The sequence below is a fragment of the Dasypus novemcinctus genome, chromosome 17 (genome assembly GCF_030445035.2).
Source record: "Dasypus novemcinctus isolate mDasNov1 chromosome 17, mDasNov1.1.hap2, whole genome shotgun sequence".
Classification (NCBI taxonomy): Eukaryota; Metazoa; Chordata; class Mammalia; order Cingulata; family Dasypodidae; genus Dasypus; species Dasypus novemcinctus.
Window position 1 is genome coordinate 66429342 of NC_080689.1, and position 60948 is coordinate 66490289.

General features: G+C 52.9%; 5 protein-coding genes across 5 annotated transcripts in view; 3 read left to right on the plus strand and 2 right to left on the minus strand.

Moving 5' to 3' along the window:
• The window catches only part of NOTO (notochord homeobox), a 6882-nt gene extending 1967 nt beyond the window's left edge, over positions 1–4915 (plus strand). The window contains exons 2-3 of the mRNA XM_058277966.1: positions 2704–2918; positions 4757–4915. Of these exons, the coding sequence (XP_058133949.1) occupies positions 2704–2918; positions 4757–4915 (374 nt within the window). The remainder of the gene's footprint in view (positions 1–2703; positions 2919–4756) is intronic.
• A 2534-nt stretch (positions 4916–7449) lies between these two features.
• Positions 7450–22240, plus strand: SMYD5 (SMYD family member 5). Its single transcript, XM_004465479.5, has 13 exons — positions 7450–7579; positions 11646–11754; positions 12215–12354; positions 12724–12845; positions 13197–13266; positions 13866–13970; positions 14750–14812; positions 15030–15100; positions 15419–15525; positions 15859–15915; positions 16708–16802; positions 17461–17531; positions 17617–22240. Exons 1-13 carry the CDS (start codon positions 7484–7486, stop codon positions 17762–17764), a joined length of 1254 nt encoding a protein of 417 aa, XP_004465536.1. The 5' UTR covers positions 7450–7483; the 3' UTR covers positions 17765–22240.
• PRADC1 (protease associated domain containing 1) lies at positions 18120–23247 on the minus strand. The gene is made up of 5 exons (XM_004465478.5): positions 23089–23247; positions 21350–21450; positions 20714–20823; positions 20258–20425; positions 18120–20033 (listed from the first exon to the last, which is right to left on the minus strand). The coding sequence occupies exons 1-5, from the start codon at positions 23153–23155 to the stop codon at positions 19913–19915; spliced, it is 567 nt and encodes a 188-aa protein (XP_004465535.1). The 5' UTR covers positions 23156–23247; the 3' UTR covers positions 18120–19912.
• Positions 23248–23441: 194 nt separating this feature from the next.
• CCT7 (chaperonin containing TCP1 subunit 7) lies at positions 23442–44832 on the plus strand. The gene is made up of 12 exons (XM_004465477.4): positions 23442–24391; positions 29894–30047; positions 32432–32538; positions 33844–33969; positions 34808–34860; positions 35209–35380; positions 40493–40657; positions 41423–41611; positions 42233–42330; positions 42734–42866; positions 43329–43535; positions 44461–44832. Exons 1-12 carry the CDS (start codon positions 24386–24388, stop codon positions 44680–44682), a joined length of 1632 nt encoding a protein of 543 aa, XP_004465534.1. The 5' UTR covers positions 23442–24385; the 3' UTR covers positions 44683–44832.
• Positions 44833–46203: 1371 nt separating this feature from the next.
• Positions 46204–60730, minus strand: FBXO41 (F-box protein 41). Its single transcript, XM_004465476.3, has 12 exons — positions 59856–60730; positions 56646–56859; positions 56071–56144; positions 55471–55829; positions 54509–54750; positions 54187–54302; positions 53937–54089; positions 53658–53753; positions 52108–52226; positions 51766–51924; positions 50450–50565; positions 46204–50310 (listed from the first exon to the last, which is right to left on the minus strand). Exons 1-12 carry the CDS (start codon positions 60728–60730, stop codon positions 50248–50250), a joined length of 2586 nt encoding a protein of 861 aa, XP_004465533.2. The 3' UTR covers positions 46204–50247.
• Between the last annotated feature and the right edge of the window lie 218 nt (positions 60731–60948).

A 60948-nucleotide genomic window follows, 5' to 3' on the forward strand; every position in this document is an offset into this window, starting at 1 on the left:
TTTTCGCGCTGGGCGGCTTTCCTCACGGGCGCACTCCTTGCCGGTGGCTCCCCCACGCGGGGGAACACCCTTGCGTGGCACGGCACTCCTTGCGCGCATCAGCGCTGCGCATGGCCAGTTCCACACGGGTCAAGGAGGCCTGGGGTTTGAACCGCGGACCTCCCATATGGTAGACGGACGCCCTAACCACTGGGCCAAAGTCCGTTTCCCATTCCCCCTATCTTTTGCTATTATGCACAGTGCTGTAACAAATAACCCTGCCTGTAGGATATTCCAGTTTAGCTGGATTTTCCTGGGTGAAAGGGTCTGTGCTCATGTAATTTTTTTTTTAAAGATTTATTTTTTATTTATTTTTCCCCTGGAGTTGTCTTTTCTCTGTGTCTATTTGCTGGGTGTTCTTTGTCCGCTTCTGTTGTTGTCAGTGGCATGGGAATCTGTGTTTCTTTTTGTTGCCTCATCTTGTTGTGTCAGCTCTCTGTGTGGGTGGCGCCAGTCCTCGGCAGGCTGAACTTTCTTTTGCACTGGGCAGCTCTCCTTACAGGCGCACTCCTAGTGTGTGGGGCTCCCCTACACGGGGACACCTCTGCGTGGCAGTGCACTCCTTGCACGCATCATTGCTGCGAAGGGGCCAGCTCCACACAGGTCAAGGAGGCCCGGGGTTTGAACCGTGGATCTCCCATGTGGTAGACGGATGCCCTAACCACTGGGCCAAGTCCACTTCCCTGTGCTCATGTAATTTTGCTCAAGATGTACTCTTACTCTCTTACCTGCATCCTTGACAACACAGTTGTGTTTATTCCACTTAGCTCTACCAACAGAAAAGAGATAGTATCCTTGTGTTTGTTCATTGTGCATTCCTCTAATAGGAGATTGAGTGTCTTTTCATACTTAACAGCCATTTGTATTTCCTTTCCTGTGAGCTCTCTGTTCATGTACTTGGCCCATTTTTCTATTTGGTCATTTTGAAAATTCATTTGTAGAAGCTCTTTTTGTATTGGAGAAATTAGCCCTTTGACTGTAATGAGGTGCAGATATTTTTTTCCTTTATTGGTCTTTGACTTTGATTAGAGTAAGGTTTTTGGTCATGCAGAAAATTTTTAAAAATATTTTTGTATTTGAATGTCTCAATCTTTTTGTGAGTGAGTTCTACATCTTATGTCATACTTAGAAAGTCCGTCCCCACTCCAAAGTCACAAAATAATTCTCCCCCGATTTCTTCTAAACTTTTGTGGGTTTACTTTTTTATGTTTGAATATTTGCTCCATTTAGATTTTTTTCTTGGGGCAAAATAATAGATCTGAATCGAGCTTAATGTTTTCCTGATGACTACCCATTTAGAAATAACCGCTTTCCCCAAAAGCTAACTGTCTCTTGTGTAGTTATAATATTTATAAGGACCCTTGGCTGTCCTCTTGCTGGATGTTAAACGCCTCACAAGAACTATAGTCTTAAATCCTTGTAAGGTTTGTTACCATTTTACTAATGAGGAAATCAAGGCTCAGAGGCATATATTGATGATGTAGCCAGGGTTCCAACCAGAGCACGAGAGGACCTTGCAGCATAGCCTAATTTTTCCAGATTCTGGGACAACGCAGGACAGACCAGGTCCACCAGGCTGGACAACCCCCTGGGGTTTTCCTGGCTATTTGGTCCTGCCTTGGCAGGTGCGTGGTGGGCCTGGGGGGCCCTTGGCAGGCAGGTCTGGGCAGCTGGGGCCCTGGCCTGGTTCCCTGCTCGGGGGCACTCTCTGCCAGCCCCGGAGCCTCCCAGAACTAGTGGAATTGAGGGGTCTTAGGACTGAAACTACCGTTGTTCCTCTGCCTGGACCACTCTCCTCCCAGAGAGCCCAGGCGCTCATTCCCTCATTCTCTTCAAATCCTAACTCAGGGTATCTCTCTACTGGCCCACAGCTTGGGGAGCTGATGGCACCTGTGTGTGCTAGAAAAGGGTGCCCCTACCTCCACGCAGACACAGCACCTTGTCAGGGGGCCTGAACTGGCCTGCAGCGAGTAGACAGCATTTCGGACCCCACTCATCTTCTCACCAGGGCGCCCGTGGGCAGGGCACAAGCTGTATGGTCATACATAATGGCTCTGTTCAGTGTCACCTCAGTGAGGTGGCCACCCTTTCCAAAGAGGCAAACTGCACTTCCCCATGCACGCACTCGGCCTGTCCCCCTCTCCCTGCTTGAGTTTTCTCCTTAGCACTTCCTGTCGTCTAACATTCTCAATCTTTTACTTACTTCCCTTGTTTACCATCTGTTTCCCCCACTTCTAAAACATAGCTCCATGAAGACAGGGATTTTCTGCCATGCCTGACACATAGTATGCACTCAAAAAAGTATTTGTTGAATGCATAAAAAGTGAACTCCTGGGGGCTCCTTCTCTGACCATCTGGTGGAGTCTCTTGAAGGAGAGGAGAGGGGGGATCAGGAGAAATGGAGTTGGACATCTCCTTTAGGGGCCAGAGTTCAAGCCATTTGGGTGGAGAGTAGTGGAGGCAGAAGTAGCCGCACAGCTTCTAGTCCCTTCTTTCTCATTGACTTGTCTTCTGTTATTCCTGCACAGTTTGTTCCCACTCTGCCCCTCCTGCTGTATCACCTGGCCCAAGGGAAGGCAGGGCAGTGGAGTTGTGTGCTTGTCCTCTTTCCTCCAAGATGGGTGGGTGGGTGCTACTAACCTCCCTTCCTGCTGGTTCCTCTAGGCTTGGAGCTGGCCCATCACCAAGGCCTATGGGGTCCCCTGGACTGGACCCCAGTCATGGACCTTCCTGACACCGAGAGATGCCAAAAGAGGGTTCGAACTATGTTTAGCTTGGAGCAGCTGGAAGAGCTGGAGAAAGTGTTTGCAAAACAGCACAATCTGGTGGGGAAGAAAAGGGCCCGACTGGCATCCCAGCTCAACCTTACGGAGAACCAGGTGGGAGCAGGTGCTCCGGTGGGGCCTGGGCACCTGGGGACACCTGGGGACACCTGGGGACAGAGGCTACCCTCTGGGAGGCCTGGGAGGGGGGGTGGGAGGAAGGATACGGGCCTTTGCCTTCTGTGCCAGGCTGTTGGGGAAGACAGGCCCTAACTGTTGGCACACTTGCCATATGATGAGCAAAATGGTCCCAGGTGAAATCACACTATGGGAAGAGCACATGATGTTAATCTATAATCAAGAATTTTACAATATTTCCAGGCTAAAAAAGAAGCAGACAATCAAGGGACTAGACATTTAAAATAGTAAGCACTCCTTGGACCCCATAGTCCCCTCCAGCTATTGCAAACTTCTCTAGAACTTGCTACACTCAACCTCTCTATGGTCCCTGCTCCCATTCACTCCCTAGGTCATTCCAATATGACTTCCCTACCAGTTCATCAGAGCTTCTCATCAAGGTCTCTAATGACCTCCATGTTGCCAAAGCCACCAGATGCTTTCCTCTCCCCAACTTATTCCACCACCTGACAGTACCCAATACAGTTGACCGCTCCTTCCTTTACTGAAACATGCTCTTGTCTTGGCTTCCAGGACCCCCTTTCTCTTGTTTTTTCCTTAGCTTTCTGGCAAATTCTTCCGTTTCCTTTGCTGTCTACTCTTCCCCTCTGTGACCTCAACTCTTTCTCTCCAGATGCTCTCATCCATTCCCAGGGTTTTAAATACCACACTACAAGCCAGGTCAAATGTGTATCCTCAGCCCCCCCCCCCCCCCCCCCGTCTTCTGACTCGTACCTTTCACTGTCTACTCCATGTCTCCACTTGGATGTCTCATGGGCAGGCACTTCAAATTTAACAAGTCTAAACCTCAATTCTTTATTCCCCTCCCCCCAGATCTGTTCTTTTCCTTATAAATATCCCACCATCCACCCAGTTGCTCAAAAAACCTAGGCATCTTTGATTCCACCGTCTCTCCTGCTTCTGGCCCACCCACAAGCCTCATCACTTCCACCTACAAAATACAGCATGAATTTATTCATTTCTCCCCGTCATCCCTAGTCCTCTCTCTCTCTAACACACACTTACACACACACACACTCACCCCAGCTCTTCCTGGATTACTGCAACAGTCTCCCAACTGTTTCCCTGCTTCTGCTCTAATCCATTCTTCACACAGCAGCCAGATGTGCAATTCACTTGAAATGTAAATAAAATTATGTCACCTCTCACTTGAAATCTCCCAAGTTGACACTATCTGTAGCCTTTAAGGTCCTGGGTGATCTGGCCACTCCTAATCCCACTCACCTGCCCTCCCTTCACTTTCTCCCCTCCCTCCTTCCAGATGCTTCAGCCATGCTATCCCCTTTCTGATCAAACATGCCAAGCTTGGTTCCACCTTAGAGCCTCCGTACAGGTTGTCCCCCCTAGGCTGGCCTCTCCCTCTCTGAGCCTCAGCTTAAATGCTGGCTCCTCAGGGAGGGTCCCCCTCCCCAGCCCCAGCCCCACCTCCATTTGTTAATATGTCACCCTGCTTCTTTACATGTTTGCAGTCTCCCTCACCAGGCTGAGTCCACGCAAGCAGGGACCATGTCTGTGTTGCTCACCACTGTATCACCATCACCTAGGACAGTGCTTGAGACATAGTAGGAGTTCAATAAATACTTGTTGAATGAATGAATGGCAACTGGAATTACAGGGAAGGGTGTTTTGGAGAGCTACTTCCCTTAGAAGGAAGAGCAAGTCTGGGCCAGGAAGAGAGAGGGATGGGTACTCTGGGAATGGGGGATCAACAGGAACATCTGTTTGCATTCTGATCTCTCTACCACCCCCAATTACAGGTGAGGGTCTGGTTCCAAAACCGCAGGGTCAAGTATCAGAAGCAGCAAAAACTGAAACCAGTGGCCCCATCTGCCAAGGCTACCTTTCCGATCGAGCCCACCAGCAGGTCCAACCCTGGCATCCAGAGTGAAGACACCGAGTCAGGAGCGGACAGCTGAGGAATGGGCCAGAGGCTCCCCCCAGGATGTCTGGGCTAGTCCATCCTGGACGCACCCACCGGACCTCCCTACCCCACAGTTGGATTTGACTTGACAGTCAAAGGGCCTTCCCAGGGTCACAGGGCCCCAAACGGAACTGACCTGTCAAACCGAGGCCCTCTTTTCTATATTGACTCCAGGGAAGCCGGAATAATGAACTGGTCAGAGGCATAGACTTTGACCTTCAGCTCCATGCCCTTGGCCAACTTACCGAACTGAGTCTTTTTGCCTTTTTGCTCCATCAATATAATGGGTGTGTAATAATATACACCTCCCAGAGATGGGATGAAGTCTGTAAAGCCCTTCAAACGTGCCAGGCCAAGTACCAAGTGTACAGTAACTGTTAGGCTTCTAGGCCTTCCTCCCCTGGGCGAGTTGCACCCACACCAGCCCTGGTCTCCTTAGGGATTCATCTTTCCCTGGCCTGGCTTTGGAGAAGGGAACTCCACTTGGGGTAGTAGCATTGAGAGCAAGGAGAAGGGAAAGGTAGACGATTTGGCTCCCTACTCACAGATTTTCCCAAGGTTTTCCTGTTTTCTCTTAACTTTTACCATTCTTAGAAGGAGCTCTAGCCCAGCTGCCTTAGAGCTGCCATCTTTTCCCCTCCAACTACCCACATGACCCCCTTCCCATTTTTATATACAATAGAAAAGTTTGACTCCGTCTTTGCCAAGGCTGGTATTCTATCATAAACGGCTGTCTTTTCATAAGATGGTTGTCATCTCCCTCCCTTCACAACCCTGACTCACGGCTCCTGTTCCTTCCCAGGAAATCAACTTGGTTTCTCCTTAAGAAGCCTGGCTGAGGCCAACCCCTGTGAGGCTTGCCACCAGCATTTCTGGAACCGGTTTCTGTTGCTCCACACACCTGAGCCCACCTCTGTTGAGAGTACCAATTCAGAATCTAGAATGGCTCCAGGGGGCGGAGAGAAGGGAGGGATGTGCCAGGAGGCCTGCCTTGCCATCTGGTGGTGAAAGAGGGCATGTTCCCCAGTTGCTCTCAAGGCAGAGGTTCCTGAGGAAGAGGAAAGGCCAGGAGCAGAGTAGGCTTCCCAGGGGCCACCTGCCCCCAGAGCAATGGACTGTCCTCTCCCAGGACCTAGGCTTGAAGGGGCAGGGTCTGGCTTCAAGAATCCTTCTTCATCCCTGTCCATTGAGGAGATCCTTCCTAAAACTGGGCTTGAAGGAACCAGCTGCACCTGCCTCTTCTAAAAAGAACTGAATGTACTTACCTGTTCAGAGTTACTGAGTTCTACCCAACTCCCAAATGTCACCATGAGACCACAACAGATGCAGGTGCAGGTCCCTTCAAAGGGGCACAGTAGCAAGTGAGGGAAGTGGACTTGGCTCAACGGATAGAGTGTCCGCCTACCACATGGGAGGTCCAGGGTTCAAACCCAAGACCTCCTGACCTATGTGGTGAGTTGGCCCACGCGTAGTGCTCATGCACGCAAGGAGTGCCCTGCCACGCAGGGGTGTCCCCTGCATAGGGGAGCCCACATGCAAGGAGTGTGCCCCGTAAGGAGAGCCGCCCAGCGCGAAAAAAGTGCAGCCTGCCCAGGAGTGGTGCCGCACACACGGAGAGCTGACGCAGCAAGATGACGCAACAAAGATACAGATTCCCGTGCCCCTGACAAGAATACAAGTGGACACGGAAGAACACGCAGCGAATGGACAGAGAGCAGACAACTGAGGGGGTGGGAAGGAAGGGGAGAGAAATAAATAAAAAATCTTTTTTTTTTTTTTAAATAGAAGCAAGTGAGGGGAAAAGAAAACAAAATAACAGGGTGTGGTAGTTCGATCAGGCCTACAGTGGGGACAGATGCTATAAGTCAGCGGTGTGCAGTTTTTTGGGGTCCTGAACAGGGGTCCCTCCTGCTGTTCTCTGGGCAATGTGCACATGCACATTCATTTCTGCATACCACCCCAGGGGTCCTCAGGCCTCCAGAGGTCCCCAATGGGCCCCTCCACCTACCCCAAGCTCCCTGAAGAGTCCGGCAAGGCACACGTCCCTTTGGTCTTTCAGGGGACTGTCCGCCCCACTGCCCTCGGCCTTTGTGGGATGGATAGGTGGGGTGAGTAAGGCCTGGGGTGACCGGGCCCTCCCCCCAGTTTGAGGGTCTGAGAGGATAGGAGAAAACCTGCCTTCTGCTGTCCAACCTCGCGGGCTTTACTCAACGAGGTGGGCCCCTGGGCAGGCAGGGACAACAGACTCGTAACCACGGACTGGGACACAGATGCACACATTAAAACGACACCACGCAGACTCTGATGCAGAGGTGCATGCTGGCTCTGAGGACACGGGCGGACATCACACCGCGCAGATGTGAAGAAGCACAAAGGCAGGCGCGGCGACACGCTGGGAACGCACCCAACGACCTAAATACACAAGCACGAGGGACCTAGATTCTGACTCGCTGCGGCGCAAACCCTCGCTGCCTGGCGGCCACGCACGCCGGGGGCGGGGCCGGGGGCGGGGCCTCCCGGGTCGAGGCGGGGTCAAGGGTCAGAAGGCGGAGGCGCCCCCAAGATGGCGGCCTCCATGTGCGACGTGTTCTCCTTCTGCGTGGGCGTGGCAGGCCCGGCCCGGGTCGCCGTGGAAGTCCGCTTCGTGAGCAGCGCCAAGGTGAGGCCAGGGCGGCCCCGCTGGGGGCCTCCCACCGCGTCCGGCCTGGGAGACCGCTTCCCCGCGACCCCATGTCCGGAGCCTAGAGGCTCCTCTGCCGCTCGGACGCTGCGGCCCGGGTCCTGCTTGCGGCCTGGGGGCTCCGTGCGCGGTCACGCGGTGGACTGGGACCTCCGGAGTCACCAGGCGCCCTGTCCCCCTTGGAAGTCCGCCCGCGGCCCGGCTCCGGCTGCTCCGGGAGGGGCTGGAGGGACGTTGCTACTGGGCCTGAGAGGAGCGGACGGGGACGTGTTGGGCAGAGGAAACATGAAAACGCGTGGCACATTCACTGTGAGAATTGGGCAGGGGGTGAGGATGAGGCCAGGATCCCTCAAGAAGGGCCTTGGGGTGCCAAGGAATTTGGACTGGAGCCCGAAGGCCAAGGAAGCATTTTAAAGATTTTAAGCAGGAGAGTGACATGTTTTGCCTTCTTATCATCGAGCTTTGAAAGTTCATTGTAGAAAAAAAAAGAGAAGATGCACGTAAGAAAAGAGAAAATGAAACCCACTCATAATCCTACCATGCAGAGAGTACTGAGTGACTTTTTATGCTTTGTATACTTATGCAAATATAGGTATATTAAAATTATATTTGGAGAGCGAATGTGGCTCCAGCAGTTGAGCGCCCGCCCCCCAATGGGAGGTCCCGTGTTTTGTTTCCGGTGCCTTCCGAAAAAACAAAAACAAACAAACAAACAAAAAAACCATTTCAGGGAAGCCGGTGTGGCTCACTGGTTGAGTGTCGGCTTTCCATATACGAGGTCCTGGATTCAGTCCCCAGCCTAGGTACCTCCAAGAAAAATTATATTTTTAGAAATTGTTTTATGATGCTGGAGTAAGTCTTTTAATAACAATAAACCTATCTGTACGTATTAATTTTTTACAAGTTGAGGAAAATTCTACTCATGGGAGGGCCACAGTTCCCATAATCAACTCCTTTTTTATGGACATTTTGTGTCTGATTTTTCCCTCCTGGGGTCAGAGGAATTGGAGCTCAGTTTCTCTGCACACATACTGTATTTTCTCTAGCTTTGAGTGTTTTCTTTCCTAGTTATCTTTTCTAGTTGAAATCATTGCTTTTTTTCATTTACATTTATTAGGAAGGTTGAATAATTTATCATGTTTAGTGGCTGTTTGTATCCTTGGTGCTTGCCCAAGATGTCAGCCGTGTTAGTCATTTGTCCCATCCTGCTCGCAGCTTCTTTAGACTGAACCAGGTTTCCCAGCCCATCCTTCCATCCATGGCCTCTGGAGTACTTTCTATGGTATATTAGCTCTCCTATATCCTGGGTCTGCTCCCATCACCATCTCCATCCCAGGGCCATTAGTGCTTCTGGTTGATTGCAGCAACCACATGCCGCATCCACCCAGTTTGAAGGTCTCTCAGTTCCTTACTTCCTCACCTGCCTGTAACCTCCTATCTCTCAGCCTCCTTCTCTCTTCACTTCTTTTCCTATCACTGCATCACTTCAGCGGCTCTGCTTGTCCAATTATCCTGTCTCAGCCTTCTATCAAAACCCCAGCTCTGGAAGGATGAGCTGGTTGCCCTCTCATGCCTGCACCTGATCTGCTTCTAGAGAAAATCACATACCTACCCAGACTTGGCAATAAGTTGGATTATCCTGGGCTTTTTGCATTTATAGTCAGCAGATAAGGTGGATTTATGCTTTTCTTTCTTTGAGCTAGCTTCTTCCCGGTACCACAACAGGGTTGTGTTTGTTTTTTATTTTTTTGTAAAATGGAGAAATGGTCAAATAGTTTAAATAGGATAATTGCTTGTTTAAATGTTTGAGAGCGCTTGCCCATGAAATCATAGACTAGGGACCTCATGGGAGTAGTTATTGACCACTCTCATTATTGCTTCTATGAATATTGGCAGGAATGATTTTCAGAAATTTACCAACTACTTACCACAGCAGGGACATGACTAGAAACCTGACCAGATACTGTGGACGCCAGCCAGCATGCCCTCTTTTTTTTAATTTTTCTGTTTTTTTTTTCCTTTTATTTTTTGTTTTTTCTGTTTCTTTTTTTATTTTGTCTTTTTGTTTATTTTCTGATGCCCTCTTGATGCTCACCAGCCAGACTTTGGCACTGCTTATTGGTCTGTCTAGGCTTTCTTCCCTTTGAATCAGTTTTAGTCATTCCTATTTTTCTAGAAAAATTACCCCTTTAATCAAGATTTTCACATTGATCACATAGCCTTAGAGTTTTGTACAATTTTCTTTTAAAACTTATTTTTCAAAATGGAAATATCTGCATGGTTGTTTCTTTTCCATTGAGATTCAGTTCTCTCTCAGCTTGGTGATAAAAATTAGAGCTGTTTTGCTTGAAATATTTTCATCTGTTTGGGGGATGAGGTTTCGTGGAGGAACAACTCTAATTCTTTTGCCCTTTGTTTTGATTACTAAATATTTTCTCCAATGGTCCTGCAGAAAGAGGGGGAAGGAGAGCTATCATTATTCAGTATTGAGATGTGAGATTGTCAGGGATAATGTGGGTCCCTGTTAATGTTGCTATGTCCCAGAGAGAAGGGCCAAGTTTTCATTTTGCTAGACTGGGGCTACGAGGTGTTGGGGGTAAGTCTTCTAGGAAGACAGCAAGGGTGTGACATAGCCTTGCCCAGTGATTTTGCTCACTCCCTGTTCTGTTAGAAGGGCGCCCAGAGTTCTCACAGGGCTGAGATCTGTGGCTCTTGGGTTGCCCAGGGCCTGTGCTGGTCTGCACATCCCTGCTGCTCTGACGCCGGGAGGTGCCCCTGTTTGGCCCGAGCGCCTGTGCTAGAAGGAAGCAGGTTGCTGTCCGGAGGCCACAGCAGGATAGGAGATTCCACTGCTGATTTCGCTGTTTTTAATTTTCTCCTTTTGCTGTGGCAGCTCAGCGTTGGCAAGGGCACCACCCCTCTTCTGTAAGTGAGCAGTGGGAATAAGTGCCCCGCGGGGCCAGCAGCACTGCCTGGGTCCTGAAGCCATCTCCTGAGGCGTTTTGCACATTTGAGAGATGGCAGTTTGGAGAGATTGTTTTCTCATCCTTCATCCATATACAATGCATTCCGTACATTAGACCAGTGCTTTTCAAAATTTAACCTGCCTGTGAATCACCTGGGGTCTTGTTAAAATAGAGATCGGGGAGTGGGTGTCGCTCAGTGGTTGAGCTCCTGCTTCTCATGGATGAGGTACTGGGGTCAATCCCCAGTACCTCTTAAAGAAATAAATACACATTTCCATTCAGTAGGTCCAGGGTGGGGCCTGAGATTCAGCATTTCTGACAGTCTCCTAGGTGAAGCCGATGCTGTCATGACTTTGGAGTAGCAAGGAGCTAGAGCTCTTGAGGTATTGTATTGCATCCTGGAAACCACCTAGGAGATATTTTTCTAAAGCTCCCTTTTCATATGGGAAACTGATGAAAAAAGATGAAATGATCGGCTCAAAGGCTCACAGAAAGTTTGCATTAATATCAGTGCTGGGATGAGCTCATTCCTTTCTTTGCAGCATCTGAGCACTTGTTGGGTGCCCGACCCTGGGCTGGTGCCACGGGCACCCAGCCAACCAGGGAAGCAGGGCATACTCCCCCAAACTCAGCTCCCCTCGCCTGTGGTGTAGGATTTCTTTGCAACCCGAAGCAGCTGCAGCATCACAGCTGAGATCCTGGAGGGGCACCTGGGTGACTCAGAGAAGGCTGCCCTGCCTACACCAGCCCCCTACAGGAGGCCCCAGCCCGCGGTGGGCCTTGCCCTGCTCTAGCCATTCTAAACATTTTTCTCTTTGAGTATCCTGAGATGCGTGCCACGGAGGGCCCCTCCCTGTCCCAGTGCCTCGCCTCTGGAAGCGCTGAAAGAAAGGAGGTCAGAGCTGCGTCTCCAGTGGAGGCAGTCATGGGGGTGTCGACCTTTCTCAAAGAACTGTCCAGAGACAGAGGACTCTGCTGGAGGGAGGCACCTGGAGGCGAGGCCGGATGGCCCTCTGCGAGCCCTTGGAGCTATGTCCTCTGTTGCTTCTTATGTCTGTCTATTCCCTCTGCCCACTCAGGGAAAGGGGCTGTTTGCCACACATCTGATCCGGAAGGGGGAGACCATCTTCGTAGAACGGCCCCTGGTGGCCGCGCAGTTTCTCTGGAATGCACTTTATCGCTACCGAGGTGAGCACGCACTCCTCATGGCTACAGGCCAGTTGCCTTTGGCCTGGGAATGGCTGCATGTATTCCTGCTGCCTCCTGTCTCTGGGACACGGGGCGGGGGGGCTTGGGAGGAACTGCTGCCTCCCCTTGGGAAAATGGTGCCTGAGCACCACACCTTGCCTAATCCTAGGCTAGCTGGGGGTGAGGGGTGCCCTACAGAGTCCCATTGGGTGGAAGGTGGTGTCAGGCAGGAAGGGCAGGGGCTCCTGAGAGGGAGGAGGGGATCTTCCACCTTGGAGGCACTTGACTTTCATTCATCCTGCCGCTCATTACTGTAGTCATCCATTCCCTCACTCCCAAACTCGTGTCAAGCACCTGCCATGTACCGGGCACCGTTCTGTCCCTGGGCCTACTGCTGTGAAAGGACAGGCATGGCCCCTGCTCTCGAGGCACTCACGGCCCCAGCTGGCTCTCCCCTCAGCCTGTGACCACTGCCTGCGGGCGCTGGAGAAGGCAGAGGAGAACGCCCAGAGGCTGACGGGGAAGCCAGGCCAGGTTCTGCCTCACCCGGAGCTGTGCACTGTGCGGAAGGACCTCCACCAGAACTGTCCCCACTGCCAGGTGAGCGTCCCTGGGGGCCCCTGAAAGGGGCGGGTTGGGGAGGTCTTGGGAGACAGACAACAGACCTGGCCATGGCCCCTGAGAGCCACAGCACAGGGTGGAAAGGGTTATCGTTTGTCTCATCCTCCCTGCCCTGTCCGTGGTCTGGAAAACGGGCTTGGTGGGAGCTTGCCCTCCTCCCCCTCTGCCTGGCGGGGGTTCTCCCCTCTGCGTTTGGTGGTTTTCCGAGCCTGGGGTAGGCACCTCTCTGACCAGCCCATAGGGCACCTGTGCTGTCTCATCTCTCAGTCCCTCTGAGCTGCCGCTTGGGAGCTGCCTGGGGAGGAGGGGAGGAGTGCTGGGCTGGCTGACCCGCACCCCACCTGGTAGGTGATGTACTGCAGTGCAGAGTGTCGGCTGGCAGCTGCTGAGCAGTACCACCAGGTCCTGTGCCCAGGCCCCTCCCAGGAGGACCCCCTGCATCCTCTCAATAAGCTGCAGGAGGCCTGGAGGTAGGTAGCATTTCCTCTCTGCTCTCCTTTATCCCTCTCTGCTCGCTGGGACTCAGCAAACACAGCAAACGTATTTCTTAAGTCACCGCCCCCAGATTTTCCCTCCATTCTTAGGGTTAATCAGAGATCATATTACCCAACCCCTGCCTTTCATCTGAGTTACCAGTCCTCTTACCCTCAGCCCATTAAGCCCATAAAGATGCAGAGTCCTGCCCAAGTCCCTGCCTGTGTCTTCCGCTATTTTGCTGGGATGGAATGGGTAAGAAGAAGTCCTTGTAGCAATCAGACTGGGCTTCCCTGAGCTCAGCTGCTAGGGAGGGAATTTCTAGGTCAAACTTCCTCTCACCCCAGGAGCGTGCACTACCCCCCTGAGACGGCGAGCATCATGCTGATGGCCCGGATGGTGGCCACTGTGAAGCAGGTGAGCCCACCTGACCCTCCCAGGGAGGCCAAGCTGGCCCCACTGGACCCCTGGCCTCAGTCTCCCCCTCATCTCAAGGCCCTGGCCTGGACGCAGAGTTCTCCCTGGGCTTTGAAGGAGAACTCCTGGCTATGGGAAACCTCTGGGGTGTGCACACCATCAAGCTGACAGGGGGTGGGAGAGCAGGGTTCGTTTTGCCTGTTGTCTTTGATCTATGGCAGGACTTGTTACGCAGCAGCAATTCATGCATTCGATTTATAGGCACCACCCTTTGAGAACTGTATTTACATAAAGGACGAGAAGCCACCGTGCTGCCTGTCAGTATTGATAGCCTTATTCTCATTCCAAGCGTTGAATTGACTCGCTCAGCTCCAACTGGAGAGATGGTTGGGGTGGGCAGGGTGGGGGGAGGTCTCCCAAGCAGAGGAAAGGTCACCTAGAAGCTCGCGTTTGGCTGCTGTTTACCCATTGGCAGGGCCTGTAGAACCATACCCTACCCCTCCTCCATGGGGGGAGTGCCAGTAAAGAAGTGGGCATCCGTGAATGTGTGCATGCTTGCACGTGCACACGTGACCCTCACGTGTATTTGCTCACTGCAGGCTAAGGATAAGGAGCGCTGGATCAGGCTCTTCTCCCAGTTCTGTAACAAAACAGCCAACGAGGAGGAAGAAATTGTCCACAAACTCCTGGGGGACAAATTCAAGGTTGGTCTGCCACAGGCTGCCCGGGGGTTGAGCTTCATGGTTGGTCCCCTCCCCGCGCCAAGAAGGGGTGAGAGCCTTGGTCCAAAAGTTGATTCAGGGGATTGGTATTCCTGCCACTATTTAAATTCCTGACCTAATGTGGACCTGAAAATGGGATGTGGGGAGATGGGGTGGTGTTAGAGGAAGGCGGGGTTAGGCACCCTGTCCTGAAAGTGCTTCCCTGAAAGGGAAGCCTGGACCCCCGGATGGGAGAGCAGTGGGCAAATCAGGTATAATGGAAAATTGGGGCTTGGGGGTCCTCAGTCAGGAGGATTCTAGCTGCCTGTTTACTGGGTGCCCACTCCCAGGGTTAGTATTCTCACCGAGGACACCTGACTTGCGCATCGGGGCTGCCTGAGGCGGTGGCGGGGCTATGGAGGGCTGCGTCTGGGGCCTTCCTGCCTTGAATTCGGAGGGAAGGAGGAGGCCAGCCGAGCTGGTCTGGAGGCCAGGCAGGGGCACCCTGGAGGTTGGTGGTGAGTGCAGGTGTCCAGGCCAAGGCTGCCTCCACCCTGCTGGTGCAAACGCTGGAAAACAGGGAGCACTGTTGGGTTCACCCCTGTGGGGTGGAGCAGGCGGACAGACTGCCAGAGCTCTTTGGAGATAAGGTCTGGGAGGCCTTCCTTTGCCCCGGGGAAAGCTGGCCCTCTCTCCTCCCCTCACCTGGTCTGCTGGGCCCTGCCTGGGTGCTAATGGGAAACCCCCAGGGATGCAAGTCTCTACGTACTTCCCTAAACCAGGGACAGCTGGAACTTCTGCGGAGACTCTTCACAGAGGCCCTCTATGAGGAAGCACTGAGCCAGGTGAGTGTGGGGCAGCGGGTCCCATGGCCTCCCAGTTCCCTCAGCCCTCCAGGAGCAACCGGACTCAGCCTCTCCTAGGGCCAGCTGAGCCCGAGCTGACTTGGTCTGCTGGCATTGGGATGGGACTGACTCATGGAAGACTTCCTGAACAGAGCGTTGCGTCAGGAAGAAAAGCAAGGGGCTGTAACCGAGAGTGTTCGCCTCCCCCCCTCTGCAGTGGTTCACTCCAGATGGATTCCGGTCTCTCTTTGCTCTCGTTGGGACCAACGGCCAAGGAATCGGGACCAGGTTAGGAGATAACGTGCCAGGGCTATTGGGCGTATTGCTCAGGGCTCAGGTGGGAGTTTGAGGAAGGTAGCCACAGCCTCTCCTAAAGCCTAGGGTGGGGTGGGGGGGTGACGCTGTGGCCAGAGCGCTGTACTGGACACAGAGGTGGGAGTCAGGAGGAATGAGTCGGCGGAGTCTGCTCGTGGGAGTCTTGGTCTTGACACCAAGAAAGAAGTGGGGTGGGGGCGAGAAACACTTCTTCCTGGGCTGAACCTGCCTGGAGGTGGAGAGCCCTGTGACCTGGGCCTCCTCCTCTTCGCTGGCTGCCCGGGACCCCAGCTCCCTGAGCCAGTGGGTCCACGCCTGCGATGCTCTGGAGCTGAAGCCGCAGGACCGCGAGCGGCTGGATGCCTTCATTGACCAGCTGTACAAGGACATCGAGGCAGGTTGGTGAGATGGGGCCTTGGCCTCCCCCGACCTTGGAGAACCTCCCTCCCGTCGGGTGGCAGGTGCACGGTCCTCCCCCAGGGAGCTTGGAGTTAGTGGTGGGGGGCAGTACTGCCGGTGTGTCTGTGGGGCACTGCGGAGCTGTTCACAGGACAGGCGGCCCCACGAGCCATGCAGAGGCCTGAGGCGGCTGGGAGGGCAGTGCTGAGCAAAGAGGGGGACTGGGGAAGATGGTGACAGCTGGGTGCAGGAGTGTGGTGGGTGGCACACCTAGTTTGCTTTTCCCACCTGTAAAATGGGTGGAATAGTGCCCGTGCCTTACTGTCTTTCAGCAACTGGCGAGTTTCTTAACTGTGAAGGATCTGGCCTCTTTATGCTTCAGAGCTGCTGTGAGTCCTGGCACAGAGGAGGGGTGGTCCTGGGGGGCATCTCCTGCTTGGCCAGGAGGCGTCGAGGCCACGGTTCATCTCTCGGCTGGCGCCTCTCAAGGCTGGTGGGGTTGAGTGGGGAGCAGGGCTGGGTCTGAGCTTACTTGGAGAATCCCCGGAGTTCTTCTGTTTTTTCATGGGTTTCTTTGCTTGATGCTTTAATGTGTTTTCATCTATAATGCTTACTACCGGGCTGGACCCTGTGCTAAGGGAAACATGGACTCTGGCCTCCACTGCTGGGAGTTCTGATAGGGGAGTGCTGGGAGGCCCTCAGGATCCTGGGAAGAGAGAGCATAGGCTGGAAAGCGAGTCTTATCAGCCCCTGTCCGGGAGGGGCAGAGCCAGCTGGGGCAACTGCCTTCTCCAGATCTCTGCCTCCCACCCTGGTTTCTTTTCTGCAAATTCCTGCTCCCAGACTCCAGGGCCACTCAGCCCCACCCAAACTGGGCTCTTAGAGGGCCTGGCGAGTTAAGTGGTCCAGTGTGGGCATCCCTGCCAGACTCTTGTCCTTCCCTGTGTGAGAGGATAAGGTGTGCCAGGGAGGAGAGCAGGGGCAGTGCTGGGCGCTGGGAGGGGGAAGTGGTGTGGGAGTGCATTTGGCCTGTGCCTTGTGACCTTCAGAAAAGGTCCTGAAGACCCTGCGGGGGTGGCAGAGCTCTGAAAACAAGATCCGATGGGACCCAGTGCTCTGAAGGTGAGAGCCTGTTGTTTTTATTAGTGAATAATCATCATTGCCTGCTTCTTGTGACCCAGGCAACCACAGCTGTGTCCCCAATGCAGAGACCTCCTTCCCAGAAAACAACTTCCTCTTGCATGTCACTGCCCTGGAGGATATTAAGCCAGGAGAGGTAAGAGGGGCAGAAGCCCTGGGGAAGGGGGGCCAGTGGGCCTTGTCGGTTCTCTCCAGGGATGGGGAGCAGGGTTGAACTCCCACATGACCTAAGGCAGGAGTCTTCTTGTCCATGGATATGCTCTGACCCTACCTCATTTAACAGATAACTCCAGAAAGCCTCAGAGCAGTGCTGGAGGGACGGCTGTGTGTCTAGATTCTTGTCAGCTCTTGGGCAACAAATCTGCAGCTTCTAAGAAAACAGGAGGAAAAAAAAAACCAGGAAAAAAAAAAGGAGGAGATGGTTCTTTGTGGCTTGGGCCATGGGAAGCTGGTGTGGTTTTGGGGTCTGCACTGTTAGCACAGCACAAAGAGCCTGGTGGAATCTTCTTTTGGGACAGGGAGCATCATACCCAAGATAACTTGTGACCCCAGCCACAGACATTGGCCAGTGGCTGGCTTTAACCATGGCCTGAGGCTAAACCAGGCCCCTCTGGTCTCAGGCACAGCTTGATGGCCGCTTCATAGTGGCTTGTCTACAGAAGGTACAGGGGAGTCTACAAAGGTACACCCCTTTGTGGAAGGGCAGCGCAGGCTTGGCTCCTGGGGATGAGGCAGTGGTTGGGGAGGCCCTTATCCCTTCTAATACAGAGACCCCGCCCCTCCTCTGCCTGCAGGAAATCTGCATCAGCTACTTAGACTGCTGCCAGCGGGAGCGCAGCCGCCACAGCCGCCACAAGATCCTCAGGTGCCAGTGGGGGACGTGATGGGCAGCTGGCCGCTGGGGTCCTCTGCCCAGTGGCTGCCTGACTTTTCACCCCCATCCCCTGTAGGGAGAACTATCTCTTTGTCTGTTCCTGCCCCAAATGCCTGGCAGAGGCTGATGAACCCAATGTGACCTCAGAGGAGGAGGAGGAAGAGGAGGAAGAGGAAGGAGAGGCAGAAGATGCAGAGCTGGGGGATGAGATGACTGATGTGTGATGTGGCCCTGCCCAGAAGGGGCCCTACCCCGGACTCTGCTGGGAAAGGGGAACCTTCCCCCAGAGAAGAGGCTTGGAAGGAACTCCCTGCTCCTGTTGCCTGCTTCTTCCCCCTTCCAGCGCCACCTTCGCTGTGGGTAAGGCAGAGGACTGACCTGAGGCCTTCCACCCCCCCGGACGTCGTGCCCTGGACACGGCTGCTGCGTTGGCTCAGGCTCTGCGCCATCCCCGACCCCTTCAGACTCAGCCTCCCCCTGAGGCACTCCATTCCAGGCTGGGCGCTGGAACCAAGGTCAGGATCAATTGTGGTTCTTCCTCTTGGCCCCATGGCCCACTGTCACCCATCCATCTGAGGCTTCTTCCTCAATTTGCTATTTATTTCTTTTGAGGGGGTAACAAAGTGGCAAATCTGAGAACAGCCTGATTTCATTGAAGCAGGAGGGAGGGAAGGTGGGAGGCGGGTGGGAGGTCCCCTCTCCACCTCCCACCGTTAAGAGCTGATAAGGCCACTTCCCGACCACTGGCATGGCTGGGAGAGGCAAGGGGGACGAGCTGGGCCCCAGAGCGCTTTCTCTGAAGCTCTATGCCCGGAACACCCTGGACCCAGGTTATTACTGCCCTCCTCCCACCCCCCACCCCACCCCACCCTACCACCTGGACATGTAGGCAAGTGGAGATGGCCCCTTCGCCAGATCTCCAGTCTCGGAACCTTGGGCCTTGCCTCTTGGGCTCTGGCCCAGTGTCCAGTCGCACGGGGTGTGGAAGAGGCCTCCTTCCTCAGGAGGGGCATCACCCCTTCCTCACACAGTCTTCCCGCTGAGGACTCCAGCAGCATGGCTTCAACCTGGGGGGTGACAGGTCTGTGCTCCTTAATGTAGGATGTTCTAGAGTCTTCCGTGAGACCAGTTCAACTCCTGGGGGGGGGTTCTCCTGGTCTCAGTCTCCATCTTTAGGGTCTCCACAGAGGAACACTGAAGTCTTCCAGAAACCTAGGGGAGCTAGGCTAGAGACTGTAGTCCTTCCACCTCCCTCATTCAGCATTACCTCTTGTCCTCAGGTTGGGTGCTGTGGAAATTACCATCTGTCACTGCTCCTTCCTACCTACCTGCCTGTCTGCCCTGAGGGGCCTGCCCATCCCCCTGCTGAGAGGTTAGAGGGAGGGCAGGTACCCACCCCCTCAGGCCCTTTCCTGGGTCACAGAGCCGGCCCAGCCCTATCATCTGTTGGATTCTTCTTCCTCCTTCACAGCAGCCAGCACCCCTGTCATCCCCTCCTGCCCACTGCTCTCAATAAAATGAGTGGTGACAGGAATACTCTATGGAGAATGGCTCAACAGGCTGCCAGGGCACCCAGCAGTCATGGAGAGGGTACAGAGGGGCACAGGTTAGGCAAGGAGATGGTGGGAGATGGGAAACCCTAGATTCTCCAGTTTGGGTTCCTCTCTGGTCTCATCCACATGCTGCTGTGCAGATGTCCCTAAGGTGCAAGAGCCAGGTCCTGTATAAGGACAAGATGAGTCTTCTCCCCAGGAGTCTGAGCCACAGTTTCCAGTGCTTCTTCAGCTCCTGAGCAGGCGGCTATGCAGGGATCAGACCAGCTGTTATTTATCTTGGGCAAGGTACTTCTCTGGGCCTCAGTTTCCTTCCTTCAAAACAAGGGTATGAGGCCAGAACAGTGAGTAGTGAGGGCCCCTCCCACCCCTGTGTGCTCTTATTCTAGGACACGTGTGCAACCCTGATGAGTAGCTTTATTGCTGGCAAGTTAGTGAGGCCTTATTGAGTCCCAAAGCACTAGCTCCTTGAACCCCTCCAGTAACTGCTGGTTGGGGAGGCTGGAGGCAGGTAGGATGTGACAGGTCTCAGATGGCTCTTAGGCCACCTGCCTTTGACCCCTTTTCCAGATAGTAGCCAGATGTCATAGGGGGCTGGCTTTTGCTTCCCATAGCACGAGACACCCTTGGGGTCCTGGGGAAGGGAAGGCCAATAGGGTGGCTTCCCTTCCTCAGCCGAGCCAAGGCCCAGGCTTTTCTCCTCTATCTGCACCCTCCTCCCTTCCCATCCCCAAGTGCTCTCTCCAACTCCTAAACAGCAGAATTCATGGGCCCTTCCCAGTCCAGAGACACAATGGCTGAAGTGTGGGACCAACTCTTCTACCAGAAGGTCCAGGGCGGTTGCAGCAGCTCAAAGGTGGGGATGCTGGTGACATTGACTGGTATGGAAATGATGGCCCATGGCAGCCCATGCTGTTCCAAGGAGCGACGGATCATGTAGCTGAAAGGACATGGAGAAAGGTGGCAGCAGTCACCTTCTTGGTACCCCACCATGCCCCACTGTCCCCACCACTTTGGGAGTTCCAGGGCTCAAGGACTTTTTTGCCCTCCAACTTGGGCCCCCAAGATGAGGCCTGATGGAGGGGGCTGTGATGACTGCCCTGAACCTCCCCAAGTCATGGCACCCAGATGGTGCCCACAGAGCCAGGGACAAGGAGCCCTCACCCATCTCGGCCCAGCAGGAAGAGGGCAGGGATGTCTGCCGTGCGCTGGGTGCTGTCCTGGATCATCTCCACGTAGAAGCTGTCATTGTCTACCGCGTTGTCAGAGATGATCACTGCCCGCCCACCATGCTCCTGCACCACTCGTGTTTTGGAGAGGAAGGAGCAGCCCCTGGAAGAAGTGGTGATGAGACCAAAAGAAAGGCAGTGTCCTAGTTAGCCCTCCCCCAGCCCATTACCATGGGTGGATAAAAAAGGACCATTGTGAAAAATTTTCATAATAGTTCATAAGTTAATAGCCAGAAAAGCCTGGAAAATCTTGACATTTTTTAAAGACCCTTAAAATGCTGAATTCCCCCCAAACTGCCATTTCACAGCACCCCTGACCCCAGAATCCATTATCCCAGAATCTGCCCTGTGTCTGCCCTCCTCTGGGCCCATACCCTCCTCCCCTCCTTACCCCCTCTCCACCAAAGCGATCTGGTTCTGGATGAAGAAACCGTTGCTGAGTTCCCCACAGGCTTCTGGGGGTTCGGCAGGGACAAGGTGGATCTGCTCATACCTCGTGTGCTGAAAGATGTTTAGCCAGGTGAGAATGTGACAAGATGCCTGTTTAGTATCCGCTGACCACCTATCCTACTGGCTCCTCACAAAGTGGGAAGCAAACCTGGAGGGGTTTCTTTGTGCCAGGCACGTAACTCCCACTAAGGCGCATCTGTCCTCCCCCTCCCCCTGCTTTGCTGTGACATAGGTAGGGGGCTTGGCATGGACTCAGAGAAGGGAAGTAGCCTACCTTAAATCACAAAGGGCAGAGGTAGAGCTGACAGGAAGCTGGTGCCCTCAGTTTCTCACTATTTTATATCCCCAAAGAAGACAGCCTATCTCTCCATGGTGCCCAGGTCTGCTAGGCCCATAAGAGTAGCTGGAAGTGCTTCCTCCCTCGAGAGCAGTGCTGAATTCTGTTCCCTTCCCTGCCCCAGCACTTGGCAGGTGGCAGCACTCAGGTACTGGTTGAAGGGATGATGGGGACATTGTAGCTCAGTAAGGGGAGTGGGGAGACTGAGGATCAGAGAGGAGGGTGCCTCTCTGAACTTACAAAGATCCCACCGAAGTCCTTGGCAGGTGTGGCCGTGAAGATATATCGAATATCCCCAGGACTCAGCACTTGGAAGTACAAATAGTCATGGATGCGTAAACCTGAAGAATAAAGTGGTCAGGTGACAATCCTATCTTAGGGAACAAGCTGGTTTGGGTTCAGATCATAGACTCTGACTTCAACTGGGCCAGGGGCCCAGCCTCTGCATATTGGATCTCCCAGCTGGGTAGGATCGATGGCCTCTGATAGAGATGGCAGTGAGAACTCTATCATGGCTTGCCCTGGCTGTTCCAGCTTGTTGACTGGTTGACCTGCCTCCATCCAGGCTCCCTATGGTCCATTCTTCAAATGATAGCCAGAGTCACGTTCTTAAAACACAAATCTTTTCATGTCACCATCCTAGGGCTTTGGTATCCAAGTCTAAATTCAAACCATGGTCTTATAAGGCCCTGCTTGATCTGACTCCAGGGTTCAAGATACACCAGCCTTTCAGTCTCGACCATCCAAGCCCTTCACATCTCTGGGTCTTCCTGCAAGCTGTTCTTGCTACCCTGAAGGCTTTCTATCTCCACCCTACTTCACCTCCACCTCTTTACCTGGACAAACTACTTCATCCTTTGGGTCACAGCTTAGAAAATGTCACTTTTCAGAGAAAAGCTCTGCTCCATGACTGCTTCCCCTTATGGCCATTCAAACCGAGGTTCTCTTGTACTTTTTCTCCATTGATGCTTTATACATAATTTGTAATTATATAGCAAGTATTCGTATTCTTTTGTTGTTTAATGTCCATCTCCTCCACTGGAGCAAGGATAGAACTGGTTTTATTCAATGCTGAATCCCCAGTGCCTAGGACAGTGAGTACTCAATAAAGATTGTTCAGTGAATGAACAAGAACATTTTCAGCTCCAGTGCACCGAGGGAGAAGGGCCAGGACAGCCAGATTTTCCTGGGATGTGGTAACTTCTCTTCAGCACTGAAGTTCAATGTTTTACCTGGCCTGAGGTCCCTGGTTTCCTTAACCTAAAGTGGCTGAGGAAAGTTGAAAGGTGGAAGCTGCTGCTGTAAGCCCATTAGTCAACAAACTACCAAACTATATGGAGTGCCAGGCTTGGGACTGATTGTTGCTTTAGCTGTCCTTATCTACTGCCCAAATCACAGCCTCCTCGTAGAGTCTTGGCACTGGGCCACAGCCTTATATCCTGGGAGGAGGGACTCGGGGTGCACCCAGAAACACTCCCGGAAGCCTTCCTGTTTTAGGACTAAACATCCCCCTACCCAACACGCTCTTGCCTGGCCACTGCTTCTGTTTATCTGTGTAGATTAAGTGTGGGTATAAGTCTGTGTTCATGTATGTGTAAATGGGTGTCTAGATGCTGAGGCTGTGTATGTGTGACTATGTGAGTCCAAGTGTCGAATGTCTGCTCCTGTACGTGTGTGTGTGTCCACATATCTCCAGCTGTCTCTCTTGGGTCTCCTGGTCACAACCCACAGTCACCTGGCTCAGCGCGAGTGTAAGGGGGAACCGCTCCTTCGACGTGGAGAGTGAGGACTCAGAGCCCAGACTCGGGCAGCGCCCGACGCATGTCCCCGGTACCCGCCCACCCCCTCCGCCCGTCCCTGGACCTGCCCTGGCCCGAACTCGCGGGGTCCCCAAGGTGACCTGTGGCCCCCCGCCAGAGACACACCAAGCAGGGCGGCCAGTCCTGCTCCGCAGCGAAGCCCCACCCGTTACCGCTCACCGTGGGCTGCGACGCACGCAGGGAGCCAAAGTACGAGACACCACCAGCCCGCAGCGCCGGGGACCATCTCCAGGGCCGAGCCCGGCTCGGTGCTTCTTCCCGGCGCCCCGCCGCGCGTCCCTCGCTGGACTTCAGCCTGACAGCTGCTCCGACCTCCCGCCCACAGGCCCGCTCTCGCCGCTGGTTGGCGGATGGGAACGAGGCCCACGACTGATTGGCTGTGAATCCTGCTCGTGTCTTCACACTTTCCGCCTCTGCGCCTCCGCCCACTTCCCATTGGTCGGGAGAAGCGGGGCGAAGGGCTGATTGGCTAAAACTCCTAACAGTGACTGCCGGCCCCCACCCAGGCCCGCCCCGACACTGCTCGGTCAGGATTCGCCTGGCCCAGGCCTCGCCGACGTGGGCGGGATCGGGAGGACTCGGGGCTGGAGGTTGGCACCCTGCGGGACTCCCTTCGGCCGCCCCAAGTCCTGGCCGGCAGCTCGTGCTGTTTCGGTCGGATCCTCCTCGCACGACAGCCGTGTGCCTTCTCCGCGGCGCCGAGCGCGCGGCTGTGCTCCCCTCCTCCCGGGCCCCTCGGAAGGCATCCATCTTGCGGCCCAGTGGCCGCCGCCGGTCCTTCCGTCCTTCTGCCATCGCTTGCGTTCTCGCCGTCGGTAGGCGCTGGGGACGCGGGCTCCTCCAGGCCATCCGCGAGGCTCTGGCCAGCGCCGAGCCCGCGAACGGGCCTCGGGGCCTCTCGCCACCACTCACTGTGGCCGTGCCGTTGTACACCATTTCTTCCACCTCTGTGCGCCTCGGTTCATACTCATATGTAAAATGAGTATCGAGACAGTACTGCCGAGATGGGCGTGTGAGGATCAAGCGGTATCATTCCCGTGAAGTGCTTAACAGGCCGGCCCCACAGTTGGCGTTCAATAAATGTTTGTGTTTATTGTACCCCTGGGTCTGGAGTCTGCTCGGGGCCTGGGTGAGGGGAGATGGAATCAGGGTTTGCAGGTGACGCGAGGAGACCCAGGATCTTACGTGCTCGAAGAGAAAAGCAAAGCAATTAACGTGCACTTTTTGCTAAGAAACCTAGACCTCCCGCGGAGGTCCGGCCTCTGGCCCTTCTAGCCAGGCCGACTCCGTGGTAGACGAACCATAGACTGGCGGAAGTAGTTCGCTCTCTTCCTCTCCCGGCCCAACGATTTGGCGGAGCTTCTAGGGAGTTCTCTGGCGCGGGGTATTGTGGGCTTGCTGGACGGCCCCAACTCCGGGAAGAGCGAAGAAGCGGGACACTGAATAAGCTTCCAAGATGATGGTGAGTGGCACCTCGCGCATCCGTCGCCATCCGCCGCCATCTGGCCCGTAGCTGGCACCGCCCGGCCGTGGCCCATCCTGTAGGGTCTTCTCTTGCTTGCCCGGCTGTGTCGCCGCCCCGACCCAGCTTGTGGGCGACCGCGGCCCACCCTGCCTGGCTCGGTCCGGGTCGCAGCGGGGGCCGTTGGCGGGGGATATGTGGGGCGCGCGGGGAGGCCCCGGGCGGGCCGGCTGGGGAATACGAGCCCCAGGGTGCTTCGTGGCGGCGAACCCGCGCGTTGGGGACCCAGTGTTTGGATGCGCCCGGTCGGGTCCCGTGTGAAACGAGCACGGGACAGAGCGTGCTGACGCGGTCGAGAGCCTCACTTGAAAGCACCGGGTCTTTAGGAAAGATGAAATAAAGACGCTGTGTGCTTCCTACAATAGGCATCACGGCCCTTCTATTGGGCCGAGCTCAGGGTCTCATACGTGGTCGCTTGCTGTGCCCTAGTCTGCCTGCTGCAGTAAAATTGAGAGATTCCTCCGCTCGTAGTTTCATTCATTCCCGCACCGGTTCGTTCCTTAAACACACGCGTGTTTATTGCCTATTTAATGTAACACGCCGAGCTGGTCCCTTGGGGTGCAACTCCTCAGCCAGGAGAATGGGCAGGACAGATGAGGACGCCACACTCAGAGGCGGGGAGGCCCGGGCTTTGACCCTCGCCCTGTCTGCGTGTCCTAGTGTGACATTAGACCAGGCTTTTCTAGTTGACCACCTAACTCAGGGTGCCCTTTTCTTAGACTAGGGGGCTGTTGAATCCTGGAAGGCTTCCCAAAGATGCCCTCATCCACGTTGCCCCTTTTCTCCTTTTCAGAGCTGCAGATAGCTCCTCTGGGTCCCAAGCCTTGGCAGTATCTGATGAATTGCTGTTGAGCAAGTCCAACTCGTGCGGAGGTTTTAGCTCTCAGAATCCTGATGAAGATACTAGACAATTTACTCATTCATTTTGACCTATCCATCCCATTCAGTCCTCTTTTCTTTTCCTGCTTCCTTCAGCTTCCTATGTTTTGGTAGATGACACATATCTGTGAGGCACTCCGTGAATCCAGCTTGTGCCCAACATAGAAACCCCTGTTTTTTGTTGTTGTTGTTGTTGTTAGACCAGTAAAAAGAATTTATTGGGAAAAAGGGAAAAAGAACAGAGCTTGATGAGAAATGGAAGAGAAGAATGGAAATACACCCCAAGATCTGATGTGGATTCCTCTAGGCAGCAAGCCAAAACCCCTGCTTTATCTGCACCTTCTCCCCACATTGTACCTCCAGCATCACCTTTCTTCACATCTTCAGCATTACCTATTCCTGAAGTCACCTTTGCCTTCTGGGCAGAGATAGCATAGTATAGGAGTTGAGAGTAAGGGCTCTGGAGCCACTCTGAATGCCTGGGTTTGTAACTCAGCTCTACCACTTACTAGCCCTGTGACTTTGAGCATGTTAGTTAGTTTTTAGTCCTCAGTCTTTTACATGGAATAGCAATAAGTAAGGTATAGTTATAAGAGATTAAACGTGTTAATATATGTAAACTGCTTAAAGCCACGTGTATCAGGTATGTTAGCTGTTACTCTGCTGGGCAGTTGGTTGTTTACTTCCTTTCCTCCTGTAATCCCTCCGCTGTTGCTTAGGTTGACATTCACAGCACTTGGGATCAGAACCAAGGTTCTTCCCTTCACCAAGGGACTTGAGACCACAGTTGAACTGAGTCCTCTTCATCTCTGTCAGAGTACCTCTGTTTCCCTGCTCTGTTGACTGTCAAAGTCTCTCTTCTTTTTGGGATATGAAATTCTATTTCACCAAGAGTTTCACCTTGTTGTCATCAAATTGGTCCCAGGTATTCTAGAAGCCTTCTAGAATAGTAAAAGGGTCCCCCAAAACCTCAGTTCTTTGAGTATAGTACAGCTTGTACAGAGTGTAGTTCCTTGCCTTTGTGGTGTTTAGCATTGTCTTTGCATATAAACCTGTTCTTTTTTTTTATAGCAAGACCATCAAGCTTAATGATGCTTAATAGAAGTATTTAAGGAGGAACATCAAGCTAAATTCCCGTGCCTTCTGTGATAACCTTGGCCGATTGCTGGGTTCTTTATTCTTTCTTGAAGAGTGAAAATGAGTGATGCTGAAAAGCAACTTAGGGACAGAAACTGGGCTTGTGAAAGCTAGAAATGGATCCATACTGCCTGACCTGGTTGGTGCACTCTATTTTTGCCACCTTTAACTGTCCACAGGATCTCTTCTCTACTCAGCCATTTCTGTAGGGCCTAAATAGCATGTGGAACTTGAGTATGTGATCAGCTGCTTCCAAGCCCACCCCCCAATCCCCTTTTTAGCCATTTTTAAGTGGTATTAATTGCATTCACAGTGTTATGCTACCATCATCATCATCCATTACCATAACTTTTCCAGCACCCCCAACAGAATATTGCTTCATCTGAAGCCAAATCTAGGCATTCTACAAATCGAGATTATTGTAGTCATTATCATTGGGATGCTCTTTTAAGATGGATGGTGATACAAAAGTTGGGAGCAAGGGGAAGCAAAGAGATCCCAAATTATGGGACCCCCCTGTTCAACATGCTGGGGCTCTGAGGAATTGCTGGCCTGGTGGTAAGAAAGTGGTTGTGGTAGAAAGTGGCAGGTTGGCTATTGTAGATGAGGGTGCAGTTTCAAGGTCGGGATGTGAAAAAACCTACAAAAGCATTGGATAATTTAGCCTACTGGAGAGATGAAAGTACCTGTTGATGATAGTATGTAGGGATTGAGGCCCAAGTTGGTGTTTGATTTAAGTGTAAGACTTTATCTAGGGGACAGGGGTGACTTTCAGGCTGCCATAAGGAATGATTTAGCAGGACTAGGGGAGAATGGGGCCTTTCATGGTTACACATCTGTCCTTTACAGAAGGTACCAGGGACCAGGTCAGCTGAGGGGCAGGAAGGAATGCTGACAGTACAGAGAACCATTTCTTGCCTCGGGACTACCAGATTTAGGAGGTTATCTGCCAGACATTCTTTAGATAGATAAAAGTAGTGCTTGGGTGTATGTTCATTAAAAAAATGAAAATTGAAGACATGTTGAGTGAAGTAAGCCAAGACAGAAAAGGACAAATACTGTGATCTCATTGGTATGAAATAATTAGAATAAGCAGCCCATAGAGTCAGAATCTAAAATATAGGTTATTGGGGGATGAGGTAGGAGGACGGAATAGAAGCTAGGCTTAAATTGTGCAGAGTTTCTGTTTGGAATGATGCAAAAGTTTTGGTATTGGATGGTGGTAGTGATAGCACAACATTGTGAATGTAATTGACAGCACTGAACTATATATTTGAGTAAAAGGGGAAAATGTTAGGTTGTATATATGGTACTAGAATAAAATTTTTTTAAATCCATAGAACTGCACAACATGAACAGTGAAACTTCGGTTAAACATGGTGTAATAGTACAATTATAAAAACGTGGGGGAGGGAGTTGAATCAAACAGCAATATACAGCACAAGACATCAAAACCCACTTTACCCACTCTCTTCCTCAGTTTGTTGGTCTTCGTTCCCACCCCTTTTTGTGCATTTACTTTTTTTTTTTTTTTTTAAATGGAGGATGTGTGGAAAAGTGTGCACCTGCGGCATGCTTCTTTGAAACAAAAGTGTGTTTATCATGTCATAAGGTATTATCTCTGGGTGGAGACCCACACAATAAACAAGAAATTATTAATCTCCCAGCTTGGGAAGTCCTGCTATGTTCTCAGACAGAGGTCTTGTCTTCTCTTGTTTACCACAGTATTTTTTTTTAAGGAGATACCAGAATTTTGAACCCAGGACCTCATACATGGGAAGCAGGAAAGCAGGCACTCAACCACTTGAGCTATATCTGCTCCCCATCTCAGTAATTTTTTTAATGCCATCCCTCTGCTTAAAGCTTCCCTACATTGCAGGAATAAAATCTAAACTCTTTACCACGGCCTAAGTGTTGTTACCTGTCCGCCTCTTCAGCGTATTCAGATCTCCTTGCTCACCACCCTTCAGTTATACTGGCCAAAGGTGTTTAACTTTTTAAGGGAGGCCCAGTTAATAGAGTCAGTCACATGGGTTGCTGGACTGTGTTCCTGTTCCTGGTATGTGAATTTCTCACTCCTTATTAGGCTGAGGCAGCCCCTTGCTTTCCTGTGCCTTTCCTGATAACACACCTGAAATACTCCTAGGGTTGTTCTAGGACAGTGGCTTTCAAACGTTTTTTTAATAGCAATCTACAATAAGAAGTAAAACACAGGGGAGCCAATGTGGCTCAGCCATTGGGCGCCCACCTCCCCCTACATGGGAGGTGCTGGATTTGGGTCTGGTGCCTCCTTAAAAAAAAAAGAATAATGAGCAGACAACCAGCAAATAGGGGAGCCATCGGGGGGGGGGGGGGGGGGTGGAAATAGAAAAAAGGACTACAATGACATCTGAAGCCTATAAAAACAATTTTTAAAAAAAGATAAGTAAATTACAGCCTAGTAACAACATAACATACCCATAACTAATAAAATTTTGAAACAATTTACCTTTACATTCTGTTTTCACGCACAATCAGATCACACAAGCTCATCTTTGAAGGCTCAGGTTTGGATGCAAAGAATGAACTCTGGTTTGATAACCTGAGGAGTTACAGTCTGTGGTAATGGTCGCTAGACCAAAGATTTCTAAGCAGGCCCTTTAAAATAACTAAGTATTCCCTGTCTTCCCAACGCTTGTAAAACAGGTCTGCAAATTAAGCCCTGTCTGTAGGCATGGTGATTTAATGCATGGGAGCTTAATGCAGAATAGAAGGAGAAAAACTGCTTTAGGGCTTCTGACTGGAGATTAGTCACAAGACTGTTGGAGCCAGTGTGAGAGATTAAGGAGTGCAAATGTTGCTGTATGAATCAGATGTGTCATTTTGAGGCCAGGCATAGATGCTATTTGTCTGCCTATTTTCCTACACTACAGCTGAACATGATTGGTAAAGCAGCCCGGCTGGGCATCTCCAGGATAGCACCTGTTGCTACTGACACTTATCTGCTTCTCCTGGATTCCAGTGGATGTTTTGCTGGGGACTGAACACCGAGCATGGTCTGCTTCTTCCTCTTCCTGTGCTGTCACCCAATTCCTCGGCACAAGGAATAGGATCAGTAGTTGAAAAGGCTAAACTTATTCACCTGGACATTGGAGAGAGGACACATGATTTGATTGATTCTTTTGGACAAGATCAGTGTTTCTCAAACTATTTTCCTTTCTAGCACATCTACAGTGTTTGCTCTGCCCTTGGCAGTGTCTCTGGAGGTTGAGGCTGGTTGAAGAATAGATGTGGTGGACAGTGAGAGAATGTAGTTTTAAAATGCTTCTAGATAATTGTTTTGGGGAAAGTGGGAACCCTTTTTACTCTCTGTTTCACCTTGAGTCTCATTGTAATAGATGATTATGCTAGAGCTTATTAAAAGTAGCTAATTTCTCTCTTTTTTAGCCCACACCAGTTATCCTGTTGAAAGAAGGGACTGATAGTTCCCAGGGCATCCCCCAACTTGTAAGCAACATCAGTGCCTGCCAGGTGATCGCCGAGGCTGTAAGAACCACCCTGGGTCCCCGTGGCATGGACAAGCTTATTGTGGATGGCCGAGGTAAGTGTACAGAGTTCTTCAGGCCGGTGTGCAGGGAAGGAAGCTCCTGGGAAGTGTTCAGGACTGGCAGAGGTTGTGTCAGAAATCTTGATGCTCTTTGATCTCTGAGGGTTTGCTGACTCTGAAGTAGTTCCATTCCATATGTTATCCTGATTATTGAGCTGTGGAAATATATACGAGAAGCTGGGCTCAGGAGCCTGCTGCCTCACAGGGGCAGATGACCTAGAAACAGGAAATTGGGAGCAGTCTAAGCATCTCTGGGAGCTCAGAGAAGACAGACGGGGTTTCAGATTGGAAGGATGAGACAGACTTGGAGAAATAAAATAAAGGACATTTCAGTGGTGAGGAGTATGGGGAGAAATGAACACAGGACATTTTGAGGTCGTCATAGAGCAGTGTGACCCTAGCATTTGAGGGAAGCAGCAGAGAGCTGGCTAGACAAATAACAAGGGCCAGTATGTAGATACCCTGGAATCTAGACCAGAAAATGACTTAAGCAGCCCCTGAGAAGGGCACTTGACAGAAACAGTTGACAGACTGAGGGCCTGGAATCTCTTGGCAGTCATACTGCTGCACGGTGGGTAGTTTGGCACTTCAGGTTTTCTTAGCAGCAGCCCTGGCTTCCCAAGTGCCTGATGTAGCTCACTTGAGTCTGACCTGAGGGCTGTCCACAACAAGGGTTGTTGAGAGCACAAAGTGGTCTCTGAACCTGGACATTGGGATATTTTGTGAGGGTGACAAGGTCAACTCTTTGTATTTGCCTTTTTTCACTTCTAACAATAACCATTTGCAATTGCCTGTAATTGCTGCCATCATATTATGAAACCAAGAGAAGAAGAAAATGCCCCTTTGTGCTCCACTGTATTTATTGACATGTGAGATACTCGGGTAAAGACTGTGTTGAGAGTATCTAAGTGGTTACTCATTTTCATTTTTAAAATCTTTTTAATGTCTGGTTGAGCTATGCCAAGTGCTGTTAAGAGAGAATCTAGAGTTCATGGTCTTTGGAAGCGAATGATTTTATGTGGCCCTTTTTGCACAGAGCTTTTTTTTCCCCTTAATTAATTTACTTCAATAATGTTGCAAAAACATGATGTGCAACGAACCACCAGGACACAAGTTATTGTATTCCTAACAGGTCAAAGGGAAATAAAATATCACACCTCCTTTTAGTAAATCAAGATTAATCCTAGTTTTTTTTTTTTTTGTTTTGTTTTTTTTGTCTTTTTAAAAAAGAGACATAGATCACAAATGTTACATTAAAAAATATAAGATATAAGAGGGAAATGGACTTGGCCCAATGGATAGGGCATCCACCTACCACACGGAAGGTCTGCGGTTCAAACCCCGGGCCTCCTTGACCAGTGTGGAGCTGGCCCATGTGCAGTGCTGATGGGCGCAGGGAGTGCTGTGCCATGCCGGGGTGTCCCTCGCATAGGGGAGCCCCACATGCAAGGAGTATGTCCCGTGGGGAGAGCCGCCCAGCGTGAAAGAAAGTGCAGCCTGCCTAGGAATGGCACCGCCCACACGGAGAGCTGACACAACAAGATGATGCAACAAAAAGAAACACAGATTCCCAGTGTTGCTGATAAGGATAGAATTGGTCACAGAATGGACCAGTGAATGGACACAGAGAGCAGACAATTGGGAGGGGCGGGTAAGGGGAAAGAAATTTAAAAAAAAAAAAAAGAGGTTCTACCATATACCCCCCCCCCAACTGCTCCCACATCAAGAACCTCTTTCTTCATGGTGGCACATTCATTGCATTTGGTGAATACATTTTGGAGCACTGCTGCACTGCATGGATTATAGTTTACATTGTAATTTACACTCCCCCCAGTACATTCAGTGCGTTATGGCAGGACTACATCGTCATCTTGCACACACAGTCACCGGAACTGACTTTCTTACCTGTAAATGACAATTCTAGACTAGGCAACCTTATTTGAATAGCGTTAAAAATGATCACAGTACATTAATTTTGTTAAATGACAGTATGTGAAGTCATGGTAGCAAAAATGTTTTTGAAATATATATCAAAGTGCAATAGTGTCTAACAAACTCTGAACTGTGCTCTATGTGAATGATACCCCAAGGGCTGTGCAGTCAGGGCCCTAACCACCATCAGTATTTACTAGCTAGGCTTATGTAATTAAACAATAAGCAATGGTTTAAGGGCTATAACTTCAGAAAGTCTGTAAATAAAAAGTGTGGTGGGGTCAGTGTTGAATCTTTGTAAAAAGATCAGATGAGTCTTCTTCCCCTTGATTCCCTCTTGCCTCAGCTAAAGAGTGTATATGGGATCTAGGTTCAACTAAAAGGCGGAATTTAAGGAAGGGACTTTAAATTTTTACTTTGTATTTGTTTTTTGTTTTTTTTTTAAGGCAAAGCAACAATTTCTAATGATGGGGCCACAATTCTGAAACTTCTTGATGTCGTCCATCCTGCAGCAAAGACTTTAGTGGACATTGCCAAATCCCAGGATGCCGAGGTAGGAAAATCAATCTTGTGTGTTTAATGAAGGTGGGAACATATGCCTAATTGCTCCCTCACTCTCCTTCTTATAGAAGTTTTGGTTTTTTAAATCTAAAATTATAGTTGTACAAATTATATATGCTTATAAAAATATCTAGACAGAATGAGTAGTCTTTTAAAGTTCATACTGCTCTGTTGCTCTTAGCTTTTCACATTCTTTGACACATTGGTGAATAGCCGTGATCTTTCGATATAAACTGCGTTTATAACCTGAGTTCTTAGGATTGAGCCTCTGTTCTGTCAGTCATAGGAGTAGCTAGGTACATAATTAAACTTCATTTTGTCACCTTATAATATGGAGGTTCCCTGTCTGCCTTTTAAAAAACACTTTGCTTCTAATACTGGAGTCTTGATGATAAATGTTCACAGAGACAGGTTTGCATTTTAATATACTTTAGAGATTGTATTATTGGTATGTCCTGAAGATTAAAATTCTGATTAGGACTAGTAAATAGCCTATAAAACTCTGTGTCTTATAATTTTAAAGTAGGAATTATCTGGATTAAACAAGGGAATAATATCTTTATGTTCAGAAATCTGGCACTCAACCCTTTCTCTACAGTAATTTGTTTTCTTTTTTGAGAACCCCTTATCTTATGCAGTGGACACAGTGAGTCAAAATTAAATTCCACCAAATCAGAGGATAGATGGTTTTCTTAGTTTTTATTCCTTTTCTCTCTCCTTAAAAATAGGATTTAGGTCCCAACATAGAAAGTTGTCATATAAGAAAGATTAGCAGACTAGTAACCTACTTATTCCAAATAGTGCTTAATAAATAAAGGATTTGGCTGGTCCTCGGAGGTTTGTTTTAGTGGGATTTGGCTGAAAGTATTTTTTTTGTAAACTTCTGCAATACTTTGTGCTACTTACAGAATATTTCTCTCACGTATCTCGCATCTAGTTATTTGTGACATCATCCACTTAATTGTGAGCATAAGAGACTGTCTTATCTATCACGGTACCTTTCTTGTATATAATTAATAAGTGGTCAGTTATTTTGCACATGTAATTTCATATTCTGAAAAATTCTGATTGTCTAAATAGCCCTTTTTAGAGAATGGGCCTGGCTGGGGGATTAATTTTGGAGCTCAGGACCATTCGACAAGATGATACTAACCTGTCATCACTTTCCTTCTACTTGGTGCAAATATTATGCTGCCAGAAAACCTGGTTTAAATAGGTAGACTGCCTAAAAGTGGAGTTTGGGAGCTTTTACTCCTTGAACATCAGAAAATGTGTGTTTCTTGGCACACTCTTCCAGGTTGGTGATGGCACCACGTCCGTGACCCTGCTGGCCGCAGAGTTTCTAAAGCAGGTGAAACCGTATGTGGAGGAAGGTTTGCATCCCCAGATCATCATTCGAGCTTTCCGCACTGCCACACAATTGGTATGAGAGTGCTAGTGAACCTGGCATCGTGCGTGGGCACCTTGGCATTTCTTAGTGAGGATAGTGCCTTTCCTGGAGGGTGGAGGGACGGGGGAACAGGATTCCTTGGGCTTTTGTTTCCTACCTCCATTAGCCTTAGATGAGTCTGAATCTCAGTTCTACCATTCAGTAGCTATTTGATTAGATACACTACTTCATCTCTTTGGTCTTCAGGTTTCCTTGTAGATGATGACTTGCAGTGATTAAAGTAACTAGTACTGTGCCTGACATGTCATAGGCTCTCAGTAAATGAAAACTCTTTTTAGTTTTATTAAGTACCTCATGGCACAATGGGAAATACAGCTTTTATTCACCACCCTGCCTTCATTCTGTGACCAGGAGCAAATCACTTACTCCTTCTATGTCTTATTTTCTCCCATACTATCACTCTTTCAGGGTGGTAACATTAAAAATGAGAGCGTATATGAGGAGTACTTTTGAGAAGATACTCAAAAGTAGTTGTTAAAGCTGTTATTTATTAAGCCAGAAGTTTGTGACTTGTTTCCACTAACATCTTTTAGTATGTTATTTGCATATCCAGAACTTAATCTTGGAAACACTGATGATTCTTCACAACTGTACCTATCTACATTTCTGTGTAGCTAGCTTTTAGGGCTTTCTAAATTCTAGGGTTTTCTATTCTGGGCAGCTACAAGATCTAGTAAAGGCTTCATCTGAACAGTAGAAAGTCTTTTAGGATTTGGGAGTAAACAGATTAAGGACTAACAAGAGAGACTGGGGTCTGCATTTCCAGTTTGTCTTGAGCATGAGAGACTCACCCAATTTCTGTTCCTGGCAGGCAGTTAACAAGATTAAAGAGATTGCTGTGACTGTGAAGAAGGAAGATAAAGTGTAAGTTTGCCTTGGGCTTTGTCACAACCTTGACTTCCTGTAGCCACATTGGAGATACAGAGGCATGTTGCAGTCACTACATGGGCCTGGGGCTCTTTGGCTCTTGCCAGACCCTTGGCTGAGCCCCAGCCCACACAGCTCAAAAAAAAACTGTAGACTGTAGTTAAAAAGCTGTCACACATGAGGTCTTTTACCATGGTCACCATCTGTCACTTACCAGCTGCCCTAAAGATACAGAAGATGAAGTTGAAGAGGGCCAGGTTTACAGGCTAGAACAGAAGTCATCTCATTACAGTCAGATAAGAGGGGTTTTCAAGGCTTGATGCAGGTCCTTCCCTTGTTTCCCAGGGAGCAGAGGAAACTACTGGAGAAGTGTGCCATGACTGCTCTGAGCTCCAAGCTGATCTCCCAGCAAAAAGTCTTCTTTGCTAAGATGGTGGTTGATGCAGTGATGATGCTTGATGATTTGCTGCAGCTGAAAATGATTGGAATCAAGAAAGTGCAGGGTGGCGCCCTAGAGGTAAGCCTGCTCCAGCCTCCCTGGGGAGCTCCTTGCCTTCACATTGACCCTTCAGTCAGCTTGAGGGAGGAGGGGGGCACACACTGCTGATGTAGCAAGGACTAGTGTTGGCCTGGCAGTCAGACCTGGGCAGTACTCTCCAGACTGCCAGTTCAGGCTGTGACCATGGCTGTATTTTGTAACCTCTGTGAACTTTTATTTGCTTGTCAGCAGAGTAGAAAATTGGACTAGTTGATTTTCAGAATCTCAGGCTCTCTGTGTCTGAGATAATAACCCAGGTAAATTAATTGTGACCCATTCAATTAATAAAACCTGAGAAATACTTTTCAGTCCATTTTTCATTCTGTATGATGTGGTTGAGCGCTCCCTTTCGTTTGTTTTCAGTAAATAATACATACTTCAAACTGTGTGAAAGACCTGAAAGTGAAACATAAATCTCCCCTAACCTACCTCTGCTCCCGATGCAACGATTATTATCTGTGTATGTATCCTTCCAGAATTGCTCTGTGCATATACAAGCATGTGTGTAAATACTGCTTTTCTAAACACATGGTAACTTCAATACAAAGTAGTCTTTTTCATTTAATAGTCTGTTTGAGTAATTAGTCCAAATCAGCATGTATCTCAACCTGGTTCTGTCCCATAGAACTTTCTGCAGGACTGGGACTGTTAGAAACCCTCCTGTCTAATAATACATAGCCACTCTCCATGTGTGGCTGTTGAGCACTTAAAATGTGCCTAGTGTGACTGAGAAATCAGATTTTTCATTTTAATGTTAACGTACTCATTCTTTTTATAACTCAGTAGTGTCTGGAAACATTTTTTGCCCCTTTTTTCTTTTTTCTTTTTTTTGGTCTGGAAACTTTTTTTAAGGAGGTACCAGGGATTGGACCCAGGACCTTGTTGTACATGGGAAGCAGGTGTTCAGCCACAGCTACATTCACTCCCCTGGAAACATTTTTTATATATATATATTTTTTTTTAGTATTTATTTATTATTATTATTTTTAATTACATTAAAAAATATATATGAGGTCCCATTCAACCCCACCGCCCCCCACTCCCCCCACAGCAACACTCTCTCCCATCATCGTGATACATCCATTGCACCTGGTAAGTTCATCTCTGAGCATCACTGCACCCCATAGTCAATGGTCCACATCATAGCCCAGACTCTCTCACGTTCCATCCAGTGGGCCCTGGGGGGATCTACAGTGTCCCGTAATTGTCCGTGAAGCACTATCCAGGACAACTCCACGTCCCGAAAACGCCTCCACATCTCATCTCTTCCTCCCGTTCCCCACACCCAGCAGCCACCATGGCTACCGTTCCCACACCCATTCCACATTTTCTCTGTGGACATTGGATTGGTTGTGTCCATTGCACACCTATGTCAAGTGAGGGCTTAGATTGCACATGGGTACTGGATGCACTCTTCCCGCTTCTAGTTGTAGACACTCTAGGCTCCATGTTGTGGTGGTTGACCTTCTTCAACTCCATGTTAGCTGAGTGGAGTAAGTCCAATAAGTCAAAGTGTAGGAGCTGAAGTCTGTTGAGGCTCTGGGCCTGGGTGTCATATTATCAGTCCAGAGATTCAAATCCCCTACATATATCTTAAACCCAGCACCAACTACAATTCCAATAAAGTAGCATGCAAGTCTTGTGAAAAGAGATCCCCTCTGAGTCCATTTCCATCACGCAGAAACACCAGCTCCAAAGAAGGGCCATCTGTCATGGCAGTGAACCCCTTCTGCCATGACCATAGAACCCGTGGGTCTCTTTATCCCTCAAAAGAACCAATACCTGGGGTTGTATCTACCTTATCTGTCTCTTAGACTCTGTTCAGTTGTACATAGGGGTATTCCTTCTGACAACCTCCAGACTCTTTTTTAGAGACTCACAGCCTTATAATCTCATTTCTCCTTTCCATTTCCCCCTTACATTAGGTCAAACCGCTTCCCGAAGTCATGTTATTATATGTAGACAGGTATATTCTGCTGTTCCGCATTGAATCTTTAATTCAAGGTCATTTTCTAGTTGCTTCTTCAGCTGGTATGTGGTAGTGATCCCTCGGTGCCAGGGAGGCTCATCCCCGGGTGTTGTGTCCCACGCTGGGGGGATTGCATCACATCTACACGCTGAGTTTGGCTGTGAGAGTGGCCACATTTGAGTAACATGAAGGCTGTCAGGAGGAAACCCCCAGGCACAATGCTACTCTAGGTCTTGTTCTTATTGCAGGTGCATAGGCTCAAAAGTGTAGCCATTAGTATCAAGAGCCCACTGTTGGGCCCTCCTTCCTTCCTGGTTCTTGCCGTTGCACCTGGAGGATTGCCGCTGCTCTCCCAGGGCCCACAACAGTGACCCCCCGGCCAGGAGCCCAGTACCCCCCCAGCTGTTGTTTTTAATTGTTTCCACTATGAGTATATATAGACATTACCATATACCCTGGGCATATGCCCTGTATAACTCCCTGTCAACCATATATATCCTGTCAATAACATCCCATATCAGTATTCCTCCGCTGCCATTGTTGAACCACTCTGTGATCCAAAACTTCCCGTAAAGTGAATCCCAACATAATGCCAGCTTCAGAAGAGTCTTAGATCACCAAAATTCATATATACAATATACAGTATTTCCCCAGATCCACCATAAAACCTTTTCCCTTCCATAGCAATAATCTTTTAACTTATTCATGTCATATTTCCTGAAACTGATGTACAGATTCCGAAACTATAGTTTTCAAACAAGGTAACATTTGTGCTTACTATGTGGTCCATACTTTAGGTTGTACAGTTTTCTAAATTTTTTAGTTATCCTATGTTTTGTCTTATGGTTTTCATTATTAGTCTGTCGTCCCCTATATGTTTTTGGTGTAATATTAGCTGTTTTATATTCATCCTCGTGTACTCTCACATAACTCCTCTTTTGCCCCCTTATTTACCTTTGTTCCATCCATTGCACGTCCATTTTCCCCTCCCCTTAGGCATTTTTTATATTGGTGCCTCCATGTTGCTTTGGCCTTACCTTAATCGTTCCTCTTTCTTTTCCTGCCTCACTTTTTCACTCATTCTCGGTGGCCTCAGTCAGGAGAGATTTGGACAGGGGCCATTCAGGGTTTTTTTGTTTTGGTTTGTTTTTTTGTGTTTCCCCTTCCAAATTTCATTTTCTCTCTCATTTTCTCTTCTCTTCCTCCTGTCTTGCACATGTCAGACCAGGGGACTGAAAATTTCTTCATGTAAGAAAGCTAAGAGGCATCTGGGGGTCTTCTGAGATGTCCCTATCTTTGGCCCCCAGTACCACTTATTTTTCAGTCCTTTCTCTGAAAATGGCTTTACTTGAAATTTTTCATCTTCTCATAGGCCTCCCTATTCCCAGAAATGCTTGCGATTAGGTTGGCATCCACTAAACTGAGATCAGAATTAAGAATCTTGTCTGGTGAGAAAGTCAGGGGCTTTAAGCCACACTTGTGTTTTTCCCAGACTGTTCTACATTCATTAAATGCATGTAAAACCCTTAACATAGAACTTGACACACACTGTTGAATAAATGGTGGTAATAATTATTTATCTTTTTCTCAGGATGAACTGACAGCTTCCTGATATATGGTCTTTGGTCTTACCGCTCCCCTGAGCCTCACACTCCTGTATCTTAACTACTGCTGAGCTCATTATTTTGTCCTCAAAACCTATACAGTTATTGTATTCCTGTCACAGTTGGTATCACCACCACTTACACAGTCACTCAAACCAGAAATCTGGGATCATCTTTGAAAACCTTTCCGAATTCTCCACAACCTGTCAGTCACCATAGTCTCATTTTACTTGATGATTTACAAGTTATTCCTTCAGTCTGTCTCTTCCTGTTCCCAGGATCACTCCCCTGGCAGTAGTCACCCTTCCATCTTGTATCTCCTAAATAAATCTATCGTACTTCCTGTTGCAGGGTGAAGTTCCCAAATTTACTCCCCTGCTTAAAGCTTTTCTATGGTTTCCTGTTGCTGCAGGCTAAGAGCCAGGCCTTGGCATAGCCCATAAGGCTCTTTTAACCTCCCTCTGCCCACCCTTCTTCCTCCTGGCTGCACCTTGCCTTGTACTTTGTATTCCAGCAACTTCAAATGGCTTTTCATTCCCTGATTCCACAACACTGCGCTTCACATTGCTTGGAAACAATCCCTTTCTTCATTTTCCTCTGCTTGACTAATTTCTGCTCATCCATCATAATTCAGCTCCGGCATCACCCCCTCTAGGCGGCCGTGGATTTGAATGATGCAACAGATAGGAAATGGGGACAGAGATACTCCTTTGCAAAATAGTACTAGCAGAGAATCTACAGGTTATTGAACCAAATACCTTTTTTTTTCCCCTACTAGAAGGGAATTTGGTCATTAAGAGATATCCGAGGTTTGAACCTAAGGCTACTGAAAGTGCTGAAGTTAGTCCCAAGTGCAGCATGCCACCTGTTATACCATACTGTTAGATCCATCCCACAGGAAGCACTGTTCAGAGCAAGGGGTAGAAGTTTGTTCTGAGGGATCGAGATATGGGGAGTCAGGGTGATAGCTTGGGAACTGTGCAGGAAGTCTGAAGTCTCTGATCCTTATGACCATGTTTTCATGTGAATGCCTGTGTGCAATGCAAGGAGGGGTATGTGGAGGTATGTGCAATAGGAGACTAGAAGCTTGGCTGTTGGGGTCAGAGGGGGAAGCACTGAACAGCCTCTGCCTTATTCAGAAATGTCTGGTTCCTTTCCTGGCAGTGTATTTAAATACTTAGACTATTATCTCTTGGCGAGTGCTTCTGAGACCAGCCTTAGAGCAGCCCAGACAGGCTTCTACCATGCTTAGTTTTTACAACTGAATGATTTTCTTTATGCTGAAGGGACAATTAAAATATGTTTCATTCTTATTTGTTTGTTAATTGTTCCTAACTATGTAAAAATGGAAATTTTTTTTGTTACAAAACTGAAATAAAGACAATTGATTCATTGTTTTGGGTTCACAGGAATGGCCAAGCAGTAGGCCAGCAAACCACTCTCTCAGTTTATTTCATGCCAGTACCAAACCGTTCAACTTGTTTGGTTTTTTTTTTTTTTCTTTCTTTTTAAAAACAGGAGTCCCAGCTGGTAGCTGGTGTTGCATTCAAGAAGACTTTCTCTTACGCTGGGTTTGAAATGCAACCCAAAAAGTATGATAATCCCACGATTGCCCTTTTAAATGTTGAGCTCGAGCTGAAAGCTGAAAAAGATAATGCTGAAGTCAGAGTCCACACAGTTGAGGTAAGCATTGCCAGTTAACAGTGGCATGGAAATGGGCAGCTTTCTGGACCAAAACCTTGGGTCTTCAGAGCTGTTTTGGACCCAGCTCTGCTTCTCAGGCCTACCGTGGGCTTCTTTTCCTGCCCCCACTCCCCACCTAAATACTGATGTCATATACAGTGCCCATTTCTTTTTTCACTCTGTAGTCTCCCTGAGTGACCTTAACCTGAGAGATTTGGATAGGGGGACGACCTGCTTGAAATATTGTGCTGTGGCCTGAGGGGGTGAGTGGGGGCTCTCCAGCTGCACAGCCTACACAGTTTTTTGATTCACATTTTTTGGGAGGACAGATGTGGGCTCCTCTTCTAGACTGGGTCCTACTCTGCAGTGACTGGTAGGCTTTTCATTGATAGGATACCAGTGTCACTCAGCTATAAGCAGGTGTTCTTGGGGAAATGTGTCCCCAGTGCACAGTGATCTTTGTCATACTCCATGGATGCAGTGCCTCAGAGAAAAGCGAGAATTCATCTAGGCTAAACTGTTTCTCACACCTTGGTAATGCTAACTCTGGAGTGACTCTCTGCCCTGGGATTACTTACGCTTTTGCGTTTAAAGGTTTTAGATGGTCCCTAAGTTATTTTCTTATCTTGCTTCTTTGTTTGCTTGGAGGGGCTTATCCTGTTTACCCCTATTAATTCCCAGATAAACCAGCATGTTTTATTTTGGGGGGTATACTTTAGCTAACCCTCAGAGTGTCCACACCCTTTTCTGGCTCTCTTTCTTCAGGATTATCAGGCAATTGTTGATGCTGAGTGGAGCATTCTCTATGACAAGTTAGAGATGATCCATTTGTCAGGAGCCAAAGTTGTCTTGTCCAAACTCCCCATTGGGGATGTGGCCACCCAGTACTTTGCTGACAGGGACATGTTCTGTGCTGGCCGAGTGCCCGAGGAAGATCTGAAGAGGACGATGATGGTAACCAAATTTTCACAGGCTGCTTCTTGACCTTCTTGGCCCTGGATGGGTTTTCATTTACCCCTGGTGTGATAGAGTATACTCTCAGGTTGACATGTGAATTCAGCCTTACTTTGTTTTTTTTGCCACGAAGAATTTCCTGGTTGAATTCTGTTTTCAAGCGTGCTTGTGCACCCACTCTGTTTCCAACGTATGTGTTCAGTAGTGCAAACTACTTTAAAGTTATTTTAGGGAACAAGTCTGGTGGAGGGGGAGCCTAAAGTAAAGGTGTGATTATTTTGACAAATCAAGTATTGATGCTTTCAGCCAGGTTTCCTCCCTTTCTTCTTGAGTATCTTATGACAGATACTTGTACTTCTAAAGCACTGTTCCTGAGTTCAATTGCTGGGCCCAAAGCACTGTAGTTTCAGGGAGTGGGTAATCTTGTGTGAAGTGTAAGGGAGACCTCATCTCTTTTTGGCTAGACCTGTTTCACGTGGGTGGGTGGTAAGTTTCACCCTTGGGCAAGGGGGAAGAGAGGGCTTTGGGGCACCGTAACAGTCTAGTGTGAGAGTTGACTTTGAGACTTCTGGCTTGTGAGTGTTTGCTGCTAGATGACCCTGCCTTCCTGGTGCTCCTCAGGCCTGCGGAGGCTCAATCCAGACCAGTGTGAATGCGCTGTCAGCAGATGTACTGGGCTGCTGCCAGGTCTTTGAAGAGACCCAGATTGGAGGCGAGAGGTGAGCAGCCTGGGCTGCCTGTTGGCTGAGCTCAGGAGACCTGCCAGGGTCTGGCCTAATGCCGTGTTTTGGGTGTGGTGTACAGCATGTGCTGCTATTTTATTTTTTTAAATGCTGCTCTTTTTTGAGGATTCATCTTTTGGGGCATAAACACTGGTATAGGGCGTTTTGGGGGGTGGGGAAGAAAGTCTAGTTGGGTCTAAAGTCTGACTCCACAGTATTTTGTATCCCAGAGGTACAGCCTCAGAACTTGCCAAGAACACATGTGTAGGGTTAGGATTAGGAAACCTTAGTGAAGAACATAAGCGCAGCTACTGGGTGGCTGGAGGGGTTGGCAGTGAGGTCATTATGCAGCAGGTTGGTGGCAAAAGTTCACATATGTATGGTTTGACCCTTGGTGTAGGTACAATTTCTTCACTGGTTGCCCCAAGGCCAAGACTTGTACCATAATCCTCCGTGGTGGTGCTGAGCAATTTATGGAGGAGACGGAGCGGTCCCTGCATGATGCCATCATGATCGTCAGAAGAGCCATCAAGGTAGTAGGCTGGTGGCTTCCTGCCTGTGCAGTCCTATATTCTGCCTCCCTAGCTGATCAAACCTTGGATTTCTCTGGGGGATCCTTCCCTATATTGCCTGCCCTTTCCCAGGTGGCACAGAGGACCTTGGTTTGCGCTAGAATGAGATAAAAACTGAGTCTTAGTTTCTCAGAAGTAGGCTAAGCCTTATTCTTGACTAGTGACTTGAGAAGCTGATGTAGTCACCACCCCAGAGATTGGGCCAGAAGCCATTAGGTTCACCAGGATGAGAATGGGGTGTGCTACCCAACTCTGGCAAGATGGGGCCATGTCTGGGCTTCTTGGGGCTTGGGATGGGGGAGGGAATGAGCTCTTCTCTTGCTGGCCTGGAGGAACTGGACCTGCTGAGTGGCCCAGCTGGGCTGCACCTGGAGGTCGGACCAGGGGCCCACTTACACTGGGAGGTGGGTTGGATCTCTGCAGAACGATTCAGTGGTGGCTGGTGGCGGGGCCATCGAGATGGAGCTCTCCAAATACCTGCGAGATTACTCAAGGACCATTCCAGGAAAACAGCAGCTGTTGATTGGAGCATATGCCAAGGCCTTGGAGATTATCCCACGCCAGCTGTGTGACAATGCGGGCTTTGATGCCACAAACATCCTCAACAAGCTGCGGGCTCGGCATGCTCAGGTGGGTACTTCCTCTCCTGAGGGCCCAGAGATTGGGTGGGTGGAGCGAGGTGCTAGTGTGTGCTGCGCTTCCTTGAGCTCTGTGTGCTAGGCCCTGGTGCCAGGGCTAGAACTCCCCTCATACCAGGGCATCGTACCTCTTGTGTGGGCAGAGGGTAAGCTGCAGTTCCAGGCTGCAGTTTCAGGGCTTCCACCCGAGTGTGCTCTCCTCAAGGGCCTGCCCTGCAGAGGAGCGCCTGCAGTCCTGTGCCTAGAAGCACATGCTGCCCACAGGGCATTGGGTTCCTAGGGTACTGGTGGAAGCACTTGGGAGCCCTGCTGACCTGGGTTCTAGCCCACCATCTCCTAGTCGTAACCTTGGGCTAGTTAGGTAAACCGCTGAGATTTTAATTTCTCTGTTTGTTAAATCTGTGATGTGTGTTAAGTGCTTAGTGTTGTGACAGCAGCACCTTGCTTCTGACTTGTGTTAGGACTTTTAAGCAAATCACATTCTCTCTCTGGGTATTTTTCCTTGTTTGTAAAACCAGGGACTAACTGACACAAAGGAGTGATAAAATAGGGAAGGGATTGCCAGATGTTTTGAAAAGTACATATTTCTTGTTTCTCCTAAGAATAATGGTTTGGTATACATAGTTCTCAGGTGTCCTGTGGACACAGCCTTCCTCAAACCCAGCAGCTTGCCTGGGAGAGGGCCAGTGCTTGTGTGATGAGCATGCCCCTGCTCTGAAGGGATGGCGGTCAGGGGCAGGGATGGGAAGAGGGGCACTTTCCAGGTTCCTGTTGAGACTGTAGGAAGATGTGGTCCTTCCAGGGAAATGCTGTCAAGTAGAGAGCCAGACGACTCTTAAGTATTTCCCAGTGTTTTGGAGGAAATGCAAGGAGAAATTGGGGTACAGTTCAATATTACCTGTTTCCTCTTTTTTCAGGGGGGCATGTGGTATGGGGTGGACATCAACAACGAGGACATTGCTGACAACTTCAAGGGCTTCGTGTGGGAGCCAGCTATGGTGCGGATCAACGCACTGACGGCAGCCTCGGAGGCCGCGTGCCTCATTGTGTCCGTAGACGAAACCATCAAGAACCCGCGTTCCACAGTGGATGCTCCCCCGTCAGTTGGCCGGGGCCGAGGCCGGGGCCGCCTGCATTGAGAGGCACCTCACCCCATCACACAACTGGCCGGCGGGCTGGCTACAGGGTGTGCTTGCTCTCCCTATCTTGATTGATGTTTCAAGGAAGGGGTAGTCATTGTCCATTCTGTTCTCACTGGAGGGTATTTAAATAAAACTTAAGGCCCAGAATTATCTTTGGACATTATTTGGATGATTACTGCTAAGATTTTTAGCTTTGGATGTACTCACCCTACTGGCAGAAAAGAGATGATTTTTCCCTCCTTTGGGCTAAGTCCTCAGCTGCCTCTGGTGACTGTTCATGGTGGGGTACCAGTAGGTTGCCTCTGCCGGGCCTTGTATTTGGAGGTAGGGTCAAATAAGGGAAACGTGGCTTTACAAAGAGGTGAGCTCCACTAGAGTGGCCCTTGTCTAGAAGTTTCACTTTAGTTACACTCTGTCTCAGAAGCGGTCAGGCCCTTCTGACATGACCTTTGGTAGCTTAGGACCTATTAGCCTGTCTGTCCTACCCAGTGTGTTGCCGGAGTTTCTCTGGGTTACATTGACTTTCCTGCCCCTTCTACCTCCATGTTCTTTTGACCCTCCTTACTCAAGATCTTAAGGTTGAGCGCTCTGGGATGGAAGTTTAGGGGAGGCCATAGTTTCTAAGAAATCACTGAGATGGCTAAGAGTACCCTGTTGGTTTTTTCAGTTTATCCACCAATGATCTTGAAGGCCCTTAACTTCTGTCTCATGGAAACTTGGAGTAGCCAGTATAGCTCCACTGGAAATCCAGTAGCAGCTTAACTGTCCCCTCTTACGTTAGGCTTGATAGCTGCCCACAACTAACTATAGTTGGTAATAGTTGAACTGGAGGTAAACAATTATGTCACCTTGAACCACTGATGTTTTTACTGCCTGAGACTGGAGTGATTTTAAAAAATTCTGAGTCTGGCCACTGCTGGTTGATAGGGCAGTTAGAATGGGGCCGTGGGCAGGTCTAGGCGTTCGAGTCTGGTCTTGATGGTCTTAGGTACGCTTTTCTAAGCCACAGCTATTCTACCTTTACAGTGAGGATAAGCAGCACTAGCTCATAGTTGGGATTAAAGACTCACTCTGCTTGCTTGACGTTGAGCCACAGTAAGCCTAAGGACCTGTAGATTCTAAGTATTTTAGTACCCAAGTGTGGGAACCCCATTTCGCAAGTTGAGTCCAGGCCACAGTGGGCTTTGTCTTCCCTTGGCCACAGCCTGACTGGCCAGCAGGGCCTCCTGAGGAGCTGGGCCAGCCCCTGCAGGGCCTAGCAGTGCCTGCAGCAACCACTGCCCTTGGAGAAACTCCTCGTGGGAGTGAGGCACAGCACAGAGGCTTACCCAGATGCAGGTGCTGAAAGCAGGCTTGCGCTGTAGGGGGCAGGACGTGGCCAGCCTTCAGCAGCAGCAGTTGCAGTCCTGAGGGAGTCTTCCCAGTGCTCCGTCCACCTTGGCACCTCTTGGCTACAGGAAGGTTGAGGTGAGACTGGCACATCAGGCCACTTAACCATTTCTGTTCCTGGGGCAGGTATTTCCAGTTTCACCATCTTTTATTGGATACAAAGCCATAAATTCTCTGATGCCCACAAGTCCTTTTAGATACAAACACTCGGGTACATTCGGCAGAGGGCATCTGTGGGTGACATGGAGCAAAGTGCTGGGATGGTGAGGCCTGGAAGGAGTAGGGGGGAGGGGGCAGAGAAGCAGGGCCAGGGAAGGCCCCCCTCGGGGCTGGAGGTACAGGCACCACTTCAGAAAAGTAAAACCAAAAGGGCTCTCCACCCCACTCCCTGGTGGGCTGGGGCGGGGCGAGCTACCCTCACGGCGCAGGCCCATCGCAGCCTGGCTGGGCAGGGAAGGCCAGGCTGGTGGGGAGAGAGTGCGGGAGGGCCCCACCAGCGGGCCTGCCAGAGCCAAGCCTACTGGCACCAGCCACAAGGCCAAGTACTGTCACTCTAGGCCTCTGCCCCTGAACACAAGGTCCCTTCAAGGGCAGAGGAGGCTGGGACACTCACGACACAGTCGCCCTAGGCCCATGTTGGTGGTGGCAGGAGAGGCAGCGGCCCATGATGGGGAAACCTGCTTGATTGTCAGGGCAGTCTTGGGACTGGCCAGGGTCCCATGGGGTTGAGGAAGAGAGAGAGTCTGGTTCCCTCGGTGGGCCCTGGTGTTCTGATCTGCACCTATTCTTAGGCTGTATCTTCAGGCGAGGGCTGCAGATGAACACGCCTGTCCAGGAATAAATAACATCACACAATACACAGCAATATATACACAACAGCAGGCCCGGGACGAGGCTGGAAGAGAGCTTGGCCACCAGGGGGAGAGCGAAGGCCCAGGCACCTGGAGGGAGGGACACTCATCAGGGACCCACAGGTTGGGATGGGTCCTGGTGATCTGAATTAACTCCTGGGCACGCAGGCCCTGCACCCATTCACATCTCTCCTGGCTTTACCCAAAATCGCTCAAGAGCTGGGTCTTTGGCACCAATAGTCACTCTGGGAAGGTTTCCCTCAATTTAGCGCCTTAGAAGGGTTGGGGCCTGGGTAGCGCTCCAGATAATCCAAAGGATTAGACCAGAACCAGGGACACGAGGGACCCAAAGGCGGTGGACCTTGGAGCTGCAGGCCTTGCAGAGGAGGCCTCTTTCCAAAGCAATTCCTGAGGGACTGGCTCAAACTAAGAAAACGAGTTGCCTCAGTTCTTAGCCATCTCTCCTGACCAGTGAAAAGCAGTAGTTCTGGGAAGCCCACTCCCTCTCCCTGCAGGCACCCAGATGTATACAGCATCTCCTTGCTTCCTGCCAGAGCTGTGGGTGAACAGCCTGAATCAAACCACGTACCCCAGGCAAATATGCCAACCCTCCCTGTGTGGCAAGGACAGCAAGTGGCCACCACCCACATGCCTGAGGCCCCTGGAGCAGGGCTGCTTTGGCTAGCTCCTCAGAGACTTTTTTGCATCTTAATTAGGTAAGCGACATGGAGAAGGAGGTTTCTCCTTTGGGTAGGTGAGGATGGGCTGGGGTACTTCCAAGGAAGCTTCCTCCTCAGTCCTGATTGTATAGTTTTCAAAGAATAAATGGACTGTTCCAGCAGGAAAAGCTCCCCACTCAGCAGCAGAGCCTGTTCTAGGAGCAAGGGAAAAGAACAGCACCGAGCACTGTTGGGGCCAGGGGGTACTGCAGAGCTCCCAGTTACCATAGCTCACACAAAAGCTGGGGCATCCACGTCTGTCAACCCTGGGGGCAGAGGTGCAATGGGACATGTGGGACCTGTCATTCCCTTTGGCAGGGGCTTGGGCCTATGAAACACATACCACCCCACGTAGCCTTTCCCTACAGAGCTGGAAAACACAGGGCGAGGAATTTGCTGGATTTCCCAGAACTAGCCAAGCCTGTGGGGGGCCAACTTCCCACCAGGCAGCGAGGAGAGGGCTTTCTTGTGCACCCTTCTGCCCTTAGTGCTGGTGGTGCTCAGGACTGTTGTTGCATGAATGAATGGATGAATGGACAGACGGATGCACGAACCAACCAACCATCAGCCTTTCACCACCACCTCCCTCCTGCTCAAGCTCCCTGCCCGTGGACCCTGCGGCCCGGCATTCCAGTGAGTAACTACCCAGGGAAAAGAAACTGCCACACCCTCGTATTGGGGGATGGAGATTCCCTGGGGCAGGGAAGTCCTCAGTTGAGCAGGTGCAGGCCTAGCAGGGCATCCCTTTGTGCTTTGTCCAGGAGATGGGAAGAGTGAGGGCAACAGAGCTGCCAGGCCTCCAAGGGGACACCACCTCCCTCCAGGCCCCTGGATGACAGAAAAGTTGTGCTTCTCCTTCCCATGCCTCCTGGGGACTGGGCTGGGGAGGTGGGAGCCCACAGAGCCAGCTCTCTGGGATGGGGATGGGAGTGCCACACAGCCAAGGCTTCGTGCAGGGCTGGACAGGAAACTGCCAACATAACACTGTTGGTATTCTGGGTCTGCAAAGGCAGGGACAGAACAAGCTACAGGAGAGAAAGTGAGGCCAACAATTAAGAGCTGGGACAGAGCCAGGGAGGGGAGCCAGGGTAGCTGGTGCTCTGCAAGCCTGGGGGACCCCTGCTCGGGAGGACTCCAGCTGCACCTGATGTCCCAGCCCAGTTGTGGAAGGAAGCTGGATCCCTGGAGAGGACTAGGAAAGGACACACAGCCCCAGCTGGGATCACTCAGCCTGCAGGGAGCCAGTCCTGTGCAGGAGAGAGGGAAACCCTACGATGGATCTGGGTTAGATACCGGGATGGACTTTCCAAATGGAGGCTGGCAGGACCCATGGCCTCTGAGTCACTGGGAGAGTTCTGAGCGCAAGAACTGGGAAGACCTGACTCGTTGGCGCCAAATGCAGGACCCTGGTCTTTTGGGAACTGTGCAGGGATCAGTGGAAACTCCCACTTGCATTCTGTGGCTCGGACCTTGGCCCAGCCCCCAAAGAGAAGACCCCTAATTCAGCCCTCAGCCCAGGGGACCTGGATGGGCAAGTGGACCCCCTCTTCCCTGGCCTCACAGGTCTGGCTCCCTGGCAAGGCCACGTCTTCAACCAAGCTGGTTAGACAAAGTGAACCCAACCACCCTCTCCAGGCCTCCAGGCCCCAAGCTCAGACGGCAGCCCAGGGCCTCCCTCCCAGGCAGCCTGCGGGACCCAAAAGTCCCCAGATTCCTGCCCCAGCACCTGGACTTGACGGGAACTCTCCCTGCGGACAGGGTCTCTCCAGGCTGGGACCTTGACCTGCTAGGGGCTCGGAGGTGGGTGCTAGGTATAGAAACATGCACCTCTAGCTCTGGATTTAGCTCTGGTGTGTGCCTGGGTCTGTGGGGGTGGAGAGGGGGAATCTTGGCTTCACTGAATAATAAATACTCCAGTTTTCTCCACCTGACAATTTTCCACCGTGGGAGGAATATCTCGACGTCCTGGGGAGAAGTTCTGGGTGAATGTTTTGCCCTTCCAAACACCCCCTGCCTGTGCTCACTGCCCACAGCACCCCACTCCCCAGCGTCCAGCTGGCCATGTGCCCAGGCCGGAGGCCCACCTGTTATCCCCGGAGAAGGGGGCCCCACAGAGGGCTGGGGGCAGGGCAGGGTGTCCAAGAAGAGGCCAAGTATGAGCTGCCTGGTGGAGCACCCCACCCCACCACCGAAGGCCCGGTAGAGGACCCCAATGGGGAGGCTGGGCCTCAGGAAGGGGTAGGAGCGCCCACGCGGGCGAGGAGCCCCTGGACTGTTATTGCAGGTCCCTCAGGCAAAGACAGCAGGCGCTGGCGCTGCCTCAGCTCCTCGCTGCCTGCACCCAGGAGGCTGCTCCAGCGGAGGCGGGGTGGGGGCCTGGAGGGCAGCTTCTGTCCAAGTCCCTGCCCTGGAGAGGCAGTGCTGGGGGTCAGGCGTGTTGCTCCGCTGTCCCAGGAGGAGAATGGGAAACTGACTTCCTCTCCCTGGAAGCTAGAGCGCACGCTAGGCCTCTGAAGCTCCAGTCCAAAGCAGGGTCCCTCCAGAGGTCCACAGAGCACGCCCTGGCGTGGGGCTGGTGGGGGCCCTGCCGCCCCCCACCCGGGTTAGCAGCCGCCTTCCACTTTGATGTGCAGGATCTTGGAGAAGCCGGGCCTCCGCCGCAGGGCCTGCGGGCCAAACCCTGTGTTAGTTCTCCCCAGGGCCAGGGAGGTAGGCAGGACCCTCCCACCACACTGACCCAGGGTCACCCCAGCTCTGGGTCAGTGATGCTTGGGGTCCTGGGTGGCCTCGGAGCTAGCCACTCACCTGGAGTTTTGTCACCATGTCCTCAAACAGCTTCTGGGCCTCAGGGCTGCTGGGCTCTTTGAAATAATCGGCAATCCCAATCTGGACCACGATGGATTTGAGGTTCCGGCAAATGCCTAGGGAAAGGTGGGTTAGGTGGGGGCCCGTGTTTGGCCTGGGCAATGGGACTCCCCAAGAGAGAGACACGTAGGAGCCAGTCACTGAGAACACAAAGAGCAGAGCAGACTCAGTCCCTCCAGGGGCTCACAGTGAACTTGGAGAGAAGGTGGGAGATGGCACCGAGGAAGAGGGGAGGTGGCAGTGGCCCTGGAAGGGTAGGTGGGCACCAGCCAGATGTGCAGCAGCTCTAGGAGCAAGAGCCTTCCCACCGGAGAGGACAGCTGTGCAAAGGGCCCGGCACTGGGAAACGAGCTCCCAGGCACAGTGAGTGAGACCTGGCCGGCGTGTCTAGGCTGGAGGTGGGAGGAGGGGGAGACGGAGCAAACGAGTAGAGTTAGGAGCAGAGGCCGAAGGGACTGCGCGGAGCCATGAAGCCGGGAAAACAGGAACAGGAGGGGGCGAGTGGCCCAGGCGGCCTGGAGAGCGCCATGTGCAGGCGAGCAGTTGGTTCTAGCCTCAGGGTTTAGGCCAGGAGGCTGAAGGAGAGTGAAGAGGGTACCGCAGACGAAAGGTCAAAGAACTGGGCGCTCGGGGGTCCTCCGGGGACCACGTGGCCCTGAGTGGCGGCTGCATCTGGAGGTAAGAAGCCTGAGCTGGACACACACGTCATCAGTGAAGGCAGAGCAGGGACAGAAGTAGAGTGGTCTGAGGGGGGCGGACAGAGGGGTTTGTATGGTTTGAAGTCTACGCCAGGAAAGAGAGGAGTCTTCGCCCTGAGAACTATCCCCAGGGGCTTACACATATCATCTCATTTAATCTTCCCAACTCTTCTAGAAGGGCAGCTTTGAAGATGGGGATACAGGGCTCAGAGAGGTATGGTAACTTGCCCAAGGTCACACTGCGATGGAGCCTGTGCTCCTCTCTGCACTTGGCTGGAACTTCAAGTGGGGGCAGATAGCCCAGGACAGCTCACGTCTCCAACGTGGGTGGAGCACGTGACAATAAACATCTGTTGAGTCATAAACTATGGGGGCAGTTGCTGGCAGGCCCCGGGAGCCACAGTGGCCTCAGGAGGCGCTGGTGGCCGAGCCAGGACCCGAACCCCGGGCAGCCTGACCCCAGCGTGATTAGGAGGGACAGGGACTCGGCGATGGTCGTTTCTGACAGGACACGGTGAGGGGTGAGAGGCACCCGCCCCGCCCTGCCCCACCGCTCACTGTTGAAGTGCAGCAGGGCCTTGGGGGTGACGGGGGTGGCGGTCAGCACCAGCATCTCCAGCCCCTTTAGGCCCTCCCGGCAGACCTCGGCCGCCACCTCCTGGGTGATCTCCGACACGTGGTCCAGCTCGAGGACCTGCAGCCGCATGCAGTTTCGCGCTGCGGAGGGGGAGGGAGAGATGAGGTCCTGCCGCCAATGCCCAGGCCACCTCCCGCCGGCGCCCTGTGCCCCAGCCCCCGCCCGGGCTGCAGCCCCCATGCCCCCCGGGGTTGAACAGTACAGCACCAGCACCCGGGCCTGCCTCCCACCACCCCCCATCCCAGCCCCAAGGAGAGACTCACCGAGTGATGCCAGGCCCTGCACCCCACAGCCGGCACCCCCAACCCCCAGGGCCCGGAGGTGGGGCCAGCAGCGACCAATCATCTGCAGGCAGCGGTTACTGAAGCGGGTGGGTTGCTGGCTGGAGAACGGGGCGGAGGGGCAGTCAGGGAAACCCCAGAGGCGCGACATCCCCAAGCCCGCTCCTTCTCGGGGGGCCTCCTCTCAAGCAAGGGCCCCACCAACCACCAGCCGTGCAAGTCAGAAACCTGGGGTCATCCCCAACTCCTCCTCCCCACCCCACACCAAGTCCTGAGACTCGGATTCCAGAATAACTCCCGACCCCACAGCTCCGACCACCCACATTGGGCTGGACTGGAACAACCCGTCTTCCCTGCGCCCCGGGGGGGGGAGCCGTTCCTTCCCACGCTCGCCCCCTCTGTCGCTCAGCCGCGCTTAGCAGGTGGACATACTACAGCCCGGAAGCAGAGGGGGCCCGAGGCAAACGACACGGACAGCCCAGGGCGGGGTGGGGACGACCCGCGGCACACAGCGCATGGCCTTCCTCCCTTCCTCTTAAAATCTAAAATCTTGCCGAGGCTTCTCGGCACTTCCTAGGATAAAATGCCAAAACCCGAACCCGTCGGCCAGGCCCGTCGCTCTGGCCCGGCCTTCCTTTCCTCACTCATCGCTGGGCCCTGCCCGCTCCACACACACCAAACTCGCTGTTTCCCTCCACGCCTCATCCCTCGACAGACACCTCTCGGGCATCTGTTCTGCGCTTGGTCCCAAATGGATGGTCACAGCCTCTGCCCTGAGAACACGCAGTCTAGGTAGTGTAGGAGATTAAAATATAAGAAAAAAAATTTCTTAAGGAGGTATGGGGGATTGAACCCGGGACCTTGTACATGTGAAGCAGGTGCCCGACCACTGAGCTACATGTGCTCCCAAAGAAATTTATTGCAAAATGGACTAGAGCAGGAGTCAGGACGGGGTGTTCTGGGAACCAAGGGAGAGGGACCAGTTCCAGCCAGGGTGGCCTGGAGGGGCTGGCGCGTGGATGGGGGAGCTGGAAGGGCCAGGGCACAGCAGTGCAAACACGCCTGGCATGCGTGAGGAACTCAGGTGGAGAGGCGCATGGTTTCACAGCCCGGATCCTCCGTACCCAGCGCGTGTGCACATCACACGCTGACCTCCCTGGGCCGCCTCTAGTACGCTAAGCAAACGCGCCTCTTTTTTAGCTAGCATTTATTGAATGCCTACTGTGTGCCCTGCAGGCGTCATGTACACCATCTCGTTTGAGTCAGCCCCAGCTCTCACGAAGGCAGGAAACTCCTAACGTCACCATCGTTTTGCAGGCTCAGAAACCGAGGCCCATCGGTGGCCCAAAGTCACACTTGCTAGTGCCCCCCTGGCTGAGTCCAAAGCTCTGCTCCTCTCGCCTCCTCCCCACTGCCTACACACACGCCTTGGAATGATTCTGGGCCCCCAACCACCTTACGGAGGGGCCCAGATCTGCACAGTCCTCGGCTCCCACCGGGAACCGACCCTCCCCACTCCTGCAGCAGCTCACCAGGGGTGGAGCGGCGCCACCTGGAGGGAGACAATCTCTCTGCAGCCTGCGCCCAGGGCCCAAATGACCTCGTGGCCCACGGGATCAGTGGCGCTCCTGTTGGAAAGACAAAGCTGGGGCCGCCCACCCTGCTGGCGTCCGCTTCCTTCTCTCGGGCCGCAGGGCTCTCGGGTCCCTTGGGCCACGGGCCTTGGGAGAAGGGAAGGCAGAGCCTGGGGACCCCGGGGGCCTGAGGCCTGGCCTCGGTGGGGCGGACCCACCTGTAGGTGACGGACCCACCTGTAGGTGACGGCCTGCAGGGCGCGGCAGTAGCAGCTGGCCAGCCAGAGCGAGCGGTCGGTGAGGATGTTGGGGCAGTGGGAGATGCGCAGGATCAGCAGGTTGCCCCCGGCCGCCTTGAGCAGGGACTCCAGCCCCGCTTCCAGGCAGCCCCTGGGGATGAGCGGAAGGTCAGGGGGTACTTCCCCGCGGACGCACGTATGCTCGATCCCGGGCCCGCGGCGCCTGCCCCCCCGGCGCGGGGCCTCACCGGGTGCTCCTGGCATACTCCTCCTTGCTCTCCTTCTTGCCCCGCTGCCTCGGCTTCAGGTTCTGCAGGGTCAGCGAGTGGGCCTGGGTGCACCACTGAGCCAGCATGGCCAGGAACTGCGGGGGGAGAGGGGCCACTGGGATTGAGGGGGGGCCCAGCGGGCGGGGGGGGGGGGGGGAGGCAGCCGCAGCAGAGGCGGCCCTGGGGGCGGGCTGTGGGGAGCCCGGCTGCAGCTGGGGTGTTGTCGGGGTCCCAAGGAGCAGACCTGGAGGGCCAGGGGCAAAGCGGACTCACAGCAGGGGTGGGCGGGGGGTGCGGGCACCTTGGAACAGACGCGGGCGTTCTCGAGCAGCACCCGCGTCCAGACGGCGGGGTGGCGGGCCACGAAGCGCCAGTCCCGGCAGACCTCGGCGGCGTGCAGCAGGGTGCGCGTGTCCAGGTAGGTGAAGATGCAGAACAAGGCGGCTCGCATCTTGAGGATCTCGGGGCTGATGACCTCGTTGGAGCGCGAGGGGCTGCCCCGCTCAGGGCGCCGGCCCCGCCCACTGCCGCCCTCGGGGCGGGCTGCGGAATGGGGGGTCAAAGGGGTAGGCGAAGGGTCAACAGCCAGTGTGGGGTGGGTGGGGTGCTGGGGCGGAGCTGCGGAGGGAGGGGCATGAGAGACCCAGGCTGGAGGGCCAGCGTCTCGGGAGAAGGGACAAAGGGCCTCTGGCCCTTATTTTGTGATTTAGACAAAGGTGTTCTTTCCTCAAGGAAACTTTCTTTTTTAAGATGGTTTATTATCACACAGTCCAAACCCACCCGCCATGCCACAGCGCAGCAGGGGTGGCAGGTTTGGGGACGAAAAGGGGTTGGGGGCTAGTGGGTGCACGGCTAGAAACTGGGCCGCTGTGAATGGAAGGCAGGTTGAGGGGCTGCCCAGAGCTGCGCGCAGCCGGTGCCCTCACCTCTACCTCCTGACCCCAGAGTCCCTGCCCCGTATCCACCCACATATGTGCCTGGGGGGATGTACAGGGGAGGGGGCTCTCCCGGCTGCTCCAGGGCAGGCAGAGCCTGGAATCAACACTCGGCTGCTCTCCTAGAAATGCTTGCCATCCTACCAGGTGGCACAGGAGGCAGCCTGTGCGACAACCCCCCACCCGCACGGCCAGCACCTCTTGCCGCAGGCTTGCAGGGGGCTGAGCAGGAGGAAGTCTGGGGTCTGGGGTCTGGGGTAAGGGGACGGGGCGCAGGAGCCGGGCCCCGCGGGGAAGGCTGGCCTCGCCGCCACCCCGCAGCACCTACCTGAGAGGCGGCAGCTGCTCGAGGGCCCGGCACCACCAGGCCCGGGGCGCGGGGTGTCCGAGGGGCCCTCGGCCTCGGACTCGGTGGTTCGTGAGCCCACGTCCGAGACGTCGCCCTCCTCCCCCTCGGTGCTGTGCCTGCGGGGCCTGCGCTGCCAGTTCTGGATGGCCTGGCGCCGCAGGCCTGAGCTGCGAGGGGGCTGGGACCGCTCCGAGCCACCGTTGGCCCCCTGGGCCCGGGTGCCCAAGCCCCCAGGGCCGCTGTCCTCAGAGGGCCCCTCTTCCGGCCGGGGCAGCTCCAGACTGTCGCTGTCATAGCAGCCTGAGCTCTGGGAGGCGGCAGGCACGCGGCTGGAGGCCCTGGGGCGGAGTGGACCGGCTGGTGAGGGCCAGGGGCACCAGGCCTGCCCGCGACCTCCCCCACCCCTACCAGCGGCTGGGGCAGCCCACCCCACCCCAATTCCAGGAGCCCCCCGGAGTGACACAGGCAGACACGGGTGACCCGAGGAAGACCAAGGGAGGAGACGGGCCCACAGGTGGGCCAGGGCATCTCTCCAGGGCCAGGGGGGACTGCGTGGGGGGGGCCAGGCCCAAGGCTTACCCTGTGCTGGGAGAGGAGCCATGCCGTGACACTGCGAATGTGCTCGGCATGGCTGGGCCCGCGTGGTGCTCTCGCTGCGGGCCCCAGGGCGGGGAGCGGGGGCAAGGGGTAGGGGTGGGGGAGACAGAGGGTGCCAAGGTACAGGAGAAACAGGGCACAAGATGGAACAAAGAGAGGAGGGAGAGGAGAGAGAAGAAGGAAAACAGTTGGGAAAGATGGACGAATGGACAGACAGACAGTCCAGACAGACAGGCTCACCAGCCCCCTCCCCACACCCACCTGGCACCCCAGACCCTGGCTGGTGGCTCCTGGGTCTCGTCTGCAGGGAAGGGCAGAGATGAGGGCCGGGGTTGCTGGACCACAGCTCTCTACACCCGCCGGGGCCAGCTCCTCTGCCCAATTACTCCCCTTTTTTCCCCCCAGACGGGCCCTTCCGGCTGCAGCCTTCGGGCAGGAGTCAAGGACAGGAAGCTTGGAGCGTTATGGGGGGGGTGGAGATGGCAGGTGGAGGGGGTTGGTCCAGAGGGGGCCGGGTGTGCCGGGGAAGGAGGGAAGGCAGGTGGACACTCACTCACCATCCTGCCCGGGCCCCGGGAGCCCGGCCCGGCGCCCCCGCGCCCCAGGCTGGCACTGGGCGTGCTGCCGCAGCTGCTGCTGATGACCTGCAGCTGGCGCTCGGCTCGGTCCGCGCGCTCCAGCAGCTCCTCGATGAACTGCTGCAGCCGCAGCTTGGCGCTCGCTTCCCGCGCCGCCGTCTCCTTCAGGAACTGGTCGATCTGCACCACCTCCCTGGGCCCGGAGCAGTCTCTTACCCACTGCCCCCGCCCGCCTGCCCACCCACCCCCTGCAGGAGACCTTTGGCCGAGGCGGGGTGTCAGAGACCCGGGGCCCGGCTGCCCGCAGCCATCGGCATCTGGTCACACGGGCACAAGCACACTGGCCCAGGCACACACGGCGCACAAGATGTCCCCTTGCCCGGAAACACAGGCACACGTTTGCTCACACACCCCCACCAGCCCGAGATGCACAGCGGCACACCCCTGTCCCCATCCCTGCTCCCCACACACACACTGCCACGGTGTCACCTAGCCAGAAACACTGCCAGGCACACGCATGTGTCCGTCATACCCAGACACGCCCGATGCACACAGACGTGCTCGGTCACACACAGCCACCCAACGCAAACTCCCGCGGGCATACGCTCAGTCATGCCACACACACATGCCCCCTCCCCAGAAGCCCCCAGGGACAGCCCCCACACTCATGCATGCGCACGCCTAGTACAGCCACCCTCGGGCGTGCACCCATAGCGTAAGAGACACATAAAGAACACACTTGAACACAAACATTTTTGCAATCAAACACCCACACGTTAAGTCACACCAACACAGAAAGCAGCGCAGGTACAGATGCCTGCCTGCAGGTGCGCCCGCCTCTGGGAGTTATGGGATCACACAGGACACGACAGAGCTGCATGTTTACTCCCAAGTGCACTCACACTACGTTGCTCTTTCAGCCGTTCAACGTTTATTCAGCCCTGTAGTAGGGTGATCGTGTCCCTCCCACAAGCTATGCATGTCCGAACCCCTGGCACCTACAAACGTGACCTTATTTGCAAGCAGGCTCGGCAGATGTAACGAAACTCTGGATCTCAGGACGAGATCACCCTGGATTTAGGGTGGACCCTAAATCCCACGACTGGGGTCCTTAGAAGAGAAAGAAGAGGGAGCGTTGAGACCCACAGGGAAGGACACGGGAAGACAGAGGGGAGACTGGAGGGACAGCTACAAGCTGAGGAGCATCAAGGACGGCTGGGGCCCCTAGCAGCTAAGAGAGTGGCTAGAACGGGCTCTACTTCAGCGCCTCTGGAAGGAACCAGCTCTGCTGACACCTTGATTTAGGACTCCAGGCCTCTGGAACTGTGGAGAGCAAATGTCTGTTGTCTTGCGCTGCCCAGTTGGCAGTCCTCTGTTTTGGCAGCCACCAGAGACGAGTTCACGCTCTTCTAGGCACCGGGCGGCATTCTAAGTATTGGGGCTGCAGTAGTGCAGAAAACAGAGACGATCCCTTTCCTCCTGGAGCACATGCCACAGCAGGGACAGACAAATGACACCTACTAACACCTGCGTACCTCACCACTCCCACATTTAAAGGCCAGTGAAACGAGGAAGAACCAGCAAGGCCGACTGCAAAGAAGCAGACAAAAGGACAGGAGAACAACCCAGGAGAGGGTCCTGGCGGCCAAGTGAAGAAAGTGTTTCAGGGATCGGCTGTGTCAAATGATGCTGATGGGGTCAAGTGAGACGGCCATGTGGCTTCAGCGACAGGAAGGCGCTGGTGATGTGAAGGACAGCAGTGGGGAGTGGAAACCTGTCAGGGTGGGCTCAAGAAAGAGTGTGAGGGAAGCAGACTTGGCCCAGTGGATAGGGCGTCCGTCTACCACATGGGAGGTCCGCGGTTCAAACCCCGGGCCTCCTTGACCCGTGTGGAGCTGGCCCATGGGCAGTGCTGATGCATGCAAGGAGTGCCCTGCCACGCAGGGGTGTCCCCCGCGTAGGGGAGCCCCACGCGCAAGGAGTGCGCTCTGCAAGGAGTGCGCCCTGTAAGGAGAGCTGCCCAGCGCGAAAGAAAGTGCAGCCTGCCCAGGAATGGCGCCGCACACTCAGAGAGCTGACACAACAAGATGATGCAACAAAAAGAAACACAGATTCCCATGCCTCTGACAATAACAGAAGCAGACAAACAGAACATGTAGGAAATAGACACAGAGAACAGACAATGGGGGCCGGGGGGGGGGGGGGGAAGGGGAGAGAAATAAATAAAAAATAAATCTTTTAAAAAAAAGAAAAGAGTGTGAGGGAAGCGGACATAGCTCAACTGATAGAGCATCCAGGGTTCGATGCCCAGGGCCTCCTGACCCGTGTGGTGAGCTGGCCCACGCGCAGTGCTGCCGCACAAGGAATGCTGTGCCATGCAGGGGTGTCCGCACAAGGAATGCTGTGCCACGCGTAGGGGTGCCCCACGCGCAAGGAGTGCTCCCTGCAAGGAGAGCCGGCCTGCCTGAAAAAAGCACAGCCTGCCCAGGAGTGGCACCACACACACATACAGCTGATGCAGCAAGATGATGCAACAACAACAAAAAAGAGATGCTGTTTCCCAGTGCCGCCGGATAATGTAAGCAGACGCAGAAGAACACACAGCGAATGGACACAGCAGACAAGGCGGGGCGGAGGGGGAGAGGGGGGGGAAGCGTGTGGAGACAAGGAGTGGAAATACTGCTTGTACATTTTCCGGTAAGGAGGGGAGAAACAGGGCAGTAGTTTAAGGGGGGAAAGGGATTAAGACAAATAGGAGAAATGACCTGATGTCTACATGCTTTTAGAAATAAATACAGCAGATAGGGAAAATTTGACAATGGACAAGAGAGGGAAGAACTGAGCCAAGACTGAGTAGGTAAAAGAATATGAGGATCTGGCGCACAAATGCAAGGGCGGTCTTTGGCTGGGATGACAGCGAAGGAAGAAAACCAGACAGTCTTCTCGGATTGCTATCGACTTACAGTTCCCCAAACCCACACCACCGTGACACTCTTGGCCCAGCATGCACGCCCATGACATGCTCGCGGCCACAGCTCCCATATTCCAGCGCCTTGGTCACTTGCACAGATAGACACGCTCACAGCCCCACGCAGGCACGCTCACAATGTGAGTGGCACCGCGACACCCACAGGCGCTTACCCAGAAACATGCCCGGACCACCCTCCCCGGCCCAGCGGCCCCACTCACTGCTGCTTGCGGCTCAGTTCCTGCTCTTTGTGCACCAGGTCCTGCTTGAGGGAGGCCAGCAGCTCCACGCTCACGTCCACCTGGCGCGAGAGCTCGGACGCGCGCTCCTCCAGCTCCTCCTTCTCGCGCCCGAGCCGCGCGCTCTCCTGCCGCGCCGTCTCCAGCTCGGCGGCCTTGCGCTCCAGCTCGGCCTGCAGCCGGCCCACCTGGCCCGCGATCTTCTGCTCCACCTCCTCGCTCAGCCGCTCCAGGCGCCGGTCCACCTCCAGCTTCTCCAGCGCGCGGATCTTGAGGCGCGCCAGGCCCTCCTCGTACGCCACGTCGGCGGGCGACGGCGACGCGGGCGAGGCGGAGGCGGGCCCGGGGCCGGGCCCGGGCGGCGGCGTCGAGCAGGCGGAGGACGCCACGGACTTGCGCGCGAACAGCTCCCCCAGCGGGATCTCGATCTCGCGCAGCGCGTAGCGGGCGGCGGCGGGCACGAGGCCCGGCTCGGCCAGCTCCTCGCAGGGCAGGCCGGCGGGCACCAGGTCGCCGGGGAAGTGGGCGAGGGGCGCGTGGTGGTGGTGGTGGTGGTGCAGCAGGTGCGGCGCGGCGGCGGGCGGCCCGGCCGCCTGCTCCTTGCCCTGGAAGGACGTGCTCTCGAAGACCTCGCGCCGCGCGCCGGGCACGGCCAGCAGGGCGGCGGGCTCGGGCGCCAGCGGGAAGCCGGCGGCGGCTGCCGCGGCGCCGTCGCAGATGCTGTTGGTCTTGGAGAGGATGTAGAGCGTCTCGTACGTGTGGCTGTACTCCAGGTGCGCGCGCAGCGACGACAGGCTCCGGAAGCGCTTGTGCTCCCCGCAGCGCGGGCAGCGGTAGGGCAGGTCCAGCGAGGCCATGGCCCCGCCGGCCCCGCCCGCCCCGCCGCGCCCGGGCTCCACCGCGGCCGCCCCCCCCCGGGTCAACCGGACGCGCTCATGGGGGGCCGCGGGCGAGCCCCACTGCGGGGTCGGGGAGGCTCAGGGCGCTCGCGGCAGGGGCGACGAGGCTGGAAGAGACAGAATCGGTCTTAGCGGGGTGGTGTCGCTGTTCCCTCCCGTCCAGTCTGCCCCGGGTG

Excerpts from the sequence above, each read along its gene's own strand:
- SMYD5 (XM_004465479.5), top strand. The coding sequence starts at position 7,484 with ATGGCGGCCTCCATGTGCGACGTGTTCTCCTTCTGCGTGGGCGTGGCA. Across the intron at positions 13,267-13,865 it reads TGGTGGCCACTGTGAAGCAG|GCTAAGGATAAGGAGCGCTG; the intron begins GTGAGCCCACCT and ends TGCTCACTGCAG. Across the intron at positions 15,101-15,418 it reads GGCCAAGGAATCGGGACCAG|CTCCCTGAGCCAGTGGGTCC; the intron begins GTTAGGAGATAA and ends CCGGGACCCCAG.
- PRADC1 (XM_004465478.5), bottom strand. The coding sequence starts at position 23,155 with ATGGTCCCCGGCGCTGCGGGCTGGTGGTGTCTCGTACTTTGGCTCCCT. Across the intron at positions 20,426-20,713 it reads ATCGCTTTGGTGGAGAGGGG|GGGCTGCTCCTTCCTCTCCA; the intron begins GTAAGGAGGGGA and ends CACTTCTTCCAG. Across the intron at positions 20,034-20,257 it reads TTCCTGCTGGGCCGAGATGG|CTACATGATCCGTCGCTCCT; the intron begins GTGAGGGCTCCT and ends ATGTCCTTTCAG.
- CCT7 (XM_004465477.4), top strand. Across the intron at positions 32,539-33,843 it reads CCAAATCCCAGGATGCCGAG|GTTGGTGATGGCACCACGTC; the intron begins GTAGGAAAATCA and ends ACACTCTTCCAG. Across the intron at positions 35,381-40,492 it reads TGCAGGGTGGCGCCCTAGAG|GAGTCCCAGCTGGTAGCTGG; the intron begins GTAAGCCTGCTC and ends TTTTAAAAACAG.
- FBXO41 (XM_004465476.3), bottom strand. The coding sequence starts at position 60,730 with ATGGCCTCGCTGGACCTGCCCTACCGCTGCCCGCGCTGCGGGGAGCAC. Across the intron at positions 56,860-59,855 it reads GAACTGAGCCGCAAGCAGCA|GGAGGTGGTGCAGATCGACC; the intron begins GTGAGTGGGGCC and ends CTCCGGGCCCAG. Across the intron at positions 51,925-52,107 it reads GCAGGGCCTGGCATCACTCG|CGCGAAACTGCATGCGGCTG; the intron begins GTGAGTCTCTCC and ends CCCCCTCCGCAG.